A 53,976-nucleotide genomic window follows, 5' to 3' on the forward strand; every position below is an offset into this window, starting at 1 on the left:
ATAGTTTCAGTAAATATTCCGTGATATGCAAAGTCCTTTGCAACTTCGCTCCATTAAGTCCAAAGAAAAGACAAAAGTCTTTAAATTTTTTGCAGTGCATAATATGCCAAAAAAAAAAAAAAAAAAACTCGATTGAAATTTTGAGTCAATTTACCAGTTTAGGGAAGTCGATTTGTGGATCTGCATTGCATAAAAGATTGGATGAGGTGAACATCAAGATGTTTCATGCCATATCTGTTAATTTGAAGAACTCCGTGCAGGCAGTTTATCATCGTTCATACTACAAAACTTAAACAAGTAAACATATGTGTTCCCCCTTTTAGAGGCTTCTAGTCTGATATTTAATGACGACATACAATTATCTGACTGTTAATTGTCCCTCAGTTTCGGGTATTTGTACACGTTCTAGAATGCAGTCGTTCAACTAGAGCGCATGTATATTTTGTTGCAACAAAACATTTTAGAAAGATAAAAAATTATTCAAGTTTGAATCAGATGAGCGTATTAAAAATGTTTCATCCGTGTCAGATAAAGTTAAAGTTGAAATAGTTTCCCGTCAATCTTTTAAACTTCAAGCACTCTGTCATTTTGGTTGCATTACAAATTATTTGCTAAAAACGAAATAAAAAAATCCAAACTCGTGGAAGCAGATATCTCAGAACACGATACTACTTTTACTAATTTTAATTTGGCTATTGACAACGATTTGAGGTATATAATATACAAGGTTATAGATATTGTAACCCGGACTGTAACCTCGCATTTGTGCGCATGCGCGGCCGGAATTGGGCGGATCCGGTTATTTCGGGTTACACTAAAGACCTGAAAGTGGACCTGAAAAGACCTGAAAAGACCTGAAAATATACGATTAAAATTATTCAAATTGCAATAACTTTTTTATTATTGGATAGAATTTCTTCAAGTTGAAATTTTATTAATTGTCAATATCCATATTTCATTAAAATTTAATTATTTTAAATCAAAAACATTTTTTTGATGCTAAAAGTTGGACCTGAACGGAGAAATAAAAAGACCTGAAGGGACCTGAAAATCTATGGTCGGACTAATGTTAACTCCAATAACTTTTTTAAGGCTCAATGTTTATCTTTCAACTTTGGATTTTATGAAACAAAAAATTCAGTATAATGATAATATTAAAAACAAAATATTGAAAAAATATCGTCGAGGTGTCAAAACTCGGACCTGAACGGAAAATTAAATAACATAAATTTGCTTGAAAAGCCTGTGGTCAGATTTATTCAAGTTTTTTAACTGTTTTCAATCAATCTCCTTGAAATATGAACTTTGTTATAGGAAAGGTATAATATATCATTGAAAAGATAAAGAATTTTATCGAAATTAAAAAAATATAATGGTTAAGTTACAAAATTCGGACCTTGTCGGGGAAGTAAAAGACATGAATAGATCATAGGGGTAGATGTATTTAAATTCGTACAATATTGTTTTTTTCTATTTGTTTTTATTTTAGACAAAAGTCTATTGAAGAGAACGAATGACTTTATATTTATACAGAAACATATTTGAATACAAAATACCTTTGTGATGATGAAAAAAAAGAAGATTGCCCGTTGAAATTATTCAAACCATATGTCTCTGTTCAAACTAATTCAACTTGCTTAAACTGCATTGATATATATTAAAGCAGGTCTTAAACATAAAAATGAAAATAATAGTATTGCTTCCCCAGTAAACTATATGTTATTTAGAGACGTGTGTTCGTCGATTGGACTGTTTTAATTACGTGAACGTGTGCCGGTTGTAATTCAAACCTTGTATTGATATTAGCTGATAATTGGATCATTAGTCTAAATAAACATTTCACTTTAATCTTTTAATTGGATTATCACTATATCTTAATTGTTACACGAAGAATGCATTTATTTATAAGATTTTTACTCAATTTTATAGTATTTCATACTTAAGAATTGAATGCTTTTTTTTGTAAATTTATTGGGGTGTAAGAGCGTTGACCGAAGTACATTTTGTATAAAGCGCAGAAGCGCTTCACAGTGGCGGATCCAGGGGGGGGGGGGGTTCCGGGGGTGCGCACCCCCCTTTATTTTTGCCGATCAATGCATTTGTATCGGGACATATGTTTTGCACCCCCTGCACCCCCCCCCCCCTTTGCCCTGGGTTAGCACCCCCCCTTTCGAAAATTCCTGCATCCGCCCCTGCTTCATTCTAAAAATGTACGCACGGTCAACGCTTTTACAACCCTATAAAGTTACAAAAAGAAGTGTTCAATACTTATAATTACATTTTGGTCTATGTTTATTATTTTTCGTTTAAATTTTTTTTTAGCGGAATTTTAGGCTCATTCAAATTTTTAATTTTCCGTTCAGGTCCGAGTTTTGACACCCCAACAATATTTTTTCAATATTTTTTTTAATATTATCATTATATTGCACCCTTTGTTTCACAAAATCAAAAGTTGAAAGAAATCCACTGAATAATAAAAAAGTTATTGAAGTTAGAATTAGTCCGACCATAGATTTTTAGGTCCCTTCAGGTCTTTTCATGTATCCGTTCAGGTCCAACTTTTAGCATCAAAAATTTCTTTTTAATTTAAAACATTTCAATTTTAATTAAATATGGATATTAACAATTAATAAAATTCTAATTTGAAGAAATTCCATCCAAAAATAAAAAAGTTATTGCAATTTGAATAATTTAAATCGTATATTTTCAGGTCTTTTCAGGTCTTTTCAGGTCCACTTTCAGGTCTTTAGTGTAACCCGGTTATTTCTACTTTCACTTTTTGAAAAAAAATCTCCTATGTGGAGATAAATTTGTACGCTTTTATTTACATTTATCTGCGAAAGAAAATACACGTCGTGCTCATTTGCTGAAGTGGCTCTCTTTCGAGTCCTTAAGAGCACACATAACAAAAACATGTGAAAGGTTTGAAAAATAATGCATTGTAACAATGAAAACATACATGATCAACTCAAAATGCAAAATAACATTTTAACTAGGAAAGGAGGCTTCACCCCCCCCCCTTTTCCTTTTCAAACTACAAAATGTGATCTGGTTCAAAAGAGTCCGACAATAAATACTTTTCATGTGTAATTATCATGTCAGTGTTCATAGGAGGTGACCAAATGATTTCTTGCGGCGTCCATGAAGTTTTAAAAAGATGGATATGGATCATGCATGTATATGGGGGGAGAGGACCTTTATCGGGACTCCAGGATCTGGTGTTTTTTAATAGGCTCAGGATTTTGGGATCTATAATGAGATACAGGAATTCTATTTTTGAATTTCTGGATGTCAGAATTTAAATTTATTTAAAAATCGGGATTTCATGTTTAAGGGATCAGGACCCCTCCTACCCCTGGTCATGTATGAGGGTGATACTTGTAATCCCTGGGAAATCTGGAAATCACAAATAACCGTAAAAAAAATTGGCAAATGACGTTTATAACAGTAGTTTTGGGTGCATGACTATAAAAATGTACACATTCCTTTAGGTGATATCAAAATCAATTAATTTTGACACTGTCAAGAGTGGATAAATATGGTATTGCAAGAGATTAGGTGGTGAAATCTGTTTTTCTGTCTTCATGTCGTCACAATGGGAATTTCAAAAGCCTGAAAATTTGACGTCATAATCAAATATTGACCAATGAACAACTAAGATAAAACTAAACACACCTAGATTAAATGAAAATAATCATCAGGTCGGGAATGCCACAAAACGAGTTGAAAAAATCTTCATAATAAAAAAAATATTTATTTTTTATCACCAATGTAAACATATATTACCAATTGTATATATATATCACCATTGCAAACATCTATCACCAGTGTATATATCTATCATCCTTCTGTTTTTATATGTATCACCAATATAAATATCTATCACCTCACTTTATTTATCACTACACTCTATATCACCAATATATTAAAATCTCCACACTGAATATATATAACACCACTCTGTATATTTATCACCACTCTATTAATCTATCAACACACTATTTAATCATCACCATTCTGTATTAATCACCACTTTGTTCAACACTGTATATCTCTATCACCATTCTATCACTACTCTTTATATATCTGTCACCAGACTATATATCTATCCCCACACTTTACATATCCATCAACCCACTATATATTTGTCACCATACTTTATATATCTGTCACTATACTTTAAATATCTGTCACAATACTTTATATATATGTCATTACACTTTATATATCCATCACCTCACTATATATATCTGTCACTATACTTTATATATCTGTCATTACACTTTACACTTTATATATCATTCAACACACTTTATATATCTGTCACCATACTTTATATATCTGTCACTATACTTTATATTTCTGTCATTACACTGTATATATCAATCACCAGACTCTGTCACCACACTTTATATATCTGTCACCAGACTTTATATATCTGTCACTATACTTTATATATCTGTCTTTACACTTTATATATCTATCACTACACTTTATATATCTATCCCCACACCTTATATATTTATCACCTCACTATATATATGTCACCATACTTTATATATCTGTCACCAGACTTTATATTTCTGTCATTATACTTAACATATCCATCACCACACTTTATATATCTACAATCACCTCACTATATATAGATCCGTCACCACACTTTATATGTCTGTCACAAGCCTTTATATATCTGTCACCACACTTAACATATCCATCACCACACTATATATATCAATCACCTGATCACTTTATATATCAATCACCTCACTATATATATCTGTCACCTGATCACTTTATATATATGTCACCACACTTTATATATCTGTCACCTCACTATATATATCTGTCATTACACTTAACATATCCATTATCACACTTTATATATCTATCACCTCACTTTATATATCTGTCACTAAACTTTATATATCTGTTATTACACTTTGTATATCTGTTCCCATACTTAATATATCTGTCACCAGACTTTATATTTCTGTCAATACACATAACATATCCATCACCACACTTTAAATATCAATAACCTCACTAGATATATCCATCACCACACTTTATATATCAATCTCCTCACTATATATATCTATCACCTCACTTTATATATCTGTCACTTTACTTTATATATCTGTCATTACACTTTATATATCATTCAACACACTTTATATATCTGTCAACACACTTTATATATCTGTCACCATACTTTATATATCTGTCACTATACTTTATATATCTGTCATTACACTTTATATATCAATCACCAGACTCTGTCACCACACTTTATATATCTGTCACCTGACTTTATATATCTGTCACTATACTTTATATATCTGTCATTACACTTTATATATCTATCCCTACACTTAATATATTTAACACCTCACTATATATATGTCACCATACTTAATATATATGTCACCATCTTTATATATCTGTCACCATACTTTATTTATCTGTCACTATACTTTATATATCTGTCATTACACTTTATATATCCATCATCTCACTATATATCTGTCACCATACTTTATATATATCTGTCACCATATTTTATATATCTGTCACTATACTTTATATATCTGTCATAACACTTTATTTATCCATCACCTCACTATATATATCTGTCACCATACTTTATATATCTGTCACCAGACTTAATATTTCTGTCAAAACACTTAACATATCCATTATCACACTTTATATATATCAATCACCTCACTCACTCACTATATATATCTATCACCTGATCACTTTATATATCAATCACCTCACTATATATATCTGTCACCATACTTTATATATATGTCACCTCACTATATATATCTGTCACCATACTTTATATATCTGTCTCCATACTTTATATATCTGTCATTACACTTAACATATCCATCACCACACTTTATATATCCATCACCGCAATATATATATATCTATCACTTCTCTGTATATTTCTGTCACCAGACTTTATATCTATCCCCACAATTTATATATCTACCACTTCACTATATATCTGTCACCATACTTTATATATCTGTCACCAGATTAAATATATCTGTCACTATACTTTATATATCTGTCATTACACTTTATATATCCATCACCTCACTATATATATCTGTCACCATACTTAATATATCTGTCACCACACTTCATATTTCTGTCAATACACTAAACATATCCATCTTCACACTTTATATATCAATAACCTCACTATATATATCCATCATCACACTTTATATATCAATCACCTCACTATATATATCTGTCACCATACTTTATATATCTTTCACCATACTTAATATATTTGTCACATACTTTATATATCTGTCACCACCCTTAACATATTCATCACCAGACTTTATATATCCATCACCAGACTTTATATATCCATCACGTTACTATATATATCTATCCCTACATTTTAAATATCTTTTACCACACCTTATATATCTGTCACCGGACTTTAAATATCTATCACCACACTTTATATATCTGTCACCACACCTTATATATCAATCACTCTATATATCTATCACGTTACTATATATATATATATCTATCACCTCACTTTATATATCTATCACTACACCTTATATATCTGTCACCAGACTTTATATATCTGACACCACACTTTATTTATCTGTCACCACACTTTATATATCTGTCACCACACCTTATATATCTGTCACCATACTTTATGTATCTTTCACCCAAATTAATTTATCTGTCACCCCACTTTATTTATCTATTACCACACTTTTTATATCTATCACCACACCTTATATATATGTCACCATACTTTATATATATGTCACCACACTTGATATATCTGTCTTCACACTTAATAAATATTTCAGCACACTTTTTATATCTGTCACCAAACATTATATATACATCACCACACCTTATATATCTATCACCTCACTTTATATATATGTCACCACACTTTATAAATCGTTCACCACACTTTATATATCTATCACCTCACTTTATATATCAATCACCTCACTTTATATTTATCTCTCACTAAACTTTATACATCTATCACCCCATTCTTCATTTATCACTACACCATTCATCTGTCACTACACATTTTATATCTGTCACCACACTTTATATATCTGTCACTACTCTTAACATATCCATCACCACACTTAATATATCCATCAGGTCACTATATATATATCTATCAACTCATTTTATATATCTATCACTATACTTTATATATCTATCATCAAACTAAATACATCTATCACCTCATTCAATATATCTGTCACCACACTTTATAAATCTGTCCCCACACTTTATATATATATATAGATATAGGAAGATGTGGTGTGAGTGCCAATGAGACAACTCTCCATCCAAATAACAATTTAAAAAGTAAACCATTATAGGTTTAAGTACGGCCTTCAACACGGAGCCTTGGCTCACACCGAACAACAAGCTATAAAGGGCCCCAAAATTACTAGTGTAAAACCATTCAAACCGGAACACCAACGGTCTAATCTATATAAACAAAACGAGAAACACGTATATATTACATAAACAAACGACAACTACTGTACATCAGATTCCTGACTTAGGACAGGTGCAAACATTTGCAGCGGGATTAAACGTTTTAATGGATCCAAACCTTCTCCCTTTTTCTGAAACAATAGCATAACATCACAACATAGAAAAACATACGATAAAATATCAATTGGCAGACTTTACTCAATCAAAAAACGTATGATTACACAATATATTATATATATCACCACCCTTCATATATCAATCAACTAACTTTCACCTAACTTTATATATATCTGTCACCACACTTTATAAATCTGTCACCTTTTTTTATAATTTGTCACTACACATTAATATACATCACCTCATATATCTATAACCATACCCAATATACCACTTTTTATACATTTGTAACTACACTTCATATATCTTATGACCTCAATTTATGTATCTATCACCACACTTTCTATTATCTATCACCACATATAATATATCAATCACCTCTCTTTATACATCTGTTACTACACTTTACATATCTATAACCCTACTTTCTTTATTTATCACCTCACATTCTTTATATATTACCTCACTTTCTTTATCTATCACCACACTTTTTTTATTTATCACCTCAATTTTTATATCCATCACCTCATATGATATAGCCATCACCACAGTCTATATATTTATCACCTAACATGATATTTTAACTTCATTTATCTATCACCAACTTCTATATACATATCACCTCAATTCAATTTATTTTTGTCTATCCCCATACTTAATATGTTTGGTTTATCCTCTTACTGTATAAGGCTATCACAACTCTATGTGTATCTGTTAAAACCATGTTTATACCAATTTGAAAATGTATATAAGCATACTAATGATTAATGTATATTTACAGCAATCTGTGTATGTTTGCTGAAAACTAAAAGTGATTCAGTTCAGCACCTATCATTGTAACTATTTGTTTTTCAGTATGGTTGATTATGTTGCACAATCATACACATTTCAATTTTGAAAACTATTATTGTCATCGTAGAAAAGACTGGTGTTTGTGTGTGTATCTTTTCAGAAAATGGGTGGGATTCTTATTGCTATATAGAGATATTTGAAAAACAAACAGAACATATTAAAGCACACCACATGACTGATATCTGTATAGTATATAAATACAGCCTAGCGATATATGCAGGACTGTATCTGTAGGACACCAAATTGAGGAATAGATATCTATGACCACACTCTACATATCTATCACCACTCTGTATAATTAATCACCTTACTGTATATATCTATCACCACTCTGTATCATCAATTGTCATAGTGTATATATCTTTCACCACTCTGTATCATCAGTCACCATATTGTTTATCTCTATCAGTATCACCACACTAGACATCTATCCCAACTCGTTATCACCAATTACCATACTGTATATAGCTATCACCTCTCTGTATGTATCTATCACCACTCTGTATCATCAATCGTCATAGTGTATATATCTTTCACCACTCTCTATCATCAGTCACCATATTGTTTATATGTATCACCACACTAGACATCTATCCCCACTCTGTATCACCAATTACCACACTGTATATAGCTATCACCTCTCTGTATGTATCTATCACCACTCTGTATCATCAGTCACCATATTGTTTATATGTATCACCACTGTGTATCATCCTTCACCACTCTGTATCATCAATCACAACATTGTATATATCTATTATCACTCTGTATCAGTTTTTCACCTCTCTGTATATATCTATCACCACTCTGTATCATCAATCATCACACTCTATATTTAAAAAAGAAGATGTGGTATGATTGCCAATGAGACAACTGACAACTACCAACAAAAAGACCAAAATGACTCAAACATTAACAACTATAGGTCACCATACGTCCTTCAACAATGAGCAAACCCGATACCCCATAGTAAGCTATAAAAGTCCCCGATAAGACAATTTAAACGAGAAAACTAATGGTCTTATTCATGTTAGAAAAAAATAAAAGAAAAACAAATATGTAACACATAAACAAACAACAACCACTGAATTACAGGCTCCTGACTTGGGACAGGCACATACATATATAATGTGGCGGTGTTAAACATGTGAGCGGGATCCCAACCCTCCCCTAATCTGGGACAGTGGCATAATCTAGTATCACTCTATCATTAATCACCTTACTTTATATATCTATCAACACACTGTATATATCTATCACCACACCACACTATATACATCTATCACCTAATTCATCATATGTCACAACACTTTATGTATCTATCACCACACTTTATATATCTATCATCACACTTTATATATCTATCATCACACTTTATATATCTATCATAACACCTTATACATCTATCACCTAACTGATCATATGTCACAACACTTTGTATATCTATCACCACCCTGTATATATGTCACCATACTTTGTATATCTATCATCTCAGTCTATATAAGTAAGACCTCATTTTATTAATATACCACCTCATTTTATATCACCTTATTTAATATATCTATCACCACACTGTACATCTACCACTACATTTTATATCTCTATCACCTCACTTTATACATATAGCACCACACTGTGTATCTGTCACCACAATTTGTATATCTATCATCTCACTTTATCATCTCACTTTATATATCTTTCACCTTAATTTATATATCTATTTCCTCATTTTATATATATACTAGAACACACCCGTGATATCATGGGTCCGTGACTGAATTAAAGTATATAACTATGCACAAGACTTATTTTTGTATTAGTATTGTCATCTGATAAAGTCATGCCGATTATAAGATATAGCTATCACAGTTTTCTCTGCTTTCAAATCTTTCTGTTTGAACCCGTCTAACTGGAACTAATCAATTATTGGTAATATTAATTATTTGGAAAATGAAAAGTCCTGGGATGGAGTATTTGTTTTATCAACAGCATTGTCCTATATTAGTTATAAATAAAGTTGAATTATTTGATTCGCTGTTTTACGTCATGCCCGCTAACAAATTGAAAACTGTACCTATACGCCTTATTTTTAGTATTCGTATTGTTATCTTATAAAGTCTTACTGATTAAAATACTACAATAGGTAACAATTTGACAATTTAGTATTGTCAACCCTGTGATTATGACCCGTGTATACAGCATATCCTGAATACACCGTTTGGTGGTGCGCCTGTCAAATGCAGAAAATTAAACAGATGAATATACTATTGGTATCGGTATCGGACTCGACCAGGAACTTCTTAATTATTAGCAATATTAATTACGTGGAAAACAAAAGGGCCTGGAGTGGTGTAATTTTTAATCTACACCTTTGTACTATATTATTTATATATAAAGTTGAATTCTTTGATTCATCGTTTTTACGTGATGACAGCTGACAAATTGGACCTCGTAATTTTAGTATTATAGATGACATCCTTGAAAATATTTTCTTGACCTCACTGTTGATAATTTTTCACCATATTTTATATATGTATCCCCTCCACATATGTATCTTGTAACTAAATGCACTGCTTAAATCAATCACAACACCATTGCTATATATGTCACCACACAGCATATATATATATATATATATATATATCATCCTTTTGTTTATATATCATCACACTGTATATATCTTTATACTATTCTGTGGATCCTTTACCTCACTGTATATATACACATAATCCCACTATAACTAAGTCCACACTTATCACCTATCTATATCTTTTTATCACCATCATATCATATTTATAGTAACACAATGATTATATCTATCATCATTATTTATCTATTTTTCACCAGACTGTATACTATAACTTGTTGTATCTTCTATAAGTCAGAGAAATGTACTGGTCATTCACTGTCATTGTATAATTTACAATGGAAGGAGATATGCAGATATGCAATGTCCACTGAGATATGTTTGTATAAGCTTGTATACTAATCATGTAGCAATTATCAAATTGATTATTTATATTTGTGTTCTTCTTACAGAAATACCAAACAACATTTTGCAAGGATTTAGAGGTCATTGGTGAAAATGGAAGAAAGGACATGGGTACATCTAATTTTAAATGAAATAACAAGAATAGTTAAATGATTTACAAACAAGCAGCACTCAGCAATAGTGATGGTAAAGTATTTTTATAAAATGATACTCAAAAAAAGATATATACAGTGTGGTGTTTAATATATTCCTCCATTGCTACAGTCGCTGCATTCATCACCACACTTTCCATATATATCCCAACAGTCTCAATAGCTATCCCCATACTATGATCATTTATCCCAACAGTCTCAATAGCTACCCCCATACTATGATTATATATCACTACAGTCTCAATAGCTATCCCCATACTATGATTATATATCACTACAGTCTCAATAGCTATTTCCATACCATGATTATCTATCACTACAGTCTCAATAGCTATTCCCATACTATGATTATCTATCACTACAGTCTCAATAGCTATCCCCATACTATGATTATATATCACTACAGTCTCAATAGCTATCTCCATACCATGATTATCTATCACTACAGTCTCAATAGCTATCCCCATACTATGATTATATATCACTACAGTCTCAATAGCTATCCCCATTCTATGATTATCTATCACTACAGTCTCAAAAGCTATCCCCATTCTATGATTATCTATCACTACAGTCTCAATAGCTATCTCCATACCATGATTATCTATCACTACAGTCTCAATAGCTATTCCCATACTATGATTATATATCACTACAGTCTCAATAGCTATCTCCATACCATGATTATCTATCACTACAGTCTCAATAGCTATCCCCATACTATGACCATCTATCACTACAGTCTCAATAGCTACCCCCATACTATGATTATCTATCACTACAGTCTCAATAGCTATCCCCATACTATGACCATCTATCATTACAGTCTCAATAGCTATCCCCATACTATGATTATCTATCACTACAGTCTCAATAGCTATCCCCATACTATGATTATCTATCACTACACTCTCCATTCTGATGCCAACAGTCATTATGTATATATCATAATAATCTCTATGTATATCTCAGGATAATACAAAAGCTTCCCTTTTACTTTATTTATCAATCACCTCACTTTATATATCAATCACCACACTCTCTATATATATCCCCATACTCTCTATATATATCCCCATACTCTCTATATCTACCCCAAAAGTCTCTCTGTATATCTCCACATAATAAACACCTTAGATTACCTTACTTTATTTATCAATCACCTCACTTTATGTATCAATCACCACACTCTATATATATATCCCCACCAACCGTGCAAGGGCTGTATAGCCAGTCAAGGTCGCTAAAAACTTCCATTTGTTTGTTATATATCCCCAACTCCCAATATCTGCCTCAAAAGTCTCTCTGTATATATCTCCACACAATAAACAACTATCACCTTACTTTATTTATCAATCACCTCACTTTATATATCAATCACCACACACACACTCTCTATATCTATCCTAAAAGTCTCTCTGTATATCTTCACATAATAAACACCCATCACCTCACTTTATTTATCAATCACCTCACTTTATATATATCAATCAACACACTCTCTATATATATTCCCATACTTTCGATATCTATCCCCACAGTTTCTATGTTTATGACCGAATTATATACACCTATCACCTTACTTTATTTACCCATCACCTCACTTTATATATCAATCACCACACACTTTCTATATATATCCCCATACTCTTGTTATGTATCCCCACAGTCTCTATGTTTATGACCACATTATAAACACCAATCACCTTACTTTATTTATCCATCACCTCGCTTTATATATCAATCACCACATACTCTCTATATCTATCCCCATACTTTCGATATCTATCCCCACAGTCTCTATGTTTATGACCACATTATAAACACCTATCACCTTACTTTATTTATCCATCACCTCACTTTATATAACAATCACCACATACTCTCTATATCTATCCCCATACTTTCGATATCTATCCCTACAGTCTCTGTGTTTATGACCACATTATAAACACATATCAACTTACTTTATTTATCCATCACCTCACTTTATATATCAATCACCACACACTCTCTATATCCATCCCCATACTCTCAATATCTATCCCACTAGTCTCTATGTTTATGGCCACATCATAAACACCTATCAGTTTCCTGTTTTTATCAATCACCTCACTAAATATATCAATCACATCAAACTCTCTATATACATATAATATGCCCATAATCTCCATATCTATCCCCACAGTCCATATGTTTATGACCACTTTATAAACACCTTTCACCGTACTTTATATACTTTCACCTCGCAAAAATTATCAATGACCACACACTCTCTATATCTAACCCAGAAGTCTCTATGTTTTTCTTCACAACATAAACACCTATCACCTTACTTTATTTATCAATCACCTCACTACATATATCAATCACCACATACTCTCTATATATATCCCCATTCTCTCTATATTTACCCAAAATTCTCTATGTATATATCCACACAATATATCATATCACCTTACTGAAAATACCAATTACCTCACTTTGTAAATCAATTGCTCATTTTATATGTATCACCTCACTCAAAATATCTATCAGCTCACTGTTAATATTTTCACCTCAATATATACATTATGTCTTTCACACCACTGGGTATATCTCTCAACTTCCAACTTGAAAGTGGATATGAGTATGATAATAATCCATGTTTCTGTACAGAAATCTGTTTATGTTAATTTAGATTTTAAACTTAAAATGACTCAATGTGACACCTATCATTGTTATTATTTTTTTTCTTCAGAAAAGTGAAACAAGATTTTTGATAGATAGAAAATAGAAGAAAAGGAAAAGGTAATCTTCATTGAAATTTAAAGTAATATACATATGTATGTAAAGAGTTAATTAGCAAAGTATTATACATACGTATGTAAAGAGTTAATTAGCAAAGTATTATACATATGTATGTAAAGAGTTAATTAGCAAAGTATTATACATATGTATGTAAAGAGTTAATTAGCAAAGTATTATACATATGTATGTAAAGAGTTAATTAGCAAAGTATTATACATATGTATGTAAAGAGTTAATAAGCACTTAAACAATCCTGGTTGAAATGAAATAATTTAAAAGAAATGTTTTTTAAGGTATAACCGCTCCAAAATGTCATGCAATATTTTATGTAAATATCATGTCAGGCATCTTTTCAGTAAAAGCAGCAAATATGATATACTAACTGGGGGTCAATGATTGTAACATTCAAAATGAGTAAACCTTATAAATATATTGTTTCAGTGTTATTGCACTTGAAGCATTGTCTACAGTATACATCTGCTGGCACACACATAATGTATATACCACCACATATTATGTATCTACTGCCACACATAATATAATTATGGCCACATATAATATATCGACCGCCACACATAATAAATCAACACACTGTGTATATCTATCACCATATTATGTTTGTCTATCACCACACTATTGTTTATCACCACACTATTGTCTATCACCACACTATGTTTGTCTATCACCACACTATGTTTGTCTATCACCACACTATGTTTGTCTATCACCACACTATGTTTGTCTATCACCACACTATGTTTGTCTATCACCACACTATCTTTGTCTATCACCACACTACGTTTGTCTATCACCACACTATGTTTGTCTCTCACCATTCTATGTTTGTCTATCACCACACTTTATATTTTAATCATCACAGTTGTAAAGCAAAGAAAAGTAATTACCCAAGAAAAAAATGATTTGAACTTTAAATGATTGGTCGCACAAATGAATTGTATTTCTATAAGTTTTACATTTTGATACTGTCTTGGGATTCTGCCATTGCAATGATGAAACACTCCTATTTGTCCTTAGATGGAAAACAAATGACAACTGTTTGGGACTTTTAAATTTTGTATTGTTTTGGAATAATTATTTATTCAACTGAACCATATTGTTATGTTTTAGGTTAAACAAGATTTAGTGCCTGCCACACAATTAAGAAAGAATGAGAGGCAAGAATGTCTACAGAACAGAGGAGATTATTTGTACTGCACTTCGATTTGTGTTATAGTTATATTCAATTAGTATTAAAGAGTTATGTACAATAAATCATGTTATATTATGTTCTTTAAAAAATACTTTATGTCAATTCTCCTTCTCATGCTTGGTGTTCTTTGACAACATTGGATTCTCCTAGTAAAGTGACAAATGCATATCTTTTTTAACCATTTTCTAACATGTGTATCTGTAACAACTAGAAGATGCAGAAGCAGTTTTAATATACCTTTATACTTGATTACCCTTTAACTGAATGTAGCTCCTATGAAAGTTAGTGTTTATAATTCTTTTTATAGGGGAGTCATATTCAGTTCCAAATAATTATTATTGAAGGAGCTATTCCCCTTGGAAATATAAATTATACGAAAAATTGCATGGAAAGCCTTTTCAAATCTACATCATTCATAGGATTGCTACGAAATTTATATTGAAGGTTTATCTCAGCAAGTATTAGGGTTAGATTGAAATTCATTTCAAATCCACTTTTTCACTATTAGTAATGTCCCTTGGAAATTAAATTTTTATAGGAAATTGCCTTATACATGTTTTATATCAAATGCACTTTTGGCAATTACAGAATGATTTTACATCAGACTAAACTGGATTGATTTTAACCTACTCACTTTCTAAATGTGTTGTCTACACTAATGACATGGTTGGTTTTCTCCTTTGAACTACATTATACAATATTGTATGTGTTTTGCCATTGTTGAAAGTCTCCATTGGATAGTTATCTTCTTGATAAACATACCACATTTCAAGTTTTTAAGTTTTAAGCATGTGTAAAACAATGTTTAATTGAAAGATTACTTCAAGATTTTCTTCATGTATTAGAATAACGCATGATATGGGTCTCCTTCCGTGACACAAATTATGAACATGCAGAGCAAAAAGAATATGCTTGATTTGTATGAAGTAAAATAAAAAAAATACAGAGCTCCTAGGAAAAGCAGAAATGGAACGTTCCTGATCAAAGGCAAAAACACATCAAACAGAATGCATAAAAGGTGAAATAAATGAATACTGAACTCCGAGTAAAAATTCAAAAAGGAAAGCAATCAAATGGCAAAATCAAATGATGAAATACATCAAATGATGAAATGCATCAAATGAATAAACAACAACTGTTATATTTGTATTTGTATATTCCTGATTTTGTACCTGCATTCTCAAATGCAGAAAATGGTGGATTTAACCTGGTTTTATAGCGCTAAACCTCTCGCTTGAATGACTGTCACATCAAATTCCATTTATTTATAACAATGCTTAAAAAACGGACATATTTGGTATAATACCTGTCTTTTTACTGAAATGGTACAGACATTTTCTGATTTTGAAACTGGTTGCTTTAAACGAAACTGGTTTTATAGCTAGCTTAACCTCTCACATGTATAAAATTCGATTATATTGACAACAATGTGTAAAAAAAACTTACATTATAGTTGGTCGTTAATCCGCTCAAACTTATATGTATTGCATGTGTTCTTAAGTATTGTCTAATTGTAAGGTACGTTAGTGTGTTTTGTCTGTGGTTCTCCTTCACAGTCTGAATGTATTGTCTGTGGTTCTTTAAAGTTATCTGAATGTAAATAGTCTGCACATGGTTTTTAAAACAGTCTTTGCATTTCTATGGTTGTAAGATACATCTAGTCTTTTTATTGTCTGTGAATCCCATATACAGTCTGTATATGTTTTGTTTATGGTTATGAGATATAGGCAGTTGGTATTGTTTCAAATTCTAGGAACCAGTTTGTATCAGCAGTGGTTCTGAATATTTTTTGGTTTATTTGTATGTACTGAAACCATTGAAGAATTTATACAGTTGATTAGTTAAAACTTGTTTGTTACTCAAAAGACGTTATTTCATAATTTAGGTAATACTTGGAATTTATTATAAAGTGAAATATCTAATCCCGAAAGACATATGTCGAAAGAGTTGATCTCTTCATACTAGCATTGAGAAAATCAAGTCTTAATTATTCAAAGCAAAAAAATCATAAAGGTACCGTTAGATATTTTTAACTTGTTTGTAGTGAATGGAATCTACACGGTCTTTACTGTCTTTTGATAATACATGTTTGTTCATAACAACACATGTGCACGAGCAAATCTAAGGGTAATTGGGAAAAAAATACAAAAAAATAGTCATGCGTTTATTAACTTTTTTTGCCGAACATTGATATTCAGTTTTCATGAAGAAAATGTCTTTTGATAATACACTTTTGTACAGAACACACGAACAAATCTATGGACAATGGCGAAAAATACGAAAAACTACAGTCATGCATTTTAACTTATTTGCCGAACATTAATATACAGTTTTATGGAGAAAATATATAGCTAACATGATTTCGTCATAGTTCTTTACAAGTATATATGCCGTATTCATCATTTTCCTGACCGAAGTGGACATACAATTATTAGTTGCTGATAATAAATGGCTATTTATAAAAAAAACTTCTACCATTTGATTGAAAATGTAGTATAGCGATTCAAAAAGTCACAACTATCAATCGATTTGAAGGGAACATACAGCAGATGCAGTTATTCAAAACCTCGCAGAAGTTAAGCTTAAGAGAGGCGATCGATACCAAAGGGACTTACAAACTGAGACGTAGAAAATAAAGGGACAACGCCAGGGATAAAAAAGAAAAAGACCAAATCACAAACACAAACAACAGTTTTAAAAAAACATAAAAAAACTGAAGACTTAGCAACACAAACCACACCAAAAATCTTCACTGAATATATCTTTTTCCGTGGGTGGTTTAGAATTATTGAAGAAAGACTGATATTTGTTAATAATAGAGATACAGATAAAAAGATAAAAAAATATATATGTTGTGGAGTACCAAACAGAAGCCGCAAATATTTAGAGGATTTGGTTTTTAACTGAAGATAGTCATTTTATTTAAGCAAATTGTCGACTCTCTCATATACACGGATCGTTGAATGTTCAAGGCATGATTTAAGCTCAGATCTGGTTGTGATATAAAATTACTTGACATAGATAACTTGCTATCATGAATAAAGATAATTTCACTCTTATGGAATTTAATTAAGTATTACCTCTTACGACTACCACATTTGTTTGTTACTAAATCATTAGCTGGAACAACTTTTCTACGTTTTCTGAGTACTTGATTTTTTTAATGGTATATATATTGATTAATTCCTGTTGCATAAAATTGAGAATGGAAATGGGGAATGTGTCAAAGAGACAACAACCCGACCAAATAAAAAACAACAGCAGAAGGTCACCAACAGGTCTTCAATGTAGCGAGAAATTCCCGCACCCGGAGGCGTCCTTCAGCTGGCTCCTAAACAAATATATACTAGTCCAGTGATAATGAACGCCATACTAATTTCCGAATTGTACACAAGAAACTAATATTAAAATAATACAAGACTAATAAGGCCAGAGGCTCCTGACTTGGGAAAGGCGCAAAAATGCGGCGGGGTTAAACATGTTTGTGAGTTCTCAAACCTCCCTTATACCTCTAACCAATGTAGAAAAGTAAACGCATAACAATACGCACATTAAAATTCAGTTCAAGAGAAGTCCGAGTCTGATGTCAGAAGATGTAACCAAAGAAAATAGACAAAATGACAATAATACATAAATATCAACAGACTACTAGCAGTTAACTGACATGCCAGCTCCAGACTTCAATTAAACTGACTGAAAGATTATGATTTCATCATATGAACATCAGGCACAATCCTTCCCGTTAGGGGTTTAGCATCATACCATCATAACATATATGAGAAGAACATAACCCGTGACATGCTAACAACTGTTTTTAGAACAAAAGTTCAACGCCCAGCGACGAATATTTCACGCACAGAAGTCAGTAGTAAAATTAGTTAGAAGTTCAACTTGATACGTGTACATTTGTCATGATACATATGAATAAACTTTTAAAAAATATATGACTAAACTTTGTAATTTGTTAAAACGTACAAGATACAAGATTTGAAGAAGTTTTCAATATATTTTTCTGTTTGTTTGCATTCAGTTATTCTATCAGTAATCATAGAAATGGATGTAGCATTAACAGATTTGCTTGACTAAAAATTAATTTAGCGTCTGTCCGATGTTCAGATTTATAACATATTTTACAATGAAATGAAGAAAATATCTTAATTGCTTATAACACTCTGTTAAATGTTTCGATGAATGATGATACTTTATAAACTATAACCTGTCGATCTTAAATGATCTTGAAGTTTGGTGTGCGAACACCAGCTGACATATGATTTACCCCTATAATGTTGGACTTTTCAATACCATGTTGAAAAAGGGTCAAGTGCTATATGGACAACTGATATAACTGTCGCATAATTGATTAAAAATTACTCCCCAACTTGGAACAAGTGTACCTGCTATTCAAAAAAGGAACACAGTGTGAAACGGCGTATTAAATTGAAGCAATATCGGTTATTCTGAAGACAAATCCTTTCTTGATTTAAATCAATACGACTGAGAGAACAGCCTTTCGTGTAACTGTATATTAACTCCTTAAGATTTAACCTAATTTATATAATAATTGAGATATAAGTAATGCCAAAACGAATAAAGATAACTACAATTATATTTTGAGCTTGCGTACCTGTTAATTTCAGGCTTTTCATGGGAATATAAGTGAATCTCCAAGTGTATAAAGTATACGCTATAAAAAATCTGATAAAAGAATGAGATGCTTAAAGATTATATGGTTAAGATTATGAGAAATTTTAATTTATTGTAATGGGAAAGTTTAATTTATTGTAATATAGGGTTTCAGAAAATGAGTGTAAAATCCATTAACATGTAATATGGTTAAGATTATAAGAAGGTATAAATTATTGTAATAAAGGGTTTTCAGAATTTATGGATAAATATTGGCAAGAATTTGTATAAACCGCAAAATCCTTCTCACTATACAAATCCTTAACACTGTGTATCTCTCAAATAAATCTATTGTAAAATACGTTCATGCTTAAAAAAATCTACTACAATATAAATTGCACTACAACATTAGAAAGTTAACATTATGCCAAAAGATTATTACATTTCGGTTAGGAGTTTTAGAGTAGATGGTGATAATTACAACGAGTAATATAATGAGCAGATACATGTCCTACAAAAATAAACACAAAGACAACTTGAAGATAAAAATACAGATAAAGAACTAACGTACACAAAGGATTGTAGGTGTTGTTTCTCGAATTAAGCTCATCCTGCCTACTGAACAAATTCTGACCATTATCCTGCAATTTGTATTATATCAAATGTACACAAAGGATTTTAGGTGTTGTTTCTCGAATTCAAGCACATACTGCCTACTGTATAAATGTACATTGATAGATTTCAGTTATACCTTAGTATCAATATAGCTCCTGTAGTCGGTAAACTCCCAAACGTGATCCTTTACAATAAAGGTTGTGGTTATCCATGTGAAATTGTTTAACATATAATCCCTTATTCTAATGATTTTGTATTATCATTGTGGCATATATCAAACTCATTTCTTCAGTGTATACATTCAAGTTTGTGGTTATATGTTTTTTGTCGAGCCTTCGACTTTAGTCGAAAAAGCGAGACTAAGCGATCCTACATTCTGTCGTCGGCGTCCACAAATATTCACTCTGTGGTTAAAGTTTTTGAAATTTTAATAACTTTCTTAAACTATACTGGATTTCAACCAAACTTGGACAGAAGCTTGTTTGTGATCACAAGATAGTATCCAGAAGTATATTTTGTAAAAAAATAAATTCATTTTTTCCGTATTTTACTTTTAAATGGACTTAGTTTTTCTGTGGCGAAACATTACATTCACTCTGTGGTTAAAGTTTTTAAAATTTTAATAACTTTCTTAAACTATCCTGGGTTTGTACTAAACTTGGACATAAGCTTATTTATGTTTATAAGATAGTATCCAGAAGTAAATTTTGTAAAAAGATAACTCCATTTTTTCTGTATTTTTCTTTTAAATGGATTTAGATTTTCTTCCAGTTAATTTACATACAGTCTGCAGTTAAATTTTTCTTATTAGATTCATTAACTATCCTAGATATTTACCAAACTTGGACAGAAGGTTCTTACAATCATAAGATAGTATCAAGAGGAATATTTTTATTGATTTTTTTCCTCATTGTTGTTGAGCCTGCGATTTACAGCAAAAGTAGGCGAGACACTGGGTTCCGCGGAACCCTTAGAAATTTTTTTATTAAGTTAACCCATTTTAATTCATATTTCATAGTGAGTCTTTCTATGTTGTGATGTCACACTGTTGTTCTGTTAAGGGCTAAGCTTGGTACCTATCAAAAAAATTAATTCCGCTGCATTTGTTATTCGCCTGTCCTCATTAGGTACCTGATGTTCAGTGGTTGTTGTTTGTTGACGTGGTTCATAAGTGTTTCTCGTTTTTTTCATTTAGATAAATTCGTTTGTGTTCCCGTTTGAATGGTTCACAATAGTTTGGGCCCTATATAGCTTGCCGTTCGGTGTGAGCAAAAACTCTGTGTTGAAAACCGAACTTTGACTTAAACATGTTATAATTGGTTACTTTTACAACTTGGGACTTGGATGAAGATTTGTCTAATATCACATCTTGTTATATCTATATATGAAGGATTGTAGATGTTCCGTCTCAAATATCAACACTTACATCCTCCTTATTATAAAAAAAGAAGATATGGTATTGATTGCCAATGAGACAACTCTCCACAAGAGACCAAATCGACACAGAAAATAACAACTAAAGGTCACCATACGGCCTTCAACTATGAGCACAAACCACAGCTTTATAATTTTCCTGGAAATATTTCATATTCATGTTTTTTTTACATGTCTTGTAGTCAGTAAAATACAAAATGTGTATGAAGGATTGTAGATGATCTATCTCAAATATGAACGCTTGCAGCCTACTGCATCAATGTTGATGGAAAGATTTGATCCTTACTAATGTACCTAAGATTTTCTATTTATGAGTTTGACTGTTCCTCTTGTATATTTCGTTCCTCTTTAATATATATCTTGCAGTTGGGAAAATACCAAATATGTATGAAGCATTGTAGATTTTCCCTCTCAAATATCAACACTTGCAGCCTACTGTATAAATGTTTGTGGAAAGATTTCATGTACCTATATATCCCTTGCAGTGAGTAAAATATCAAATGTGTATGAAGCATTGTAGATGTCCTCAAAGTTTGACACTTGCAGCCTACTGAATAAATTTTCATGGAGAATTTCAACACATACAGCCTACTCTATAAGTGTCTTTTGGATATATTTCACCCTGACTAAAGTACCTATGCATGTCTAACCACATCTTCCTATATCTACTAACAGTCGATAACATATAAAATGTGCATAAAAGATTGTAGATGTTCCCTCTGGAATAATCTGAATATTTTAGGAAACCACTGACTCTATTTTATGAGCTTCATATACAATTATTTCAAGATTTTCCAAGTCTCATAAGACTGTTTACATTTTCTTATCATCATCATAGACACAATATTTATTTCTTGTCAATAAAGAGATGAGGAATTTCATTATATATATAGAAAAGCAATCATATAGGATTGTTGCTGGAAAATTGTCACATTGATACAAAGTAAAAGTTATAATAAAATTTTAGAACTTTTTATTTCATGAAAATCAAACCTAAATAACATAGAATGAAAGATCCACTAAACTCAATACATTGTACAATTCTAAATATTCAAATACATAAATGCATGAACAACGTATACACATTCTTAGCTACACAATAAAACTGCTTTGATTTGATTTTAAACAGCCAGGAATCTGTTTACTTTCACCTTTTAGATAACATTTCATACATAGAACATAAAATGTATTCATGTAAATGAATTCTATGTTTGTTTCTTTAATGATAACCATTTTCCGAGTAGTAAAAAGTTCATCTTAAATGCATTTTAAATCATTGCACGTCTTCAATATATAAGAACACAGTTCAGTTGTCCTCCACATTGCAGATATTTTATCCAAGAACAAATTACAATATTAATTAATTATAACAAAAACACAGATCTAAGCACAGTAAAATAGTTTCCCCTGTTCTGTAAAGAATTCTTGTTCGTATTCTTTCTTAATTGTGTGGCCGGCACTAAATCTTGTTTAACCTACAAAATAATATATGGTTCAGTTGAATATATAATTAGTCCAATACAATACAGAATTTCAATGCCTCAAACAGTTGTTATTTATTTTCCATCTAAGAATAAAGCGTGTTTCATCAGTGCAAAAACAGAACATAATCCCAAGATTGTATCAAATTGTAAAATTTGTAATGCAGAAATACAATTCATTTGTGAGACCAATCATTTAAATGAAAATTTAAAATTATTTTTTTCTTTAGTAATGACTTTACACAGAACCATGACTCAAATGATTTACCTTTTTGTTTTATGAAATGACAATGTGAGAGAAAACAAGGCTTCATCATAACTATTTCTTTTTATCAAGTATTGGTAATAAGAATGTGTTGGTGAATATGTAAACTGTGATGATTAAAATATATAGTGTTGTGATAGACAAACATACCGAAGTGATAGACATACATAGTGTGGTGATAGGTAAACAAAGCATGGTGATAGACAATAGTGTGGTGATAGACAAACATACTGAAGTGATAGACAAACAAATCGTGGTGATAGACAAACAGCGTGGTGACAGACAACACATAGTGTCGTGATAGACAATAGTGTGGTGATAGACAAAAATATTGTGGTGATAAATACACAGACTGTGGTGAATGACTTATGTAGTGTGGTGATTGATTATGTGTGGCGGTAGATATATTATATGTGGCCATAATTATACTATGTGTTGCAGTAGATACATAATATGTGGTGGTATATACATTATGTGTGTGCCAGCAGAAGTATCATGTAGACATAGTTACAAGTACAATAACACTGAAACAATATATTTTTAAGGTTTACTCATCTTGAATGATAGAATCTTTGACTGACAGTTAGTATACCATATTTGCTACTTTTATTGAAAAGATATCTGACATGATATTTACATAAAATATTGCACGATATGTTGGAGCAGTTATTCTTTAAAAAATATTTCTTTTAAATTATTTCATTTCAACCAGGATTGTTTAATTGCTTATTAACTCTTTACATACATATGTAAAGAGTAAAGTGTCGGTGTTGACATGAATATCAATTATTTGGTCATTTTTTATAAATTTCCTGTTTACAAAACTTTGAATTTTTCGAAAAACTAAGAATTTTCTTATCCCAGGCATAAATTACCTTAGTCGTATTTGGCACAACTTTTGGAATATTGGATCCTCAATGCTCTTCAACTTTGTATTTGTTTGATTTTTAACTATTTTGATATGAGCGTCACTGATGAGTCTTATGTAGAAACGAAACTTGCGTCTGGCGTACTAAATTATAATCCTGGTACCTTTGATAACTATGAGTAATACTTTTAATTTTAATGAAGATTACCTTTTCCTTTTTCTTCTATGTTCTATCTTTCAAAAATCTAGTTTCACTTTTCTGAAGAAAAAAAAATAATAACAATTGAGTCATTTTTAGTTTAAAATCTGAATAAACATAAACAGATTTCTGTACAGAAAGGTGGATTATTATCATGCTCATATCTACTTTTAAAATGATATAAATAGGGCTTTGAAAGGTATACCCAGTGGTGTGATAGAAATAATATATAAATTGAGGTGAAAATATACAGTGAGGTGATTGATTAATAAAGTAAAGGTGTTTAATATGTAGAAATATACATAGAGACTGTGGGGGGTAGATATAGAGAAGGGGTAATAGAAATAGAGAGTGTGTGGTGATTGATATATAAAGTGAGGTGATGGATAAATAAAATGAGGTGATAGGTGTTTATGATGTTGTCATAAACATAGAGACATTGGGGATAGATATTGAGAGTGTGTGGTGATTGATATATAAAGTGAGGTGGTGGATAAATAAAATGAGGTGATAGGTGTTTATGATGTGGTCATAAACATAGAGACAATGGGGATAGATATTGAGAGTATGGGGATAGATATAGAGAGTGTGTGGTGATTGATATATAAAATCAGATGATGGATAAATAAAGTAAAGTGATTGGTGTTTGTTATTTGGTCATGAACATAGAGACTATGGGGATAGATATTGAGAGTTTGGGGATAAATATAGAGAGTGTGTGGTGATTGATATATAAAGTGAGGTGATGGATAAATAAAATGAGGTGATAGGTGTATATTGTGAGGTCATAAACATAGAGACTGTGGGGATAGATATTGAAAGTATTGGGATAGAAATAGAGAGTGTGTGGTGATCATTATATTAAGTGAGGTGATGAATAAATAAAGTAAGGTGATAGGTGTTTAAAATGTGGTCATAAACATAGAGACTGTGGGGATATATATTGAGAGTATGGGGATAGATATAGACAGTGTGTGGTGATTGATATATAAAATTAGATGATGGATAAATAAAGTAAAGTGATTGGTGTTTGTTATTTGGTCATAAACATAGAGACTATGGGGGTAGATATTGAGAGTTTGGGGATAGATATAGAGAGTGTGTGGTGATTCATGTATAAAGTGAGGTGATTGATTAAAAAAAGTAAGGTGGTAGGTGTTTATGATGTGGTCATAAACATAGAGACTGTGGGAATACATATCGAGAGTATGGGGATATATATAGTAAGTGTGTGGTGATAAATATATAAAGGAAGGTGATGGATAAATAAAGTAAGGTGATAGGTGTTGATAATGTGGTCAAAAACATAGAGACTGTGGGTATAGATATTGACAGTGTGGTGAGTGACACAGAGATTATGGGGATATATATAAAGAGTGTGTTGATTGATATATAAAGTGAGGTTATTGATAAATAAAGTGTGGTGATAGGTGTTTATTATATGAAGATATACAGAGAGACTTTTGGGGTACACAAAAAAGAGTGGGGGATAGATATAGAGAGTGTGTGAGTGGTGATTGATACATATAGTGAGGTGATTGATAAATAAAGTAAGATGATAGTTGTTTATTTTGTGGAAATATACATAGAGACTTTTAGGGCGAATATAGAGAGTTGTGGATATATATAGAGTGTGGTGATTGATACATAAAGTGAGGTGATTGATTAATAAAGTTAGGTGATAGGTGTTTATTATGTGGAGTTATACAGAGAGACTTTTGGGGTATACAAAAAAGAGTGGGGGATAGATATAGAGAGTGTGTGAGTGGTGATTGATACATATAGTGAGGTGATTGATAAATAAAGTAAGATGATAGGTGTTTATTTTGTGGAGATATACAAAGAGACTTTTGGGGCGGATACAGAGAGTTGGGGATATATATAGAGAGTGTGGTGATTAATATATGAAGTGAGGTGATTGATAAATAAAGTAAGGGGGTAGCGTTTGTATTATCCCGAGATATACATAGAGAATATTATGATACTATTATGATATATACATAATGACTGTTGGCATTGGTATGGAGAGTGAAGTGATAGACAATCATAGTATGGGGATAGCTATTAAGACTGTAGTGATAGATAATCATAGAATGGGGATAGCTATTGAGACTAGTGATAGATAATCATTGTATGGGGATAGCTATTGAGACTGTAGTGATAGATAATCATAGTATGGGGGTCCCTATTGAGACTGTTGTGATATATATGAAGAATGTGGTGCTAAATACAGCGACTGTAGCAATGGAAGAATATATAATTTATAAAGCACCACACTGTATATATCTTTTTTCGAGTATTATTTTCTAAAAATACTTTACCATCACTATTTCTGAGTGCTGCTTGGTTGTAAATCATTTAACTATTCTTGTTATTTCACTTAAAATTAGATGAACCATTTCCTTTTTTCCATTTTCACCAATGACCTCTAAATCCCTGCAAAATGTTGTTTGGTATTTCTGCAAGAAGAACACAAATATAAATAATGAATTTGATAATTGCTACATAACAAGTATACAAGCTTATACAAACATATCTCAGTGGACATTGCATATCTGCATATCTCCTTCCACTGCAAATTATACAATGACCAGTACATTTCTCTGACTTAGAGAAAATACAACAAGTTATAGTATACAGTCTTGTGAAAAATAGATAAAGAATGATGATAGTTATAATCATTGTGTTACTATAAATATGATATGATGGTGATAAATATATATAGATAGGTGATAAGTGTGGACTTAGTTATAGTGGGGTTATGTGTATATACAGTGAGGTAAAGGGTCCACAGAATAGTATTAAGATATATACAGTGTGATGATATATAAACAAAAGGATGATATATATATATATATATATATATATATATATAAACGAGTCTAAATTGAAAACTACGTTCAAACCTATGATTGCGTTGGATAAAAACCGCAATTTTTATACGTGTGCATGTCAAACAAATTTCGTTGTAGAAGGGTCTAAAAACAGCACAAACAACATTTTCCAAAAGACCAACAAAGTGAAAAAGTATTTTTAAACAAAACGCATTTGACTAACAGGTCGAACAACTGATGTTCTTTAACCCTGCTGATATATATATAAGTACGTCTGAGTCAGTGACAACTTTCCAACAGATTAATCCATCGGATCGCCATCAATGATGGTGATACATGGCTGTGTACATAATGTATATACAACTCATCTAAACATCAATCCAACAATGTTAGATCTGTAAAATATATATATATACTATGTGGTGACATATATATCAATGGTGTTGTGATTGATTTAAACAGTGCAGTTAGTTAAAAGATACATACATGACATATGTGGAGGGGATACATATATAAAATATGGTGAAAAAATATCAACAGTGAGGTCAATAAAATTTTTCAGGGATGTCATATATATATAAAATGAGGAAATAGATATATAAATTTAATAGAAAGATATATAAAGTGAGATGATAGATATACAAATTGTGGTAACAGATACACAGTGTGGTGATATATGTATAAAATGTAGTGATAGATGTACAGTGTATTGATAGATATATTAAATAAGATGATACATATATAAACTGAGATGGTGTATCAATTAAATGAGGTCTTTCTTATATAGAATGAAGTGATAGATATACAAAGTGTGGTGACATATATACAGTGTGGTGATAGATATATAAAGTGTTGTCACATATGATCAGGTAGGTGATAGATGTATAAAGTGTGATGATAGATATATAAAGTTTGATGATAGATATATAAAGTGTGGTGATAGATACATAAGTTGTTTTGACATATGATGAGTTAGGTGAAAGTTGTATATAGTGTGGTGATAAATATATACAGTGTGATGATAGATATATAAAGTAAGGTGATTAATGACAGAGTGATTATTATACAGTTTGATAATTGATGACACAGAGTGGTAATATATATATATACAGTGAAGTGATTGATGATACAGAGTGTTGAAAGGTAATACACAGTGGTGATACATATAAAGGGTAGGGTGATTGATGATACAGAGTGGTGAAAGATATATACACTATGAGGATTGATGAAACAGAGTGGTGATAGATACATACAGAGAGGTGATAGCTATATACAGTGTGGTAATTGGTGATACAGAGTGGGGATAGATGTCTAGTGTGGTAATAGAGATAAACAATATGGTGACTGATGATACAGAGTGGTGAAAGATATATACACTGTGACGATTGATGATACAGAGTGGTGATAGATACATACAGAGAGTTGATAGCTATATACAGTGTGGTAATTGGTGATACAGAGTGGGGATAGATGTCTAAGGTGGTGATAGAGATAAACAATATGGTGACTGATGATACAGAGTGGTGAAAGATATATACAGAGAGGTGATAGCTATATACAGTGTGGTAATTGGTGATACAGAGTGGGGATAGATGTCTAGTATGGTGATAGAGATAAACAATATGGTGACTGATGATACAGAGTGGTGAAAGATATATACAGAGAGGTGATAGCTATATACAGTGTGGTAATTGGTGATACAGAGTGGGGATAGATGTCTAGTATGGTGATAGAGATAAACAATATGGTGACTGATGATACAGAGTGGTGAAAAATATATTCAGTTTGGTGATTGATGATACAGAGTGGTGATAGATATATACAGTAAGGTTATTAATTATACAGAGTGGTGATAGATATGTAGAGTGTGGTCATAGATATCTATTCCTCAATTTGGTGTCCTACAGATACAGTCCTACATATATCGCTAGGCTGTATTTATATACTATCCAGATATCAGTCATGTGGTGTGCTTTAATATGTTCTGTTTGTTTTTCAAATATCTCTATATAGCAATAAGAATCCCACCCATTTTCTGAAAAGATACACACACAAACACCAGTCTTTTCTACGATGACAATAATAGTTTTCAAAATTGAAATGTGTATGATTGTGCAACAAAATCAACCATGTTGAAAAACAAATAGTTACAATGATAGGTGCCGAACTGAATCATTTTTAGTTTTCAGCAAACATACACAGATTGCTGCAAATATAAATCAATCGTTAGTATGCTTATATCCACTTTCAAATTGGTATAAACATGGTTTTAACAGATACACATAGAGTTGTGATAGCCTTATACAGTAAGAGAATATACCAAACATATTAAGTATGGGGATAGAAAAAAATAAATTGAATTGAGGTGATATGTATATAGAAGGTGGTGATAGATAAATGAAGTGAAGATATCATGTTAGGTGATAAATATATAGACTGTGGTGATGGCTATATCATACGAGGTGATGGATATATAAATTGAGGTGATAAATAAAAAAAGTGAGGTGATAGATAAAGAAAGTGAGATGATAGATAAAGAATGTGAGGTGATAGATAAAGAAAGTAAGATTATAGATATGTAAAGTGTAGAAACAGATGTACAAAGAGAGGTGATGGATATATAAGTGTGGTGATAGATATAGAAATGTGGTGATAGATACATAAAGTGGTGATAAGATATATAAAGTGTACTTACAAATGTCTAAAGTGAGGTGATTGATATATAAGGTGTGGTGATCGATATAGTAAGTGAGGTGATTGATATATTAGATGTGGAGGTAGATATATAAAGTGTGGTGATAGATATAGATATAGTGAGGTGATTGATATATAAAGTTTGGTGATATATATGTTAAGTATGGTGACAGATATATAAAGTGTGGTGATATATATATAAAGTCTAGTGACAGATATATAGAGTGTAGTGATATATATATAAAGTGTTGGGATAGATATATAAAGTCTGGTGACAGATATATAGAGTGTAGTGATAGATATATAAAGTGAGGTGATAGATACATATTGTGAAGTGATTGATATATAAAGTGTGATGATGTATATGTTAAGTGTGGTGACAGATAAGGTCTGGTGGATAAAAATAAAGTGTGGTGACAGATATATAGAGTGTTGTTACAGATATATAAAGTGAGTAGATAGATAGATATAGATATAGTGAGGTGAGTGATATATAAAGTGTGATCATGGATATGTTAAGTGTGATCATTGATATGTTAAGTGTAGTGACAGATATATAAAGTATGGAGACAGATATATGTAGTGTGGTGATAGATTTATAAAGTCATAAATAATGGAGTAAAATATATATCAAGTGAGGTGATAGATATATATGTAGTGAGGTGGTGGATATATAAAGTGTGGTGACAGAGTCTGGTGACAGATATATAAAGTGTGGTGACAGAGTATAGTGACTGATATATAAAGTGTGGTGACAGAGTCTGATGACAGATATATAAAGTGTGGTGACAGATATATAAGGTGTGGTGATTGATTTATGAAGTCTGGTGACAGATATATAAAGTGTGGTGATATATATATATATATATATATATAAGGTGTGGTGATGTGTATAAGGTGTGGTGATGTATATATAATGTGTGGTGACAGATGTTAAAAGCGTGGTGAAAGATTTATGAAGTGTGGTGGCAGATATATAAAGTGTGGTGACATATATATAAAATATTGTGACACATATATAAAGTTTGGTGAGATATATAAAGTATGGTAACAGATAAATAAAGTGTGGTGATGAATATATAAAGTGTGGTAACAGATAAATAAAGTATGGTGATAGATATATAAAGTCTTGTGACAGGTATATAAGGTTTGATGACAGATACATAAAGTGTTGTGATAGATTTTTAAAGTGTGGTGACAGATATGTAAAGTGTGGGTATAGATATATAAAGTCTGGTGACAGATATATAAAGTCTGGTGACAGATATATAAAGTGTAATGATAGATATATAAAGTGAGTTGATAAATATATATTGTGAGGTGATTGATATATGAAGGGTGATGATGGATATGTTAAGTGTGGTGACAGATATATAAAGTGTGGTGATAGATATATAAATTCTGGTGACAGATATAGAGTGTTGTGACAGATATATAAAGTGTGGTGACAGATATATAAAGTGTTGTGATATATATATAAAGTGTGGTGACAGATATATAAAGTGGGGTGATAGATACATAGTGACATTATGGATATATAAATTGTGGTGATGGATATGTTAAGTATAATGACAGATATATAAAGTGTGGTGACAGATATATAAAGTATGGTGATAGATATATAAAGTGTGGTGACAGATATATAAAGTATGGTGATAGATATATAAAGTGTGGTGATAGATATATAAAGTCTTGTGACAGATATATAAAGTGGTGATAGATATATAAAGTGTGGTGAAATATATATAAAGTGTGTTGATTGATATATAAAGTGTAAATATAGATATATAAAGTGAGGTGATAGATATATATAGTGAGGTGATTGATATATAAAGTGTGGTGATGGATATGTTAAGTGTTGTGACAGATATATAAAGTGGGGTGATAGATATATAGTGACATTATGAATATATAAAGTGTGGTGATGGATATGTTAAGTATAATGACAGATATATAAAGTTTGGTGAAAGATATATAAAGTGTGGTGACAGATATATAAAGTATGGTGATAGATATATAAAGTGTGGTGACAGATATATAAAGTATGGTGATAGATTTATAAAGTGTGCGGATTGATATATAAAGTGTGCTGATTGATATAAAGTGGTGATAGATATAAAAAGTGTGGTGATGGATATGTCAAGTGTAATGACAGATATAAAAAGTGTGGTGATAGATAAACAAAGAGTGGTGACAGAAATATAAAGTATGGTGACAGATATATAAAGTGTGGTGACTGGTATATAAAGTTTGGTGACAGATATATAAAGTGTGGTGACAGATATAGAAAGTGTTGTGGCAGATATATAAAGTGTGGTGACAGAATATAAAGTGTGGTGACAGAATATAAAGTGTGGTGACAGATATCTAAAGTAGTGATAGATATGTCAAGTGTAATGACAGATATATAAAGTGTGGTGATAGATATACAAAGTGTGGTGACAGATATATAAAGTGTGGTGACAGAGTCTGGTGACAGATATATATAAAGTGTGGTGACAGATATATAAAGTGTGGTGACAGATATGTAAAGTGTGGTGATAGATATATAAAGTGTGTTGATTGATATATAAAGTGTAATTATAGATATTTATCATATGTTTAGTAGTAAATACAGTAGTTTTGCATATGTGATAAATAGTCTGCTGTTTAATCCATATCGCGCAACTTTGATGCGCACCCTTTATCGCATACCCTTTATCACACCCCTACCCTTTATCGCATACCCTTTATCACACCCCTACTTTTTTTTTTTTTTTTTTTTTTTTTACATAAAGTCAGTTTTGGTGTTTGTTTTTGCTTAAGAAAAATTTTCCTCAAAATAGGTATATTTTTTGAATGACGTCATTGTTTGGTATGTGACATCACGAACGTCGAGTTTTCATATTGTATGTGACGTCACGAACGTCAAGTTTTCATATTTTTTGGCACACTAAATGCAACTATGAAAAATACAAAACACACAAATTAATACAATAATAAACAAAATATTTTTAAAACAACAGCACGCAAATTGTAAGGTAACTCAGGTGCTTCGGATAAGTAATTGAGCAGTTCTTTTAAGGCCTTTGAAACAAGACAAAAGTAGAACTGAAGGTAACCCAGTGCTATGGATCAGAAAACAGTTCATATAATATAATACTCTTCTGTTGAAATATATGATAAAGTGTATAATACATGTCAAAATCTGTATCACATGCCGTATCACCCTCGACCAATATCATCCCTCGGGCCTAAAGGCCCTTGGGCTGATATTGATGTCTCGGGATGATACGACATATGATACGGATTTTGCCATGTATTATTCTCTATATAAAGTGAGGTGATAGATATATATATAGTGAGGTGATTGATATATAAAGTGTGGTGATGGATATGTTAAGTGTGGTGACAGATATATAAGGTGTGGTGACAGATATATAAAGTGGAGTGATAGATATATAAAGACATTATGGATATATATATAAAGTGTGGTGTTGGATATGTTAAGTATAATGACAGATATATGAAGTGTGGTGACAGATATATAAAGTGTGGTGACAGATATATAAAGTATGGTGATAGATATATAAAGTGTAATGAGAGATATATAAAGTGTGCTGATTGATATATGAAGTGTGGTGACAGATATATAAAGTATGGTGATAGATATATATAGTGTGGTGATAGATATATAAAGTCATGTGACAGATATTTAAAGTGGTGATAGAGATATAAAGTGTGGTGATGGATATGTCAAGTGTAATGACAGATATATAAAGTGTGGTGATAGATATACAAAGAGTGGTGACAGATATATAAAGTGTGGTGACAGAAATATAAAGTTTGGTGACAGATATATAAAGTGTGGTGACAGATATAGAAAGTTCAGTGACAGATATATAAAGTGAGGTGGCAGATATATAAAGTGTGGTGACAGAATATAAAGTGTGGTGACAGATATATAAAGTAGTGATAGACATATAAAGTGTGGAAATGGATATGTCAAGTGTAATGACAGATGTATAAAGTGTGGTGATAGATATACAAAGTGTGGTGACAGATATATAAAGTGTGGTGACAGAGTCTGGTGACAGATATATATTACGTGTGGTGACAGATATATAAAGTCTGGTGACAGATATATAAAGTGTGGTGACAGATATATAAAGTCTGGTGACAGATGTATAAAGTGTGGTGACAGATATAGAAAGTTTAGTGACAGATATAGAAAGTGTGGTGGCAGATATATAAAGTGTGGTGACAGAATATAAAGTGTTGTGACAGATATATATTAAGTGTGGTGACAGATATATAAAGTGTTGTGACGGAGTCTGGTGACATATATATATAAAGTGTGGTGACAGATATATAAAGTCTGGTGACAGGTATATAAAGTGTGGTGACGGATATATAAAATGTGCATGTGGTGACAGATATAAAAGGTGTGGTGACAGATATATAAAGTGTGGTGACAGATATATAAAGTCTGGTGACATATATATATAAAGTGTGGGGACAGATATATAAAGTATGGTGACATATATATAAAGTCTGGTGAAATATATGATAAAGCGTATATAACATGGCAAAATCCGTATCACATGCCGCATCACCCTCGACCAATATCATAAAGTGACAGAAGAGATAAATCAAGGTCCTAGATATATAGCAATTATCTATCATATTGAATACACCTTAATTATTGGTAACCCCGGTTGACCCGACTGCATAGAACTTTTGACGAATACAACAATCATTTTTCCTTTGTGGCTTCAGATATTTTTTTTTACTTCAAAATTTTACTACAACCTGTGTGATATCCAGTAATGGCGGACAAATAGTGATAAGGTGCAGTGGCGGATCCAGGGGAGAGTTCAGGGGGGTTGGACCCCCCCCCCCCTTTTTTAACGATCAATGCATTGGAATGGTGACTTATAGTTGGACCCCCCCCCCTTTTTCAAATGGCTGGATTCGCCCCTGATAAGGTGTATGAAAAATTACCATCAACATCAAACCACTCTCGTTTTACAAGATTTGTTACATTTTCACCAGTTTCAAGTTTCATGTCCTATTAACACAAATCTATCTCCACATAGAAGATTTTTTTTCAAAAAGTGAAAGTAGAAATTAACGGATCCGCCCAGTTCCGGTCGCGCATGCGCACAAATACGAGGTTACAGTCCGGGTTACAATATCTATAACCTTGTATATTATATACCTCACGATTTATTGGTCATTCCTCATGACACCGTTACTTGATACATATAGATCACTTCTTCCCGCTGATTCTAATTTAAAATATTCTAAATGTAAAATGCAGTCTAAGCTCATTCATTTCTATAGAAATTCAGTTGTCAAACAACTTTAACAAGTTCAAGGCAAACATAACGTAATATTTAGTAGCAAAATAACTATTTATGATGCCACATAAGCTTCTAGTCAATTGAAAACTGACCCAAAATCTCAATGTCAACTGTAATAGATACAAATAGCGGACAGATATTAATTTCATTCCGCTGCAAGTTTACTTAGAAAAGACATCGAAACTCTAAAGAGACTACCCAACTTCGGATGAATTGTCTCTTCCTTCTTAATTCAGTCAATGCCTTCGTAGTTATTGCAATTCATTCTATGGTTACTCAGTGAAACTGTATACAGCCAAGATTTTTCTCAGGAAATGGCACCAGAGAAATTGTGGAAATGCAATTGTTGAGGCAATCGTTTTTGTTTTACTCTTTTTCATTTAGGATTGGCTTTACAAATGTACCATGAGTTTGGTTCAAAACACCTTGTTGAAACATTGAGTGCCAAAGGATTTTATGCTTCTTAAAGTAAAGTGCGACGCTATCCAATGTGTTGCCAACCATGCAATTGAGCGAATTCAAGATAGTGTGTACGTCTCGTATAATGTTTCCGCAGCATCTTTGCAGACAAGCATATGGATGTCATCACACCTTCCTAACCCCCCTTTTAGATCTCTGTTAAATCTTGGATGAATTGATAGCCTACACTGGCGTAGCACGCGGTACGGTTGGTACGGTTCCGACCGTACCAATTTTTACTGCAGGTACGGAAAACCGTACCAAAAAAATCAAAATATTAAATAAAAAATATGCTAGAATAGTATGCAAACTTCCATACAATAAATGTTTTACATTTACCTCTGCCTGTTTTCTTAAAGAAAGAAAACCGCAGTACCGTAATCAGTTTATTGATTACCAATTAATGATTATTTATATCAAATAAACATAATATAAAATTTTCATTTTTTTGCGAAGTTTCCCTTTAAAGACGCTGTTGCGGATAATGTTGGGTGTTGTTATTGGTTCATGCGCCAATCTGACACAGACTGAATAAACTGAAATGATGGATAATCTGAAGAATGCTATAGCCAGCAACAATCGCCAGCTAATTCGGAAAATCTCCACATGATGTTACTAGCTCTTTAAGTTTAACGCATCAGTTTGGAAACATTTTCAAGGTCGAAGAAGCTGGCATTTTTTTTTTATTAATTGTTGCAAGTTTTGATTCCAGATGATGTAGGTATAAACCTCAAAACAATTGGAAAAAGTAATATTATTGTTTGCACAATGCCATATCCTTAGGTTTGCAGGTAAACGATATATGTAATGATTTCACTCGTTTTTTTTAATAAAACCACCACAAGTCAAGTTCAAAATCAGTTGATTGATTGTTTATTTTCTTAACGTACAGTTGCAAATATTTCGAGCATAATGTCAATTGAAATCAGAGGTGAGGGCTTTTTTTTATAATGTAAGATACCGTATTGCAAAAGGGAATATAACCTTTATCGGGACTCCGGAATTGTTCATTAAAAGTCGGGATTGGTTATGTTCGGGACTTCGTAAGACCTCTAAGGCTTCGTACCCCTTTCTGCACTGTGCCTTTCTTTGAGTGCCCTTCCGTAACATAAAACCCGAGCATAAATCACCATTATTTCACATATCTATACTTCAGCAGGAGGCGGTTTTCGTGAGACCGCCGATTTACTCTTTCCATTGTTTATTACAATAATTTAGAAAAACTGTAGGAATGGTGTAGAATTTATGTAGAAAGTACATTGTATTTTTAAAAAAGAATCGCGATCAAGGGACAAAAGACAAACCAGAGAACAAATAAGACACACAAAGACAACCAGCACCATTCAACATTGAAAACTATAAAATCAAATTAGAAACACGGACCCCTAAAAAAACTGGTGCAACTAAAGGTGCTCCAGAAGCGTAAGGAGGTCCTTCTTGCAAGACGGTAAAAATCACGGTAATTGCGACAGGCTCTCTAGTAAATGTGTATATGACAAAATCGTACACAATACTTATAAACAAGATACAAATTATCAAGAACACAGTGATTTATTTCAGTTCTTCATCTTGACAGTCGCTGCATGAGCATTTAAAATAATTATATCCTACCAGGTCAAGATGACCCCCTAGTGTCGACTTAAGTGATTGTCCTGAACGTTCACATTAAAACATTTAACATGTTAACCCTGCCGCAATTTTGCGCCTGTCCCAAGTCAGGAACCTTTGTTTTTCTTGTTTGTTTTTAATTTTAGTTCTTTTGTGTGTTATGGGGTCTAAAAAAGTGTGCATCCCCCAAAACACGTTGTTTCTGGGCCGGCAGTCCTATAATAAAAGAATTCTGAGGTTCATATCATTTATACTCAACGTTTTTTATCATGTATTTTTTTTTACTATCAATGTTTAACCCGAGTTGGGGTTTGATAGTAAAAAAAAATCAGATACTATCCGAATTCGGGTTCAACATTGATAGTAAAAAAAATATCCGCTAAAAAACTTTGAATGTAAATTATATGAACATCGGAAGTCTTATGCAGTTTATCCCATGCATGCAGTGTGTGAGGATTGTCGTAGTTTTTTTTACCCATTCCCGATCCTCATTCATTTTTTTATTCACTATAGCTCAAAAGTTGCTAGCCGCACTTTGATTGTTTTATTTTAAAAATAATAGTAGTAAGATCTTATAATAAATAAACTGACAGAAATCACTTGTAAATCATGAATTTTGCACAATGATTTGTCGCGAGGTATAGTATGAAAGTGTTGTTCTCATTTACAAATCTTGCTATGTAAATGACTACAAAAGACACAGACATTCATTTTTTTTTCAAATTGTTTTGTAAAAAATGCTGCTGTTCAAAAACATTTTTTAGTGCCAGGAAACACTCAGAATGCAGGATTTTAACGCTATAAACCCCAGAGCTTCTGGGGGCCTTGAGCGGCCCCCATACCCCCTGCCGTAATGCAGCCTCGCTATGCGAGACTGGATGGGCCACTTCGTGTCCTATATGTCTGATTTGCCGAAACCGTACCATTATTTTTCGGCATGCTACGCCTATGGCCTAGGGATGGTTTGAAGGTGGTATTTTTTAGGAACAAATGTCTTTGGACTTCCTACAATATCTTGTCTGTACTTGTAAAGAAAAACTCAAAATAACGTGTTCGCTTTCAGCAGAACCTTTCATTTGCAGACCTGTTGCCATGAGTGAAATGTGTAGAAATATTAAAACACGTCTTGTGACGGTTGATGAAAATGAAGATGATGGAGATTACGGTTGATTTGGTATAAAGCTTGTTGCACTGGTACACATGGTTCAAGCCCCGAGATTAGGGGAGTGTTGGCGTGCCCTTAAAAAAGTTAAACCCCGCCACTTTCTGTATGTGTCTGTTTCAAGTCACGAAACGGTACTGCAGTGTTTGTCGTTTGTTTCTCTATACTATATTTGTTTCTTTCTTATTTATTTTGTACATTAATCATGTTAATTAGGCCGTTATATTTTTGTTTGTTTTACATTATTCATTTCGGGAATTAAAGACTATGCAGTATGAATTTTACTCATTGTTGAAGCTCGTACGGGACCTATAATTGTTTTATGTCTCATTTGGTCTCATTTGGAGAGTTGCCTCATTTGCAATTATATGACATCTTTTTTTTATATGGAATACTTTTGAAGTTTGTAGTACGTTGCAAGGGAAAAGAGGGGGGGATATAGTTACAAAACCTATAATGTATTCGATATTAACCAGAGTTAAATACACGATTACAAAAGATAACACTATGGTAGCAGTAATAATTGTGAAAAAAACCAAAAGCAACGAGTAGTCTATAAAAAAACCTGAAGTATTCGCAAATTCAATATGAGGTCATATTTGACTGTAGTGTTCAATGGCTTTGGTTTGATACCTCACCCACTATGACAGTTTAAAAAATAATTTTAAAAGTATTGTCCTGCATGACACTTGATTTTTACCTGAAATTGATATTTTTCATAAGGTTAAGGTGCTCTAAACATTTTATAGGTTGAAAACTTGATTTTTGAAGTTTTATTTATAAAACGTCGTTTTAGGAATTTTTTTGATAAAAAAATCTCAATGATTAAGGTTTATGTATAATAACAAACATTACTAAAGACAGAACAGTATCATTTGTATTTAGGTAGAGTTTAGAAATAGAAAAAAATGCCAAAATTGAAACCCTCCCAAATTTTCACAGATTTTTACATATGACCTTTGACCTCAATTTAAAAAAAATGTGACCATATCAAGTCCTGACGACAGGCATATTATTATAGTACACGATTTTCTCTTTCCAATGATATATTATGTAGGTGTGTGTTCGGTGGGGAGATTAAATTCCAAAAAATCTGCCTTCAGTCACCGCACTAAGGAGGCAGTCTGAGATATTTGAAAGAAAAAAAAATTACCCTGATTTTTGCCTTAAACAAATATTCTGGCCGTATATGGATTGGAAACAATAGTCTTGTCCATATACCTTCTGTTTGGTGGAATAGTGAAATAGCAGTCAATATACGTTCTTGCTCAATCCTGTGTAGCTTTGAAGGCGTCATCATTAGCCTAAGCAATGTGTTACTGTAATTTGAATTGCAAAATGACTGAGTGACATCAAGTTTTATCGACGCACTGGTCAACTCCACCATAGCAAATTACATGACTTTGGCAATCAGTAAATACCAGCGAAAAATATATTTATAAGTAAAGAATTGTCGTAAATAAATCAAATACACGGGAAATGTCAAAGTTCAAGAAGTCTTGTCTAATTAATGATTTTACTCACACATGACAATAAGGAGACAGGCCTGTAATTAGAAGGTAGTGATTTGTCACCACTTTTGGATAATGGAATAACATATGCAATTTTCTATTGATCGGGAAGTACTCTTTCATGGAGTGATTTATTAAAAAGTAAACATAATGGTTTTGAATTTTCATTTCTAACAGCAAGTAACATTCTGTTGCTAACAATATCTGGTCCCACCGCTTTATTTGGATCAAGCGTGGAAACAATATCAAGTACATCTTGTTCACTAATAATTATTTGCGAAAGAAAATCATGACAGCGATCATCAAATTCCGGCAAATCTTTATTAGCATCATCCATATTAGAAATAGAACAAAAATATTTTTTAAAATCTCAGACTTTTCTATTCCGTCATACGCAAGGTTAAAATTATGATCTGGGTCTCTTAGCGGAGGAATATCATGAGTTGGTCTGTCGCTTTTAATTAGCATATTGATGGTCTTCCAATACTGTTTACAGTTTGCAACTTTCAGTTCATTCAAATTCTCGTTTATAGGCGTAAAAATGCTTTTTAGCTTGCTTTTTTTTAAATATTAACTTTGTTCCTTTGTTGCTTATATTTATGTTCAGCAGATGTACTACTTGAACGAATACATTTTTTTCGAAGTCTGTCCCGTTTTCTCGTTTCCCGTCTCAAAATTAGGTTGTAAAGTGACTGTTTTATATAGTTAATTCTAGCTTGTGCTTCGTACTGTGAACATCGTACTCTATGCAGTACTCGAGCTAGTCAACAACATAAGTTTGTGTTGTGTTTTTCTTTAAATAGTTGAGTTTAGATGTATTAAGTGGAAAGAAGACAAAGAGAAATATTACTTCTATTAAATATAGTCATATTTATTTGTATTCCCCCCTTTTTTTTATAGTTTCACAGCCCATAGTTCTCTATTCCTTATAGTTTAGCAGCCGTATATTTCTCTATTCTTTATATTTTAGCAGTCCATAGTTCACTATTCTTTATATTTTTTGTTATATTTCTTTATTATGTGTGTTTTCTCCCCTATCTTTCTCTATTCTTTTTTTAATTTTTTTTTTTATCAGATAAATAAAGGCAACAGTAGTATACCGCTATTCAAAACTCGTAAATCTATGGACAAAAAACAAAATTGGGGTAACAAACTAAAACTGAGGGAAATGCATTAAATATAAGAGGAGAACAACGACACAACATTAAAATGTAACATACACAGAAACGGACTATGCATTAGACAAAATCCGATGAGAATAACAAATATAACATCAAAACCAAATACATGAATTTGGGATAGAAAAGTACCATGACACGTCTTATAGTAATGTGAATTCACACTCCAATATAAGAGAAAACAAACGACACAACGGAAGCACAGCGTTAAAATGTTACACACACATAAACGAACTATAATATAACAATGGCCATTTTCCTGACTTGGTACAGGACATTTTTAAAGATGAAAATGGTGGGTTGAACCTGGTTTTGTGGCATGCCAAACCTCGCACTTTAATGGCAATGTTAAATATAACATTGAAATGACAACATAATATTACAGGACTACAATACAAATAAATAGGAGAACATAATTAGACAAAGAAACACATGATTAATAGATAATAAAAGGCATCAGGTTTTAAATTCAATACGCCAAAAACGCGCCTCGTCCACACAAGACTCACCAGTGACGCCCAGATATAAAAGATCGAAAGTGAAAAAAAGTACAAAGTTGTACAGCACTGAAGATCAAAAGTTGAAAAAGGTTGTGTCAAATACGACTATGTTTTTATGCTTGGGATAATAACATCCTTATTGTTTAGAACAATTTATGCTATGCAAACAGTAACTTTTATCAAATGAATATAAAAGATATAGATAATGAAACTGAAGTATGACTAATTACAGAAAACAAAACCCGAATACATAATGCAAATACCAACACAGAAAAATAGACACACCCGACTTAGTCCAGGCCTCAACGCAAAAAATCATAAAAATGACGTCACATACGAAGTGGTGAAAAGGCACATTTGAATTTCTGAAACATCACCAAAATGACGTCACATTTGAAAAATATATCTCAAAAGTAAGATAGAATTAGGATTGATTTAAAATTATAATAGAACTAAAAACTGATTTTACATTTAAACACAGTGTAATACTTATTAATAGCAATTAACTATAATATATACATGTATATATGTCCAGTTTGTTTTGAATCCAACTTCACTAGTAAATTATCGTAGATTACGTTGAACAAAATCAAATCTAATAAATGGAGGCGGTGATTAATTTTCTTTGCCATAACACATGAATATAATAGAAAAGACGTCAACAAATTTGACAAAATCCGACGAGAACCACAAATACAACATCAAACTAAACACATGAATTTGGGATAGACAAGTACCGTAACACGTCTTATAGTAATGCGAATTCACACTCAGCAAAACAGTCACAATCGGGAATAAGTCACGTTCGGTAATTAAAACATAAGACGACGTAATGACAAACCACAATCTACCATGTGGTAAAAATGTCCTTAGCTAGTTTGGTCAAAGACACATCGTATGGATCAACTAATTCGTGATGGTGTCCATAAAATTTACGGAGTGTCAATTTTAATCTGTCCTCCTCATAACTTTGTTGAAGCAGTTTCTGTTTAAGGAGCACACTCCTGTTTATGAAGTCCGTATAGTGTGAACAAGCACGAGAATAACGTATACAAATTGTTATATGTAAACATCATACGACGGGGCCGAGGGTATGTTACTGATGAGAAATGGGAAATTGATAATTGGGAAGTTGAAATCATCCCGTTTATCATAGATTTTCGTGTGAAGTCGTCCATCTGCGTCAATATTGAGGAAAAGATCAAGGTATGAAGCAGTCCTTTTAGTATCAGTAGTGTCCTTATTTCAAGTTCGCTGGGATATATGAGATGTAAGTATTGGCTGAAAGATGGGTTATTCAATGATAGAACATCATCAATATATCGGAAAGTAGAATTAAAGAATTTCGCAAGGTGCTTTTTCTTTTTGTGTTTTAGAAGGTTCTGAATGAATTCTGCTTCATACGAGTACAAAAACAAATCAGCCAGCAGGGGTGCACAATTAGTACCCCTTGGAATACCGACTATCTGTCGAAATATAAATCCTCCAAACTCAACAAATATATTGTCGATCAAAAAGTCCAGCATTTTGATAATATCATCTTCAGTATATTTTTTGGAAGATTAAGTGTGATTCTTCACAAAATCTGAATTATTGTAACCTAAAACAAGAAATTTGTATCTACAATTCCCATTTTTATAGAAAAAGCTCTGTTTTATGAGATGGTGAAGTCGATCTTTCAACTGAGCATGGGGAATGAGAAACTATTTTTATTAACAAGATGTGGTTTTGGTTTAATTATTCGGGGTGAAATTTTAATCATGACTATATTATATTAATAATTTAAGTGGTTCAAGTGAGTTGGAAAGCAATACTACTGAATGTTTACGGTTTTCATGCTTATAAGATAAGAAATCTAAAAACTAAAGATAAATATTGTATGTTACAGACGATATTTCAAGAACTGTTGCTTATGTCCGTTAATTAGGATCAGATAAAATAGTGTACACCTGTAAACATGTTATTGAAAGAAAGTGTATAAAGATACTTATTTTAATCACCAGATGTGCTTTATCTCTTAATCTAATTATTTTAGGTGTCATTTTAATCAGGACCATATGATATTAATTAAGTGGTTCAGAGAAATCGGAAAGCAATACTACTGAATGATTCACGGTTGTCATGTTTTTAAGATAAGAAATCCAAAAACTAAAAAAGAAAGATAAATATTGTATGTATTGATATCAAACATTTTAATCCAATTATCTTTACGCGTGCATCTATTGTTAATGCCGCCTACTAGATTGAGTGACAGTTTATCGGATTAAATATAAATAGTGTATTTAGGAGAATTCTTGCAGTTGTTATAAGCTTGTCTTAGTAGTAACTAATTTCAGAGGTAGAATATTCTATTCAGATTTATCACAGACTTATTTTCTAGAAATTGGGTTTAAAGGGTTAGCATTTATCTAATAAAAATTCGCGTCCGTTTTTTAGGGTATCCCGTCCACTTTCTAGGGTCATTAATAGTGTCCACCTTGGAGGGTAGTCTGGTCCAACATTAAGGTATAGCGTCCAGGGTACGCGCCCAAATATGGCGTTCGCGTGAGTCATATCCTTAGGTATGCAACCCAATGTCAAGTCCAACTCTGACGTCCGCGCTGAGGCCCAAATATAGCGTTAGTGTACGCGCTAGCGTCCAGCGTTCGAGGTTTAAGGCTTGTAGAACGCATACAATACTAATTTTGGGCCCTTTATCAAATTGGTCCACATTGAGTTCTAAAGGGTCGATTCCACATTCATTGGTTTGAATACCTTCAACTTTGTGACTCATCGAAAATTTCATAACAATTGTCACAAAAAGTTTCACTGCAATTGGTTGACTGATTTTTCATTGTGCCGCTATATGTAAGTCCTGTTGTAATTTGGATACATCAAACTTGTTTTTGATGTTTCAATAGATGATGGTGTTTTCAAAAAATAAATATTTAAAATGACACTTCGTAAATTCTCCGGACACCATCAAGAATTGGTTGATCAATACGATGTGTCTTTGTCCAAACTAACTAAGGACATTTTTACCAACTGTTAAATTGTGGTTTGTCATTACGTCGTCTGATCTTTTATTTATCGAACGTGACTTATTCCCAATTGTGACTGATTTGCTGAGTGTGCATTCGCATTGCTATAAGACGTACGTGTCACGGTACTTTTCTATTCAAAATCCATGTATTTATTTTTGATGCTATATTTGTTATATATTCTCATCGGATTTTGTCAAATATCTTAACGTTTTAAGTTGTAAATCTGATTTTTCCCTGTTGAATTCGTGTTATAGTAACGATAATTAATCATCCAGTTCATTAATTAGATTTTAGTTTGGATCAACGAAATTTATACGATATATTTGGTTTACAGTTTGATTCAGAAGAAACACCGGTAGATAATACAATTAATTATATAATTACTACCACAATTTGATATTTATTTGTATTGCAATTTTTATTGTTATTAATAAATGTTATATCAGTCATACACATCTAATCTTCATTCTATCCTAATTCTATTTTATTTTTGGGAAATCTTTTAGAAATTGAAATGTGACGTCACTTTGTGCGTTGATGGCTTTGGTTAACTCGGCTGTGTATTTTATGTGCTGGTTTAGGTTGTTTTATGTAATGTATCCGTTTTTATTCTGAAGTTTATAGTCACCACTTCGGTTTTATCGTGTATATCTATTATATGGTCATTTTATAGTAGGTCCGGTAAGGGCAATTTCAGGTTCATTTGACGAAAGATTTTGGACAGTTTTTAAACACCTAAGTGTCTATTTCAGTTCATTCAATTAGTTTTTGTGAAAGATTTTAACTAATTTACTCATTAAAATCGCTCCGATGTAAGCTTAGATATGAAAAATCTATCAAATATATGCCAAAAAATGGCACTTTTCAGATGTTTTTTGTCAAAAATGAAAGTGGCCGCATCCGTGTTCATCCTCAACCTTTATATATGTTATGTATTATAATCAAATATAACTTACATTTCAATATTAAGAATGAACACGGATGCGGCCACTTTCATTTAGGACAGAAACCGAAAATTATGACGACTTTTAGTAATTTAGCATGACTTAATGATGCTATTACCCGATATATGTGCATTGTATTGTCAAAAACAGCCCATATTTATGTAGCAGAAGCATTCTACTTTCAAATAAATAGATAAAAGTTTACATTTTAACAATTTTGTAAAACTGATAAATTTTGGGGCCAAAAAGGGATTTTACTGGATCTACTCCTTTACTGTTTGCAAAAGTATGAATTATTTTTAATAATAAGGATGTTCTTATCCCAGGCAGAAAACCACTGTTTAGTCTTGTGTATACGAAACGCACGTCTGGCGTATTAAATTTTAAACCTGGTACCTGTCGTAAGTTATTATTCGTGTGTTTCTTTGTCCTTTATGTTCTCCCATTTATTTGTATTGTAGTCCTGTCATGTAATGTTGACATTGTAATGTTATATTTAACATTGCCTTAAAAGCGGGAGGTTTGGCATGCCACAAAACCAGTTTCAACCCATCATTTTTTTCTTAAAATGTCCTGTACCAAGTCATGCAGGAAAATGGCCATTTTTATATTATAGTTCGTTTCTGTGTGTGTTTGACGTATATACAAAATATAGTCCTGGTATATATGATGAGTTTATTATTTTAATGTTGTGTTTTTGTTGTGTCGTAGTTCTCCTCTTATATTTGATGCGTTTCCCTCAGTTTTAGTTTGTAACCCGGATTTGTTCTTTTCTCAATCGATTTATAAATTTCGGACAACGGTATACTACTGTTGCCTTTATTTATCGGCAAATAACCTTAAGGTGCTTTGTTGTAAGTATGTAAGTATTGGGTTTGCATGTGTTGTTAGTTTTTTATATTAAATTTATTGTATAATTGGTTATAGCGAATTATATTAGTGATAACGAATTTGTGGAATTACTTATCTCAGTTTTTTTGTAATTTGTGATTTCGGATTAAAATTATACACGTACCCTAGCCAATTTCTTCAATATATTTTGTCGTATTTTGTGTCGGCACAAATTTTATTTCAATTAATAATCTGATGTACAATCATTAAACGCTCTTTGTTGACGTCTTAATTGTGTCTATTTGCATCTTTATTCGAATTTTGTAGTGAGTTGTGGTGTATGTCTGTGTTGTAATCCCATATAGGTTTTAGCTGCTTGTTCCCAATTATTGTCACATTAAAGTAGTTTTATGTCTGTTTGGGTTGCATGGACAATATAACGGCACTAAAAATAACTGTCGTACAAGTGGACGCTTAGCTAGCTATAAAACCATGAAAAACGGATCGTGTTCTTCTGAAAATGCCTGTACCATGTCAGGAATATGGCAGTTGTTTCGCTTGTTTTGTTGAATAACAGCGTTTGATTTGGTCAGGTTTTATGGACTTCCCTTTTTTTTTATCTTACAGTTTAGAATATCCTTTATTACTTTTATAGTTAAGAATTACACAGAAATTATTTTACCTCAACTTTTTTTTAACAATGTTCTCTCTTCATACATATTTCCATATTACACGGTTGAACTTGTACATATTTTTAAAGCTTCAGCTATTCAATATTTTATATCATAAATTTCTACAAATTCGTTCCCACAAATAAACAGAGTTCTTTCTGATTTGTCCAACCAGATATCACACAATCTTGTTATTTTCTCGCATTTGTCAAGTAAGTTTCTACTCTGTTTCCCATCTGCAGATATCAAATGAACGATTCCAGTTTCATCACCAGCAAATATCAAACCAAGAGAACTGACGGTTACGCTGGTAACTTTCTTCATTCCATCATCTTTGAAAGAAAATATTGGCTTCCCGTCAAGTGACGTGCAGACAACAGTAAACTCTTTAGTTGTGTGTATTAAACGATCTTTATTGTGATCAACCGTTAATCCGTTAAGATCTATGCAATCTGAATTGGTTGGAAAAGCGGTTTGCAATCTACTGCCTTGATTTAAATCCATTTTCATGATTTCCTTGCCGACGACCATATACAGAATATTGTTATGAATACAAATACCACCGTTAAAAGGAGAAGTATATTTTAACTGGGTTTGTTTTCCGAACAAATTTAACACTGTTAAAATAATTACTGAATAAAGAAATATAAAATGTTTGATTCTCAGTATCATATGCTAATCGTTTAGAGCTTATGCGTAAAGTACATTCTGTTGTTATTGTTCCTGTTGATATATCGGTGACTACCAGCTTGTATGGTGAGTTAAACGTGCATAGTACCGTTAGCTGATCTGAAATACACATACCCCCAAATAAACTATGTCCATGATGAATAGTTTTCCTTTTATTCAACTGAATAGAATCAAATGTTTTACCAGCTGATATACACACATAATCTGATAATACTCCTTCATACTTTGTTACAGATTGACTAAATTTCTCTGAAACTTGTATTTCTCCAAGACTACTCATTTCCATCAAATTATGTAGTGAATTTTCAATAAGAAAACTTGCTTCGACGTCATTAACCTTGCGTAATAACACTAATACGTTTTCAATTTCCGAATTCAACTCCTTTTCGGAATTCTGGATATGAATGAAGAGCTGTGTTTTTGAACCGTTAGGTCGAATAAAAGTTGTAGTGCTGACAAAATCCTTGATGCGATTTAAGAGTTTTTCGGTCAAAACTAATTTTGAATCAAGATCGTGTTGGGATTTATCCTCAATTATCTTTAATTCTTTCAAAAATACAACCAATAAACTATCTAATTTACTTTTAGCAGAATCAACTGAATCGATGGCGGTGCATTTAATAGTAGACAACGATTTATTCAAAATATCCTTCTCGTCTTTTTGTTCTTGTAGTAATTTTTCAGTAGCTGCTTGAATGTTGGTCAAAGGAGTAGGTCCGGTAAGACCCCTTTTTGGCCCCAAAATATAACAGTTTTACAAAGTTGTTAAAATGTAAACTTTTAGTTATTTATTGGGCAGTTGAATGGTTCTGCCACATAAATATGGGCTGTTTTTGACTATACAATGCACATATATCGGGTTGTAGCGCCATTAAGTCATGCTAAATTACTGAAATCTTCAAAATTCTAGCATTTTAGTTAAATTTTAGACGGTTTCCGTGTAAAACGAAAGTGGCCGCATTCGTGTTCATCCTTAATATTGAAATGTAAGTTGTATTTTATGATAATACATAACATATATAAAGGTTGTGGATGAACACGGATGCGGCCACTTTCATTTTTGACAAAAACCATCTGTAAAGTGACATTTTTCAGCATATTTGGTAGATTTTTCATATTTGAGCTGGAATCGGATCGTTTTTAATGACTAAATCAGTTAAAATCTTTCACATAAACTAATTGAATCAAGTAAAATAGACACTTAAGTGTTTAAAAAGTGGTCAAAATCTTTCGTCAGATGAAACTGAAATTTGAGGCCAAAATGAGTCCTTACCGGACCTTCTCCTTTGCTCTAAATGAATCCTCATCGTCCTGTTTTCTGGTTATGTCTTCAATAGCTTGGACATCTTCGCACTTCCTATGTTGTACAGTTACACACATTATGCAGCATAATTGTTTGTGATCAAAACAGTACGTTTCTACTACTTTAGAACGGTGTATAGGACAAGCATCCGAAATTTCACTCAAATCAATTTCACATTCATTGGTTTCAATACTCGCAATTTCAACAACTTTGTGTTTCATCGATGATTTTATCAAACTGTGAATTTCACAACAATTGTCACAAAAAGCTTCACTGCAATCACGACACCATTTCGTTGCGGGAATACGTTTTTGTTTGCGTTTACAAATATGACATTCTTGGGTTTGTGACTCTTTCGTCGTTTCCATTAGAGCAGATATAGTAAAATTATGTGGCAAAGATTCAATCCACTGTGTGGTATCTATCGCTGGAGGCGTGACAATAGTTCTACATACAGGACATGTATAATTTGCGATTTTATGCCCGGCACGGCGTTCAGCAGACAAAATATACTCACTGATACATTAAAAACAGAAAGTTTATAAGCATGGTAGACTCCTAGGTAACTTAAGTTTCTCTAAACCGATAGAACATTTAAATTATTTACGCGATGAAAAATATTTAATTTGAGTTTTTGATGTTTTCAATCAAACCATATTTTTTTAAACGCAAAATTTAACACTATAACATGTATAAGGTACTAATGTTGCTTCAGTTTGTGTCCAATTCTTTTGCTAATTTTGCAAATATGATGCGTTAAAACTACATTTGTAAACTGATTTTATAGTCAAGTTTGTTTCACTTTGGCCAAAAGGTTCCAGTGAAGAATGTTTTTGTAAAAGATATGAACAACGACGGGTGCAAAGTGAGGAGAAAAATCTACATGACCCTGTGGTTCAGGTGAACTAAAAAATCTGTGATATTTTTTTTAATCCGAAATCACAAATTACAAAAATAGTGTGATAACTAATTCAACCAATTCGTTATCACGAATATAACTGTTATGACCAATTATACAATTCGTTAAAACGATTTTAATTCGTTATAAAAAATTACGAAAAAATGTGATTACGAATTTAATTTGTAATAACAAATTACAAAATCTGTTATAACTATTTCCACAAATTCGTTATCACAAATTTGATATGTTATAACGAATTATACAATTCGTGATAACGATTTAAATTCGTGATTTCGAATGAAAATGATATTTTTGGGACGTCTTAAATAGGCTTTCGTACTATTGGCATCTTTGTTCGAATTTTGTAGTCAGTTGTGGTGTATGTCTGTGTTGTGTTCACATGTAGATATGGCTGCTTGGTCCCAATTATTGTCACATTAAACTAGTATTATGTTAAATGGGCAGCTCTCCCCATTTGGACAATATAACGTAACTAAAAATAACTGTCATACAAGTTGACGTTTACCTATTAGCTATAAATAACATCATCATATAAACCAGGATTAAATCATAAGTGCCGCTCGAATACAAAAAAATTAAAAAGGCCAAAAAAGTACGAAGTTGGAGAGAATTGAGGACCAAAATTTCTTAAAGTTTTGCAAAATACAGCTATAAGGTAATCTATTCCTGAGGTAGAAAATCATGTTTATAACGGACCATTGTTTTCAGGAAATGCCTGTACAATGTCAGGAATATGGCAGTTATTTCACTTGTTTTGTTGAATGATAGCGTTTGATTTGATCAGGTTTTATGGACTTCCCTTTTTCTCTTATCTTACATTTTAAAATATCCTTTATTACCTTTATAGTTAAGAATTACACAGAAATTATTTTACCTCAACTTTCTTTAACATCAAACTTGACGACAAAATAGTCAATGATTTTAAATGTACCCTCTTTATACATATTTCCATATTACATGGTTGAACTTGTCTTTAGAGTTTTAGCTGTTCAATATTTTATTATATCATAAATTTCTACAAATTCGTTCCCACAAATAAACAGAGCTTGTTCTGATTTGTCCAACCAGATATCACACAGTCTTGTAATTTTCTCGCACTTGTCAAGTAGTGTTTTTCTCTGTTTCCCATCTTCAGATATCAAATGAACGATACCAGTTTCATCACCAGCAAATATTAAACCAAGAGAATTGACAGTAACGCTGGTAACTTTCTGCATTGCATCATTTTTGAAAGAAAATATTTTCTTTCCATCAAGTGACGTGCAGACAACAGCAAAATCTTTAGTTGTGTGTATTAAACGATCTTTATTGTGGTCAATCGTTAATCCGTTAAGATCTCTGCCATCTGTATCGGTTAAAAAAGCGGTTTTCAATCCACTGCCCTGATTTAAATCCATTTTCATGATATTACTACCGACTAGCATATAAAGATTATTTTGATGAATACTAACACCACCGTTAAAAGGCGAAGCATATTTTAACACTGTTTGTTTCCCGAAGCTCTGATCAAATTTAACACTGTAGAAACAATTATTGTAACAAGAAATATATAATGTCTGATTCTCAGTATCATATGTTATTCTTTTAGCAATGTTTGGTAAAGCAAATTCTGTTTTTATTTTTCCTGTTAATATATCGGTGACAATCAGCTTGTTTGACGAGCATAGTACCATTATCTGACCTGAAATACACATACCCCCAAACAAAGCATGTCCAGAATGGTGAACAATATTCCTTTTTTTCAACCGAATAGAATCAAACGTTTTACTAGGTGATAAACACAAATAATCTGAAATTACCGCTTCATACTCTAGTACAGATTTACTGCATTTCTCTGTAATATGTATTTCTCCAAGACTCTTCATTTCCATCAAATTCTGTAGTGAATTTTCAATAAGAAAGCTAGCTTCTACGTCATTGACCTGGCGTAACAACGCTACTGCATTTTCGATTTCCGAATTGAAGTCCTTTTTGGATTTTTGGAGATGGACAAAGAGTTGTGTTTTTGAACCATAAGATCGAATGAATGTTGTAGTGCTGACAAAATCCTTGATGCGAATTAAGAGTTTTTCGACCAAATCTAATTTTGAATCAATATCGCCTTGTGTTTTGTCTTCTATTATCTTTAATTGTTTCAAAAATACAACCAACAAACTGTCTAATTTACTTTTAGCAGTATTAACTGATTCGATGATAGTACTTTCAATAATAGACAGCGATTTATTCAAAATAGTCTTCTCATCTTTTTGTTCTTGTAGTAAGTTTTCAGTAGCTGCTTGAATTTTAGTCAAATTTGCTTCAAATGAACCCTTGTCGTCTGTTTTACTTGTTATGTCTTCAATAGCTTGGACATCTTCGCACTTCCTATGTTGTAACGTTACACACAGCACGCAGCAGAGTTGTTGGTGATCAAAACAGTACGCTTCTACTAATTTAGAACTGTGTACGGGACATGCATCCGAAATTTTACTTAAATCGATTCCACAGTCATTAGTTTTAATACTTGCTATATCTACAACTTTGTGACTCATTGAAATTTTCATTAAACTATGTATTTCACAACAATTGTCACAAAAAGCTTCACTGCAATCACAACACCATGTCATTGCGGAAATACATTTTTGTTTGCGTTTACAAATATGACAATCTTGGGTGTTTGGCTCTTTCGTAGTTTCCATTAGAGCAGAGATAGTAAAATTATGAGGCAAAGATTCAATCCACTGTGTTGTATCTAAGTCTGACTCAGGGGATGTGACAATTGCTCTACATACAGGACACGTATAATTTGCGATTTTATACCCGGCACGGCGTTCAGCAGACAAAACATACTCACTGATACATTGAAAACAGAAAGTGTGTAAGCATGGCAGACTTCTTGGTGACTTAAGTTGCTCTAAACAGATAGAACATGTAAATATATCTTTTTCTTTCACATGACCTGATGTCGCCATAATACAACATATATGTAAATTATAACTTCCCGGTGTACAAAGGTGTACTTCATAATCTATAAATAGAACTGCAAAAATGTAACTGTTTTTTTTTTGTCCGAGTCGGAAATTATTTTCGCGATAAAAAACAATTTAATTGACATGATTGAGTTTTCGATGTTTTCAATCAAATCAATTTTTTTCTTCAAAATTTAACACTATATAAAGGTATGAGGAAGTCTA

General features: G+C 32.0%; 1 protein-coding gene and 2 long non-coding RNA genes across 3 annotated transcripts; 1 reads left to right on the forward strand and 2 right to left on the reverse strand.

The window, feature by feature from the left end:
• Nucleotides 1-2,790: 2,790 nt before the first annotated feature.
• Nucleotides 2,791-15,705, forward strand: LOC143080146 (uncharacterized). The gene is made up of 4 exons (XR_012979634.1): nt 2,791-2,922; nt 11,539-11,677; nt 14,384-14,433; nt 15,562-15,705. It is a non-coding gene; the product is annotated as an uncharacterized LOC143080146 (long non-coding RNA).
• A 7,566-nt stretch (nt 15,706-23,271) lies between these two features.
• Nucleotides 23,272-35,789, reverse strand: LOC143080147 (uncharacterized). Its single transcript, XR_012979635.1, has 4 exons — nt 35,640-35,789; nt 27,450-27,587; nt 25,138-25,188; nt 23,272-23,790 (listed from the first exon to the last, which is right to left on the reverse strand). It is a non-coding gene; the product is annotated as an uncharacterized LOC143080147 (long non-coding RNA).
• A 15,952-nt stretch (nt 35,790-51,741) lies between these two features.
• Nucleotides 51,742-53,756, reverse strand: LOC143078270 (uncharacterized). Its single transcript, XM_076253181.1, has one exon. The coding sequence runs from the start codon at nt 53,752-53,754 to the stop codon at nt 51,793-51,795; it is 1,962 nt and encodes a 653-aa protein (XP_076109296.1). The 5' UTR covers nt 53,755-53,756; the 3' UTR covers nt 51,742-51,792.
• Nucleotides 53,757-53,976: the final 220 nt, after the last annotated feature.

Source organism: Mytilus galloprovincialis, chromosome 6 (genome assembly GCF_965363235.1).
Source record: "Mytilus galloprovincialis chromosome 6, xbMytGall1.hap1.1, whole genome shotgun sequence".
NCBI lineage: Eukaryota > Metazoa > Mollusca > Bivalvia > Mytilida > Mytilidae > Mytilus > Mytilus galloprovincialis.

What these genes read in the sequence shown, in the direction of transcription:
- LOC143078270 (XM_076253181.1), bottom strand. Translation starts at nt 53,754, where the DNA reads ATGGCGACATCAGGTCATGTGAAAGAAAAAGATATATTTACATGTTCT.